The sequence below is a fragment of the Ziziphus jujuba genome, chromosome 10 (assembly GCF_031755915.1).
Source record: "Ziziphus jujuba cultivar Dongzao chromosome 10, ASM3175591v1".
NCBI lineage: Eukaryota > Viridiplantae > Streptophyta > Magnoliopsida > Rosales > Rhamnaceae > Ziziphus > Ziziphus jujuba.
Genome location: NC_083388.1, coordinates 23,994,033 through 24,051,719, shown reverse-complemented (window position 1 = coordinate 24,051,719; position 57,687 = coordinate 23,994,033). Strand labels below are relative to the sequence as shown.

General features: G+C 33.8%; 10 protein-coding genes across 13 annotated transcripts; 8 read left to right on the top strand and 2 right to left on the bottom strand.

Annotated features, from left to right (window-relative positions):
- Positions 1 to 1,976: 1,976 nt before the first annotated feature.
- Positions 1,977 to 5,632, top strand: LOC132799580 (patatin-like protein 2). 2 transcript variants are annotated; one of them, XM_060811827.1, is made up of 8 exons: positions 1,977 to 2,133; positions 2,294 to 2,394; positions 2,515 to 2,744; positions 3,649 to 3,898; positions 4,040 to 4,186; positions 4,480 to 4,788; positions 4,995 to 5,173; positions 5,291 to 5,632. In XM_060811827.1, the coding sequence occupies exons 1-8, from the start codon at positions 2,106 to 2,108 to the stop codon at positions 5,454 to 5,456; spliced, it is 1,410 nt and encodes a 469-aa protein (XP_060667810.1). In that variant the 5' UTR covers positions 1,977 to 2,105; the 3' UTR covers positions 5,457 to 5,632. The 2 variants fall into 2 exon arrangements, with proteins under 2 accessions (XP_060667810.1, XP_060667809.1); XM_060811826.1 differs by having other exon boundaries at positions 2,022 to 2,133; positions 2,270 to 2,394.
- A 7,355-nt stretch (positions 5,633 to 12,987) lies between these two features.
- LOC107412142 (patatin-like protein 2) lies at positions 12,988 to 15,295 on the top strand. Of its 3 annotated transcripts, none has more exons than XM_060812351.1 (7): positions 12,988 to 13,143; positions 13,361 to 13,422; positions 13,572 to 14,030; positions 14,164 to 14,328; positions 14,421 to 14,726; positions 14,883 to 15,058; positions 15,143 to 15,295. In XM_060812351.1, exons 1-7 carry the CDS (start codon positions 13,134 to 13,136, stop codon positions 15,186 to 15,188), a joined length of 1,224 nt encoding a protein of 407 aa, XP_060668334.1. In that variant the 5' UTR covers positions 12,988 to 13,133; the 3' UTR covers positions 15,189 to 15,295. The 3 variants fall into 3 exon arrangements, with proteins under 3 accessions (XP_060668334.1, XP_060668333.1, XP_060668335.1); XM_060812350.1 differs by having other exon boundaries at positions 13,361 to 13,455; XM_060812352.1 differs by lacking the exon at positions 13,361 to 13,422 and having other exon boundaries at positions 13,007 to 13,143.
- A 7,278-nt stretch (positions 15,296 to 22,573) lies between these two features.
- Positions 22,574 to 24,687, top strand: LOC132799700 (patatin-like protein 2). Its single transcript, XM_060812161.1, has 6 exons — positions 22,574 to 22,600; positions 22,771 to 22,988; positions 23,520 to 23,634; positions 23,756 to 24,094; positions 24,391 to 24,566; positions 24,642 to 24,687. The coding sequence occupies exons 1-6, from the start codon at positions 22,574 to 22,576 to the stop codon at positions 24,685 to 24,687; spliced, it is 921 nt and encodes a 306-aa protein (XP_060668144.1).
- Positions 24,688 to 25,978: 1,291 nt separating this feature from the next.
- Positions 25,979 to 29,531, top strand: LOC107412189 (patatin-like protein 2). The gene is made up of 9 exons (XM_016019905.4): positions 25,979 to 26,093; positions 27,002 to 27,059; positions 27,227 to 27,321; positions 27,398 to 27,609; positions 27,729 to 27,990; positions 28,086 to 28,244; positions 28,328 to 28,633; positions 28,878 to 29,053; positions 29,134 to 29,531. The coding sequence occupies exons 2-9, from the start codon at positions 27,050 to 27,052 to the stop codon at positions 29,180 to 29,182; spliced, it is 1,269 nt and encodes a 422-aa protein (XP_015875391.2). The 5' UTR covers positions 25,979 to 26,093; positions 27,002 to 27,049; the 3' UTR covers positions 29,183 to 29,531.
- A 7,242-nt stretch (positions 29,532 to 36,773) lies between these two features.
- LOC132799320 (patatin-like protein 2) lies at positions 36,774 to 38,651 on the top strand. Its single transcript, XM_060812360.1, has 3 exons — positions 36,774 to 37,949; positions 38,162 to 38,337; positions 38,414 to 38,651. Exons 1-3 carry the CDS (start codon positions 37,830 to 37,832, stop codon positions 38,430 to 38,432), a joined length of 315 nt encoding a protein of 104 aa, XP_060668343.1. The 5' UTR covers positions 36,774 to 37,829; the 3' UTR covers positions 38,433 to 38,651.
- Positions 36,835 to 37,553, top strand: LOC107412139 (patatin-like protein 4). The gene is made up of 3 exons (XM_060812160.1): positions 36,835 to 36,962; positions 37,071 to 37,287; positions 37,377 to 37,553. Exons 1-3 carry the CDS (start codon positions 36,835 to 36,837, stop codon positions 37,551 to 37,553), a joined length of 522 nt encoding a protein of 173 aa, XP_060668143.1.
- Positions 38,652 to 42,052: 3,401 nt separating the features above from the next.
- Positions 42,053 to 43,686, bottom strand: LOC107412176 (peptidyl-prolyl cis-trans isomerase CYP19-3). The gene is made up of 2 exons (XM_016019884.4): positions 43,532 to 43,686; positions 42,053 to 42,814 (listed from the first exon to the last, which is right to left on the bottom strand). The coding sequence occupies exon 2, from the start codon at positions 42,775 to 42,777 to the stop codon at positions 42,253 to 42,255; it is 525 nt and encodes a 174-aa protein (XP_015875370.1). The 5' UTR covers positions 42,778 to 42,814; positions 43,532 to 43,686; the 3' UTR covers positions 42,053 to 42,252.
- A 337-nt stretch (positions 43,687 to 44,023) lies between these two features.
- LOC107412175 (pentatricopeptide repeat-containing protein At4g21065-like) lies at positions 44,024 to 46,650 on the top strand. Its single transcript, XM_016019883.4, has one exon. The coding sequence runs from the start codon at positions 44,149 to 44,151 to the stop codon at positions 46,567 to 46,569; it is 2,421 nt and encodes an 806-aa protein (XP_015875369.1). The 5' UTR covers positions 44,024 to 44,148; the 3' UTR covers positions 46,570 to 46,650.
- A 246-nt stretch (positions 46,651 to 46,896) lies between these two features.
- Positions 46,897 to 50,655, bottom strand: LOC107412161 (uncharacterized). Its single transcript, XM_016019869.4, has 5 exons — positions 50,277 to 50,655; positions 49,473 to 49,768; positions 49,293 to 49,382; positions 47,548 to 47,897; positions 46,897 to 47,397 (listed from the first exon to the last, which is right to left on the bottom strand). The coding sequence occupies exons 1-5, from the start codon at positions 50,524 to 50,526 to the stop codon at positions 47,133 to 47,135; spliced, it is 1,251 nt and encodes a 416-aa protein (XP_015875355.1). The 5' UTR covers positions 50,527 to 50,655; the 3' UTR covers positions 46,897 to 47,132.
- Positions 50,656 to 55,549: 4,894 nt separating this feature from the next.
- On the top strand, positions 55,550 to 57,159 carry LOC107412190 (AT-hook motif nuclear-localized protein 20). The gene has a single exon (XM_016019907.4). It carries the CDS (start codon positions 56,056 to 56,058, stop codon positions 56,986 to 56,988), a length of 933 nt encoding a protein of 310 aa, XP_015875393.1. The 5' UTR covers positions 55,550 to 56,055; the 3' UTR covers positions 56,989 to 57,159.
- The last annotated feature ends 528 nt before the right edge of the window (positions 57,160 to 57,687 follow it).

The following is a 57,687-nucleotide window of genomic DNA, read 5'->3' as shown; positions in this document are numbered from 1 at the left end:
TTAGATTTTTAGGAACTGCTTCAAATCTTATTAGTCAATTTTTTTACGAAGTAATTGTTGTGGATGCATGTGTAAGATCCAATTTTATTCTTTATGTACATAAATAGAGAGATCTTGCCATTTCAGAAGAATTTTGCCATTTTGTCGACGAATTATAGTTACTTGCCATATGGAACAGAAAAAGGAAAAGCAGATGCTTAATTAATGGATAAAAGAATAACTTTAAAAAGTGCAAAAATGCAATGTTTTCATAACTCACATCACTAATATACAGAATAGAAAGTAGAACCGACTCTTTGAGAAACTGACAAACCTCTTTGCTTGCGTGTATTATCTGTTGATAATAAAGCCATAAACACTTCTACACATATTAATACATACATACATAATACTTCTTTGCTTAAGTAGAATGTTAATTCTACATACATACATAATACTTCTTTGCTTAAGTAGAATGTTAATTCTTACGACTGATAAAGTTATTTTGGAATGGGCTCCATATGATTGAGATAGGACTTAATACAGGTAGATTTGGCAATGGGTCGTCCTAAAATATGTTTTTGTCATGTGCAGTGTTCATGTTGAATTTTATTAATCAAAATCCGATCTGTTTATCTAACGGGTGAAAATATCAAAACCCAAATCTGTTACATGTTATGAACCCGACCCATTATATGTAAACTAATCCTGAGCACTAATATTTTTGTACGGATCATTTCGTATTAAGGATCCTATGAACTTTTGCCAGATCTAGGCACGTCCGATTCCTTACTGGTTTGATCTCTTTGATGATTAATGAGGCGTCTCTCGATAGACCGACAATGACGGTCAGCTTAGCTCACTCAGATTAATTCCACCCATATACCAACCACTTACACTAAACTTTATTTTTATACATATACGCAAGACAGAAGACCCACAACCATTACTCATTACTTTGTTAGTCTATGTGTATATGGCCATACATATATACAACAAGCTGTACAACATCTGACATTCGCACTGCTTTAATTTCACATGATAATGCACACGAACGGGGTCCCATAGACATATTTCTTATTCAACACTAAACACGTACGCTTTATGACTTTAATTAAATATATTCTCATTTTTGCTAAAACGTGACACATATTTCATCGGTTAAGTAACGGACAAAAATTCTCTATGTAGGATTCCCAAACTTTAAAAAGTGAAAGATAATTATATGATAAGTATTAAAGATGAGTGATAATTTTATGATAAATATTAATAGATTATTGTATCTCATCTAAACTTTTGGATTTAAATTTAAATATTAATTATTAGAAGTGTAAACTAGTCTAGGTGAGTTAAGTAGTACGATTCTAAACTCGGTTCATATAATGTTTGAAGTGATCAAGCTCAATTCAAACTGGTCAGATTTTGAAATTACTTGTTCAAAATTATCTCGGCTTATTTATAAAAGCTTGAACTTAACTTATCTAAGTTCATTTTAAAATAAAAATAAATAAATTTAATATTTAATTTAATATTTTTTTATAATTAAATTAATATTAATACATTCCAATTGTTTTTATTAAATATATTGTATAAAATTAAATATTTATCATATTGTTTATATACTATAGGCATTTTACATTTTTTAAATTAATATTGTAAATATATTTTACATTAATAAATTAATACTATAATAAATCAAACGAAGTTGATTCAATTTGTATGTCATTCATAGCTATACCTTCATGGATTCGAGATATAAAGGTCAAGGAAAATTATTGTAAATATATGATGATAATAATAATAATAATAATAATATGTCCATAAATATAAATTCCCGTAGCTCCCTAATACTCCTATCTTGTCATGTAAGCATTCTTTACTTGAATTAGGGAGCATTCTTTACTTGAATTAGAAATTCCCTATAAAAGACCTACTCAAGCAACGCATATCCCCATACAAATATAGAGCTGTCCAAAAAGGTGGCAAATTACGAAAGTGCCTCATCCTATATGTGTATAAAAAGGTGGAGGTTAACAGGAACACATATCATTCCCAAAATCAGCCACTATCTCTGCAATTCCCCAAATTAATAAACCCATTATTGTTTCCTTTTCTAAAGTTAGAAAATGGCACCTAAGAAAATGGCAACTAATGGTGAGTTGGTACCATATATATGTATATATATATATATATATATAATATTATTATTATTTTTTTAATTAGATTCTAATTCTACAATAGCACGTTAAAGTAATTATATATATTTATATATATGCATATATATATGTAGATCTTTTGGTTTATGACTTTCCAGATGATAATAAGAATGCTATCACTATTCTGAGCATCGATGGTGGGGGAGTGAGAGGCATTATCCCCTCAGTAATTCTCGAATTTCTCGAAAAGGAGCTGCAGGTATATATCTGTTTATGATCATCCAGTAGCATTGAGTTGTTTAATTTGTTTTGTTCATGCATATGTATCTATACAAATATTTGACAAAAATTCTCATGTGAAAAAAAAAAAAAAAAAAAGATTTTGGATAACAATCCAAATGCTAGGATTAAAGATTACTTCGACTACATTGCTGGGACAAGCACTGGAGGCCTGACAACAGCCATGCTTACCGCAGCAAAGAGTACTACTCATAACGAAGAAAATCTGCCTTTGTTTACTGCAGAAGAGATTACCGACTTCTATCTAGAGGAGTCTAAAACTATCTTTCCCCAAAAAACAATGTTTGAGGCTGTTAGAAGATCAGCAATGTACGTACTGTATACATATATACATATATATATATATATATATATATATATTATCAATATTAAACATATTACAACTGGGGAAAAGGAGATTTTACCTAGGGAGGATTTGGATGTGTATAAATTATAAATAATACTGAAAAATTTTATTTACACCTTTTTAGTTTTATTATTATATTATTTAGATCCCTCATTTTTTAAAAATCATCATTTAGTTAAATTTTTTTTTAAATTATCAAAATAGATTAATTTATCATTTTTATCAGTTTTTATTAATTAATTTTAATACTTAAAAACTAAAATTAAAGACTAAAATTATATTTTTACAATATTATTCAATTATAATATATATATATATATATATTTAACTTCATTTTGGTCTTTAACTGTCATAATTAATAATTAAAAATTGATAAAAATTGACAAATAGATCCATTTTGATATATATATATATATATATATATATATATTTATATAGAAAAACTAAAAAAAGGTTAATAATAATTTTTTAAAAGTGTGGATCTATACATAACTCAAAGGGTTTATATGAAATTTGTCTTAAATAATACATATAAATGAATGCAGCTTATGCGTGTGTGTGTATATATATATATATATATCGATATATGTAACATGACAAAGATTATAGGAAAGAACCATATATATCATATATATATATATATGATTCTTCCTATAATTTCTGTCATGTTATATATATATATATATATATATATATATAACACGATAGAAATTATAAAAGAGAACCATATATATCATATGCATGCATATTATATTAATCTATACTTACTAATAGTATGTGTGAGTAAGATTAATGGGGAAAAATAAATAAATAAATACAACAGGAATAAAGAAGAATTGACCGTAGTGTATAAACCTTTGGATGCAGTTCCATAGTTGAAAGTAGCAATGAAAATTTGTTAACGAAAGCATGGAATGGTGTCAAGTCGTTGTACTCACATTGGCCGATATGGAATATTATATCTTATTTTGTTTTACCCGTCCACGATGGTGTCGGACTTCGTAAAATAATCAAAGAAAAGTTGGGACAAAGAAAGCTAAAAGACTCACTCACCAATGTGTTTATTACATCCTTTGATATCATGCGTTTCCGACCAGTCAATTTCTCCTCCCAAAAGGTACAATATAATGCATACTCATCATCATTATCATCAATCCATGTTTTTCATTCTAATTACTTTTTAATTAATTTTTGTTAATAACTAATATATATTAATCTATTCTTTCTGATCTTTAATTGCAATGAGAAATTGTTTTAGGCAAAATGTAATCCACCAGATGATCCGTTGCTGTCAGACGTGTGCATTAGCACGTCAGCGGCTCCTTATTTTTTACCTCCACATCATTTTAAGCACGAAAAGCAGCCTTTCAACTTCGTTGATGGTGCTGTTGCAGCCAATAATCCTGTATGTAAACCTTTTAATTTTGTACACTTATTAGAGAAAATATATATGTATATGATTTTTCTTGGATAAGAGGAATTCTGATAAATTTTTGTCTGGGACAATGCGTATCCTTAAAAGGAAAAATACATGTTATTTCAAATAAAATTTTTTGCGGGATTAATGGATGAGAAAATTATTGTTTATGTATAATACACACACACACATACACACACACACACACACACACACACACACACATATATATATACATATATACATAGCTAATACTCATGATGCTGGTGCAAAAATGTTAGACTTTGTTTGCAGTTAATGAGGTGATGAAGGAGGTTTTCAAAGATAGGAACTTGAATTTCAAGGATCTTAGTGACACAAAATTCCTAATCCTTTCCCTCGGAACCGGAACATTCAAGAGGAAGCACGGATTAGAGGTTGGAAAGTTTCCTTGGGGACTTTTTACTTTGTTCTTTGGGCCTCCGGGTACTTACAACAGCACCCCTTTAATCGACATTTTCACGAGTGCATCGGATAGTATGGTTGACATCTACATGGATTCTTTCTGCCAACTCCTCGGCATCAAGCGTGACGACTACCTTCGGATTCAGGTTATATTAATTATATAAATTCGTTTTATAATTAATTTACTGTTCTTGTACCATAATTCTGCGGGGATTAAACACCCTTATAAATTAAAACTGAAGCTGCATTTAATTTGTATTACAATTATTTAAATATCGAAAGATATATATATATATATATGTGTGTGTGTGTGTGTGTTTGCCGACTAGTTAAAATCGAAAATAATAAGCAGGAAGATGACCTGGCATATGAAATGGCGACCACAACATGTAACTCAAGTAGAGAACATCTTAAGAATCTTAAGAATATTGGTAAATCCCTCCTGAAGAAACCCGCTACAACATTAAACAGTGAAACTGGTTTATACGAACCAGTCGATGGCAAGACCACAAATGAAGAAGAACTTCGCGCGTAAGTAGTGCTGCAACATATCAAACAGGTTTCTCCATCTTACTTACATATCTAATAAATAATAATAAGTTGTTTTCTTCTTTTTTTTTTTTCGGTTTTTTCCTTCTCCTTTGGCAGGTTTGCTAGAAAACTGTATGCTGAAAAGAATAAGAAGGAGATGAGCAGATCTTTAGCTGTTTCTGAGGATATGAAGAGAACTTTAGCTGGTTGTGAGGAGATGAGCAGACCTTTAGTTGTTTCTAGAGGATGTGACAGCCTCGGTCACCGTATGCCTATATGCTAAGTGATTTTAATTATAAATAAGTGCTGGTTAGATATGCCATGCATGTGCTCAATGTCTGTGAGCCAAGTTGTTGGAAGTTCATGTCAGTTATGTGGAAGCTGTTCAATGTTAAGTCTTGTTTCATGTAAAACTATATATTGAAATAAAATATGGTATTTGATAACTTTATATAATAATTTTTTGGAGCTATCTCCAAAGTAATTATAATGGGAAAGATGTAAATGAAAAAAAAAAAAAAAAAAAAAAAAGGAAAGACAAAACTTTAAGTGTTTCTATTTAAAATTATTGGTTTTAGTTATTTGATCATTTCATTATAATTCTAAGCATCTAAAATAGACATTAGTTGCTTGCGTTACAAGTAAAATATGACTTGCTCTGTTTCTCACACCAGAATAGATAGCCATTCTTGACTTGCAGGGATGCAAAGTTTTTTTTTTTTTTTTTTTTAATGAGGATGGAGGGATTTGAACTCAAATCATTATTCAAGAAAATAGTCGTTTAATTTTTTTTATTATTATTATTTTTTTTATCATGAGATGCCAAAATTTTGGAACTTCACAGCGTTACTAGTTGCACGACTATGTTTCACCTCCCCTGTTTTATTTATTATTTTTATAGTAGAATTATAATTTATAAGTAATGGATTGTCGAGTACTTTCTATATGACAGAAGTTGAGAGTCCAAGTTGTTATAGAATCAAGATCATCGTTTTAACACATTAACTATAATCATGCAGGGTCTTATAATTAAAAAAATTTATTTTGTACCGAATAGTTCAAACATGTGACGTTCTTCCCTACTTTTGTCAAATTGAATTAAAAAATAAAAAATAAAAAATAAACACAAAACGTAAAACATGATTGAATCATAAGTACAAATTATTAAAATTTCACAGAAAAATATTAACAGATCAAAATCATCTTAGGTAGAAGAAATTAAGCAACACCAATAACATTATTAAAGAATACTCAAGTGAAAATCACTTAAAGTATTGATAATATTTATGTTTTATTTTGAGAAGTTATAAAATTTAAAAGCTTATTTTAAACCCAGGTTCCTACTATTTTAAGCCTATCTCATCAAACCAACTTAGTAACATAATGGCTGAAATTAGAATCGTTAAGTTATACAAAATAACCTTTGTAGAAGAATTCCTCATATGCATATAGTTTAAATATTTGTGAATATCACGGCACCTTTTCGAATCCTTGGTGCTAACGTGATGGCTTTTTAATTTTTTATTTGATTATATGTAGTTTGCTTCCTTTAAATATATTACTTGGTGTTAGATTTATTAGACAAGTCAAATAACTACAAACTCAAAGGGGAAAAATAAATAAAAACATTATTATTATTATTTTTTATTTAACAACAAAACATAAAATTGAACATAATTTCTAATTGTATTGGTTTTCTGTTTTTAATTTTTCAAATTTATAATCATTTGAGATGTCTAATAAACTTTAACTAACACTAACTACAATATTTGAAATAAATTACACACGATTTTGAGAAAGAGATTATTTTATTTCTATAGAATTCACATAAGACTTTTATCTAGAGAGTTGAATTTGTGGAACTTTTATAACAGAATTCAATAAATTTTGATGGAATATCTATGATTTTACAAATCTTCATATAATGTTGTTTTGTATAGCAAAACTATTTTTGTCCTTCGAAGGTTTGAAAACGTATATTTCAAGATTTAAAAATCGTCTTATACTCATCTGATAAATTTTGAACCAAAACTGATACATTGTAGGAAAAAGTTCTCACCTACAATATTCTAAAATATTGTCGTTTTTATTTTTCACTTTTTTGATACATAATGTATATGAGATTTGATATAGGAAGGACTTTGTGAGAGACTTATGGAGAGCAGCACTCCTATGTGTCAAGCCACATCACCCAAACAATTACACATCATTTAAATCATTTGTGATTTTTTTAGAATAAAATCTTAATGGGAAAGAGCAATCTTTAAAATATATATGGGATCCAATATTAATTATTATTTGTAGTTTATTTAACTTTTAACTGTTATTAAAAAACTTTTCCTATGTGCCAGCTGATATAGCAATGTCTCTTTTCATAAATCCCTCATAGGTTCTTATTATTTATTATTTTTTGGGTAAATCTCAAGGTTCTCACTATATCAAACCTATAAAGACTATATATACTATAAATTGTATTTTTTGGGTTTCAGAAAAAAAAAAAAAAATTCTCTATGTGTACAATCAACTTCTATGGGAAAGGATCGTCTCCTCATCTACATTTGCTAACATGTTAAATATCTTTCCACGTGTGGCATTGCGAATTTATATGGATAAGATCTATTTATTCAATCTAATATATTTATTTCCTAATAAGTCACTATCAACTATTTATCATTAATGTTGGTAATCAACTATTACTTACATGACAATTGTTAATTGATTGTACTTAATTATATATTGATTTTTTATAATGAAAATACAACATTGGAAAATGAATCCTTTTAGATAGCTACTTAAATTGTAATAATGATGTATGAGTCCCCTTAATGATAGTCACAAATATTAATGACAAATAAAATTTAATGCTATTTTTCTTTTCCTAAGAGAAAGATTAATATTTGTTCTAACATAATGAATGAAGATTATATTTAAACATTGTGAAATTTCTAAGAAGTATGAGAAATTATTTTTACAACTAATAAAAAATTGAAATTTTATTTACAAATTGATAAAAAAAAATGAAAAAAAAAACTTCTGGAGAAGAGCATCAATTTGGAGTAGACTAAAAAAAATGAAAAAAAAAAGACATTACATAGAGCATCAATTTGGAGTATAATAAAAAAAAATTGAAAAAAAAAAAAGACATTAAAAAGTACAGAGGAAAGTATTGCAACAAGTTTTCTGAAGTTTTGACCATTACATGATTTATAAGTATTTTGTCCTTAATATAAAATTAAAAAAAAAAAAAAGAAAGAAAGATACTCTACAAATGGGTGAAATAATATTTCAAAAGTTAAAAAAAAAAGAGACAAAAAGTATGTACCGAAGAAGCTAGAGAAACCGTGTTCTTATTTTTTTAACATTTATCTTTACAAGCTTTTCCACATTTATAGAAATGTTATTTTCTCCAATTTAGGAAAGGTCAAGAACTCGGTAAAAGAATCCAAGAAACTTTGGGTGAAAAAGAGCTAAAAGACACCGTCACCAATGTGTTAATTCCATCTTCCGATATCAACAATTTCTAACCCATCAATTTCTTCCTCCATAAAGGTACTTTAATTAATTGCGTACTCATCATTATCCATAGTCTTTTCGTTTTAATTATCTTTTTCTTAACTATTCTTTAGTAAGCAAATTAATCTTCTTCTTTTTCCTTTGCAATGAGAATCATTTAGGTAATTTGATGAACCAGATAATCATTTTCTGTCGGACGTATGCATTGCCACAACGGCAGCTCCTTATTATTACTTACCTCCATATTGTTTTCAGCACAAGTCAAACAAATAGAGGAATTTCAACCTTGTTGATCGTGGTGTTGCAGCCAATAATCCTGCATGTAAACACTTCCAAACTCTCTGTTTTGCTGCTTCTTAACATTACTATATATATATATATATATATATTATAATTTCTTAATAATTTCCCTTGGAACTAGATCATGAAAGAGAAATCAAAAACTTAAAATTGTAGATCCTTGTATCTTGGTTCTTCGGACCAAGTGGTAACACTTCCTTACTGGACGTTTTCGTTATGCAATGGATGATATGGTTGACATCTACACGTATACCTTCCGTGAAATCCTTGGCATCTGCAAGGATAACTACTTATGGATCCAGGCATGCCTACCTGCCTACCAACATTATTAAGAACCTGTTTTAATTTGTATATAATATTTAAATTGGATTTACAGAACCAGTATATTTTAAATTTTTGTAAATTTTATATAAATTAATTAATTGTATCAAATACATCCTATATACATATATATAGAAATTAAATATTGTAATATTAATATTTGTGTTTAACAATAGAAAAATGAAAAGAAATAATAATAATAATAATAATAATTAATGTTGCTGAGTACCTAAAACTACACAAAATTGCTGGATGATAGCCTGCCATATGAAAGGTCCTCCACATGCAACTCAAATGAAGAGAACCTTAAACGCCTTGGTGAGATTGGTGAAAAGCTCCTGACGAAATGTGCTTCAGCAGTAGACTTTGAAACTTGCAGTTTACATAGACCAGTTAGAGGCAAGCGCACAAATGAACAAGAACTTAAAAAGTAAGGCAAATATATATATATATATATATATATATTTGAAAATTCTAATATGCGGACAGTTCGCATGCGGATCACATCCAAAGCCGATGCTTTTTGGATGCAAATGTCAGTTTTTATATGTACAGTATACAGCAAAGCCAACACTTGCATCCAAAAAGCGTTGGTTTTGGATGTGTCCACATGCAGACTGCCCGTACTGTAGAAAGACTCATATGTATCAATTTTATTATAATTTCCATCTTATTTCATATATTATCTAAAATAATAATGAGATATACTTCTTCCTCCTAATTGACAATCCTAATATTTTCCCCTTCCCAGGTTAATTATGCCAAACGTTTGTCTGAAGAAAAGAATAAGAAGATGAAGATGAATCACGTTGGCCACTCTACATGATCTGTATAATTAATAATGTTTGCTTCAAATAAAGCTTTTGCTCCAGCTACAACTTATTGTACTACCTGCCACATCATTAGGTGCCCCAATAAATCAAAACTATATATATATATGTGTGTGTGTGTGTGTGTGTGTGTGTGCTAATATAAATGATAAATAAATGTTTCAACTTCACCATCTTCTTTGCTCTACGACCACGTTACACTGTGGGTCCACAAAACATGTCTCAAGGGAAAGGAATCCACACCACCTTATAAGGCATGCTTCGTTCCCTTTTCCAACCGATGTGTGATGTTACAATCCTCCCCCCTTGGGGCCTAGCGTCCTCGCTGGCACACCGTTCCGGGTCCAGCTTTAATACCACTGTAACAGCCCAGACCACCCGCATGAGATATTGTCCGCTTTGGGTCCAGCCCGCACGGTTTTGCTCTGCGACCCTGTTACACTGTGGGTCCACAAAACGCGTCTCAAGGGAAAGGTATCCACACCACCTTATAAGGCGTGCTTCGTTCCCCTTTCCAACCAAACCGATGTGTGATGTTACAATCCTCCCCCCTTGGGGCCTAGCGTCCTCGCTGGCACACCGTTCCGGGTCCAGCTTTAATACCACTGTAACAGCCCAAACCACCCGCATGAGATATTGTCCGCTTTGGGTCCAGCCCGCACGGTTTTGCTCTGCGACCCTGTTACACTATGGGTCCACAAAACGCGTCTCAAGGGAAAGGTATCCACACCACCTTATAAGGCGTGCTTCGTTTCCCTTTCCAACCGATGTGGGATGTTACAGTATATGTGTCCAAGTACTACTCACTGTATGCTTGAAGTTTGTAAGAGTTAGAATTCATTAGACATATAATTGAACTATAAAATTAAAGGAGAAAAAATATGAAAAAATATAAAACCAAAATCAACATAATTTCAAATTTTGTTGGCCTTTTATTTTTGTTGTTTTTCTTTTTTTGTTTTTTTTTTCTAATTTAAAGTTATTCGACATATGTAATAAATTTAAACTACCACTAACTAACACTAATAAATATTTGAGGCAAATAATTACACATAATTAAATAGAAAAATGAAAATGATAAAAATAAAAAAACCCAATACATTAGTAAAGGACACCTCTTTCCACTTTAGTTCCCTCACTTTTCCTTTCTCCTTTCCATTCCCTTTTTACCAAACCAGGCATTAAATTTCTATATAGAATATGAGCAGGCTGGCATATTCGTATTAGCAGCTATATATTGTCCTCTAATTGCAAACCTCTATAAAAAGATATTAGTAGGTTGCATTGCAAGTAACATATACTTTCTCTGTTTTCTTACACCAGAGTTACAGCCATCTTGATTTCCTCTGTTTTTGCAAGATGCAAAGATTGAGGTTTGTCTTTTACATTGAACATAATTTTGAATTGTATTGCATGAAATACAATCTCTTGAAAAAGAGCTCCAGGTCTGTTTCTGTTCATCTATTCATCATCATGATCTGTCAGCAATCGTATTAAATCGAGTATTGAGTCGTCTAATTAATTTGTTCATCTATATCGATACAAATATTTGACCCAAAAAAAAAAAATTATGGGAAAAAACAGAATTTGGGTGATAATCGAGATGCTGGCATTGCAGACCACTTTGGCTACATTTTTGGGACAAGCACTTAAGAGGCCTAAGAAGGGCCATGCTCACCACACTGAAGGAAAATTGTCGTTTACTTTTCTGTCTAGGAAAATCTAATAGCTCTTCCGCGAAAAATATAACGAATTACTGTATGTATACTTAATGCAGCTGAACAAAGTAAAGTACCATATGCAAATGCAAGATATGGTAGGAACTATGTTCTCGAGGTATTAGAATTGTATAAAATGGTATTCTGGACCTGTAATATCTTCATATTGTAATGTGATACCACTGATAGGTTTTATTCCTTTTATTTGCAGCAAATGTGAAAGGGTTGACAAAATTAATATGTAAGTGCCAAATACCATTTCAGATGTTAGCTATTTTATCATCTAACTAAAATTTTAGAGGGTTTAAAGGAAACTATAAATTAATATTGTTATTTGAAAATTTAACTTTCCGTTTTAGCTACAGATCGCTCACTTTTCCTTTCTCCTCTCCACTCCCTTTTTCTACCAAACAAAGGGATGAAACTTCCATCATTTCTATCCTCCCTACTCACCATTCCCCTTATTTTTCCACTCTACCGAACAAATTTTTTTATGTTAAATAATGTTACGAATTCCTATTAATTTCTTTTGCATCATAAGCAAAAGACAAAAAACTATCATTAAATTGTGACTTAAGCGATTACTCTGCGTTTCCTTTAAATAATTGCTTTTGATAATAATATTTTATGAATTCCTTTTAATTTCCATTTTGGTATTTTTATTTTTCCCTTAATTTCCAGAAGAAATTTCCCATGGAAATGGTGATTAATATTGAAATTTCCAAGGATATATGTGAATTCTAGTGCAAGAGTACTATTGGAATTTTGTTGCTGCCTCTGGACCAATACCAATCCGACCTCATTCAATTCAATTGTGCAAGTTATAAGATTTAAAAAAAAAAAAAAAAAAAAAAAAAAAAAAAAAAAAAAGCTACTTATATATATCAAATACAACATGCTGTGCCAAAAGCTTCGTCGTGTAAAACGTGAGTAATATAATAAAAGAAAAACTAAAACCTGATAAGATTTTTTAGTAGGTCACTTTACATATGGATGCAATAAGTAAAAAGATAGAATTTATTTTTCAAAAAAAAAAAGGAAAAGAAAAAAGTTTCTTCTTTCTGGACTCCTGCTAGCATATGTGAGAGCATAATCATACCGGAATCCATTTCTGCTCAGATTGTAAGCCCCTATAAATAGGCATATGTGGTTTGCATGTAACATATACCAGAATAGATTGCCAACTTGAGTTATTTCCAAAGGAGTTTGGATAGCTGCTTCCTCTGTGGCAAAATCAGCTAGTACTTATTCAAAAAAGCTCATTTCTGTCACATATATATGGCTACTGGTGAGTTTGGTGGTATCTTTTCATTGATTTGATTTGTTATTTTCATTTTTACATTCTCATCAATCACAAACTAAAAGCACATTATGGCTTATTGGCCTTCTGGAGGATGAATTTTTTAATCTTTTCACTTGCCTATGAATGGGACTGGATTTGGTTTGGCTGTGTTATAAATTTCCTTGTTAATCAAGAAAACAAATGTGGTTTTTTTATGGATCAGATGGAAACCTTATTACCATTCTCAGCATTGACGGTGGGGGAGTCAGAGGCATCATCCCCTCTGTAATTCTCAACTTTCTTGAATCAGAGCTCCAGGTTATGCCTGTTTAATGCTTAATTAACAATAAATGATTTTGAACCTTTCATTCTGAGTTCAATCTGAGTATTGAGTTTTGTTAATGTATTATTTGACGAAATTTTCTGTATAACAGATCCTGGATGGTACAGATGCTAGGATTGCAGACTACTTTGACTACATTTCTGGGACAAGCACGGGAGGCCTAATAACAACCATGCTTACCACACCAAATGAAACCAACCGACCTCTGTTTACTGCAGAAAGGATTACTGATTTCTACAGGAACAACAGTAAGCTCATCTTTCCTGAGACATCAGGGGACTACCAGCCGCCTCTAAAATATCATAGCTCAATATGGGATTGGTTCACTTCAATATGGGACCGTTATGGCTTGCCAGCATACCGCTACTCAAAGGATGTCTTAGAAATGATTGAAAAAACATTATTTCGCCCCAAACATGACGGTGTTTTTCTGCACAAAAAAATCAAGGAAATGGTAAAAGAAAAAAAGCTTCATGAGACCTTAACCAATGTGATAATTCCATCTTTTGATATCAAGCTTCTTCAACCTGTCTGCTTCTCCACCATGAAGGTTCTTTTGTTTTTTGTTTTTTAAAGACCATTCTCTGCATAACTAGCTATGAATACCATCATCAATGATATTTCCGAGGCTGTTAGTTGAAGAACAGTTTAACCTCATTTTCTCTTGTGATGAATAACTATAGGCAAAACGTTATGAATTAGAAGATGCTTCGTTATCAGATGTCTGCATTGGCACATCTGCTGCACCTTACTACCTCCCTCCATATTACTTTGACATCAAGTCATCAAAAGGCACTAAGGCTAGGAGTTTCAACCTTGTTGATGGTGGTGTTGCAGCCAATAACCCTGTAAGCTAATGTTTTTTAGTAAACGTTGAAATTGAGTATCCAACATGGGTCTAATTCAGATAGTTTTTGTTTTAACTTTCCAAATTTTGCAGACTTTGTTTGCAATTTGTGAGGTAATGAAGGAGATATCCAAAAATAGAAATTTTTCCTCCTTGAACAACATGGATTGTAGTAAGTTTCTTATACTTTCCCTTGGAACTGGATCTGCTAAGAGGGCTGAAAATTTAGAGGTTGGAGATCCCAAAGCTTGGGGACTCTATCAGTGGTTCACTGGGCCACACGGCATTACAACCCCATTAATGGATGTTTTCTCCACTGCAATGGATGATATGGTTGACAACTACTTGTCTATTTTCTACGGATTCTCTGGCTTTAAGGACAACTATTTTCGAATTCAGGTAAACCAATAATCCATTTAAGCAACTATTGAGCATGAAACTGATGCCGCACTACAATATTCCCATTAATTTTGTTTCCCTTAGTATTTCAAATGATTAAATTCACATGACTAATTAACTATTCAATGTTCCTGTGTCATCTGGGAATCAAATCAGGATGATAGCCTCAAATATGCTGAAACCTCAACGGACAACTCAAAGGACGAAAACCTTAAGAATCTTGAAACGATTGCTAATGAGCTGCTGAAGAAACCTGTTTCAGCAGTGAACTCTGAAACTGGTCTTTATGAACCGATTGAAGGCAAAAACAAAAACGAAGATAAACTTCGCATGTAAGAGCAACACCAAAAATTTTTGGCGATATTATATTTATCTTAGTTGCTAATTTGTTCCTCTAACAATCTTCTCTTTTGCAGGTTTGCCAAAAGATTGTCAGATGAAAGGAAGAAGCGCATTGGCTAGCTTGCTTATCTCCATGGCTGATATGATGTTTGCTATAAGTAATATTTTGGTTGCTGTTTACTTGAACTATGTTTGAAATCTTCCAACAACACCCCCACCCCCGCCCCCCCCCCCCCCCCCCCCCCCCCCCCCCCCTCTTTTTCTTTTATCAGTGTGCTTCAAGTTTGGTGTGCCTAGTAGTAACTTCCTAAGTGATTGAAGTTGGAAGTCCAAGACAGAGTGGATGATTTTGTTAAAAATTAAAAAAAAAAAAAAAAAAAAAAATTGTATTATGGGTGAAAAATGTGAATTTTGTTCCTGGAATGATATGAAATGAAAATATGGTATTGATTCCGCTGCTTTCACAGAGTGAACTCATATTGTCACTATGGATATTTATTAAAGTGGTTCTGTTCTCCTAGGAGACCGAGCCCAAGATATCCTGGGCACTTCAACTACAACGTCTCACAACATGTTGGGACATATTGGATTCCATCTCCCAAGAGAAAATTTTCATTTTAGATCTTTCCTCACCATATATGGAAAGGGGTCCATAATTATTACCAAATATACCCTTAGAAAGCTTCGTGGAGATACATTGATTTTAAAACACAAAACCAAACAAACCCATAAAAAAGTGAACTAAGAAATGATTTGAAGAGCATTTAAAAAGTGAAAGAAAAAAAATGGCTCAAGCGGAAACCAAGAGATTAAAATTTTACAAATCAATTATAAATTTGAAGATCATTTAGACATCAGAAAGTGCAAATGGTGGGACATGAAACGTTCACACGTTAGCCCTTCCAGGCAAATCTTATTGGGCCTTAGCTTTGTGTTTACTTCTTTTTCTTCTTTTTTTAATCGACTTCTGGAGTAATTTTTCTGTATCTAGACCAAAACCAATCAAAACCAATTTCATAATTAAAATGTGACTAAATGAATTTCAATTTTATGTCACTAGTGATGATGAAAACGGGTACAGAAAATAATATTTTGTTTGGCTACTACGGTTTTAATAAACCTGATTTTTTATCTGTTTCTTTACATAGTTTTAAACATGTGGAAAAATCATACCATTAATATTTCAACTCTCAATGTTAAGAGACTTGGATTAAATTCCATACATAAACTATATATTTCTTTCTTGTAGAACAAGGAAAAGTAAAAAAGTAACCAGACAATTCCGAAGGAGTTCCAAAAAATAAATAAATAAATAAAAAAGAAGAAGAAGAAGAAGATGCAGATTGATGAATTAAACGTTAATGTAGCTTCACAACTCGACAGCTATGTAACTATGTGGCTTGTATTGCAGCTTGACACATTTTTTGATTTTGTTGAAGATGGAAGAAGTACTTTGGCAGATTACTAGAGAGATATGCTCTGTTTTTTGACACCTGAAAATATGGAGAGAACTTTAATAGCTCACTCTTGAGAAGCTAAAAAAAACCGATCTCTTAGAGTGCAAGCTTGCCATATCTAGATCCTATAAATATAGATGGAAACAGAAAATATTGAGAGGTTTTAAGAGACAGCCGAAAATGCAAAGAGATCACACACATATAAAGAACAAAAACACTCTGGACAACTCACTCTTGAGAAGCTGACAAAACCCACCTATTTAAAGCTTTGAGCTTTCCCATATCAGATCCTATAAATGGAGTTGGCATCTGCATGCACAATGGCAGAATCAGCTTCACCTTAGACAAAAGGCAAGCTCATTTCGCTCTATAATGGCGACTGGTGAGATGTATTCCAGATTTATTCATCTGTATTTGTATTGCTTTCTTTATGATGGCATATTATATATGAGTATTTGAACTGATTTGGCTGTAGTATACTTTCTTAACGTTATATTAAGAAAGACCTTTGAACCAAACTGCATGTCATTTTGGCAGGGGGATCAGATGAGAAACTTGTCACTATTCTTAGCATTGACGGTGGAGGGGTCAGAGGTGTCATCTGTTGTGGTTCTCTGACCACTTTAGAGAAGAAATATGAGAAGAAAAATAAAAAGAATTCTATTACTCTCTTGGAAATAAAATACAAAAATACAAAAACTTCTCTCTTGGATTCTCACGTGGAATCTCTCTCTACACTCTCCAATTCTCTCTGGAATTGATCACTCTTCTCTCAAGCTCTCTCTGGAACTTAAACAACTCTCTCTCTCGGAGTTTTCTCTTGCTCACATGGCTTGATTTTCATGCAACGGTAAGGAGCCTATTTATAGGCTTACAAGGTCACAATTTTCAACAGCTTAGCCCACAATTGTTGATCGGTGCAGCAATGGTGTCAACAATGGTGGCTGTCAACAATGGTGGCTATGGTTGGTGAGGCTGTGGTTGGTGCGGCTGGACTTCACAATTCTCCCCCTCCAGCCGCATTTAAAACTGATGGTCATCTGCCATCTATTCCAGCTATGTCTCTGCATAGCTTCAGCTTCTCTTGAGCAACAACTTTTGTTAGCATATCTGCTGGATTCTCTTTTGTGTGGATCTTCATCAGTTTCAGCAACTGTTGATCTATTACTTCGCGTATCCAATGATAGCGAATGTCAATGTGCTTTGTACGGGAATGATACATTGAGTTTTTGCTCAAATCCATGGCACTTTGGTTATCACAATGTATCTTGTAGTCTTCTTGCTTGATGCCCAATTCTGTGAGAAAACGCTTTAACCACAACATTTCCTTACCCGCTTCCGCTGCGGCAATGTACTCTGCTTCAGTAGTGGATAAAGCAACACACTTCTGCAATCTTGACTGCCATGACACAGCTCCTCCTGCAAAAGTGTAGAGATAACCTGATGTAGACTTTCTATTATCAGGGTCTCCGGCCATATCTGCATCTGTATAGCCTTCTAAGATTGGATCATCTCCCCCGTAGCACAAGCACAGCTTCGATGTACCTTTAAGATACCTGAGAATCCATTTGACTGCTTCCCAGTGTTTCTTTCCAGGATTTGAAAGAAATCTGCTCACAACACCTACTGCATGAGCAATGTCTGGTCTGGTACACACCATTGCATACATCAGACTTCCTACCGCTAAAGAATATGGTACTGAAGCCATCTCCTCTATCTCTTCTTTGGATGAGGGGCACAATCTCTTACTCAACTTGAAATGATTTGCAAGTGGAATGTTGACCGGTTTGGCTTTATCCATGTTGAATCTCTTTATCACCCGTTCAACATACTTCTCTTGAGATAGCCATAACCTTCTATTTTTCCTGTCTCGGATTATTTGCATTCCCAAAATTTGTTGAGCTGGTCCTAAGTCTTTCATATCAAAAGACTTAGACAATTCTTTCTTCAGCTTACTAATCTTTATTGCATCTTGTCCAACGATCAACATGTCGTCCACATATAGCAAAAGTGCAATGAAGTTTCCACCTGAAAATTTTTGAATATAAACACACTGGTCTGCTGCAGTCCTTTTATAGCCTTGACTCACCATAAACGAGTCAAACTTCTTATACCATTGTCTTGGTGCTTGCTTGAGACCATACAAGCTCTTCTTTAGCTTGCATACGAGGTTTTCTTTCCCTGAAACCTCAAATCCTTCTGGCTGCTCCATGTAGATTTCTTCATGTAAATCACCGTGAAGAAATGCTGTCTTCACATCCATCTGCTCAAGCTCTAGGTTTAGACTTGCTACTAAACCAAAAATGACTCGAATTGAAGTCATTTTTACCACTGGTGAAAAAATCTCATCAAAGTCAATTCCTTTCTTCTGAAGAAATCCTTTGACCACCAATCGGGCTTTGTGTTTCACCACCCTTCCGCTGCCATCTTTCTTGAGCTTGAACACCCATTTATTCTTTAGTGCCTTCTTTCCTATTGGAAGCTTAACCAACTCATAAGTATGATTTTTCTGCAAGGATTCCATCTCATCTTGCATTGCTTGCAGCCACTTTTCCTTCTCTTGATGAGAAACAGCTTCCTGGAAACTCTCTGGCTCCCCCTCTTCAGTAAGCAGAATATACTCAGATTCTGGAAATCTCTTTGATGGAATTCGGCCTCGCTCAGATCTCCGAACTTGTAAACCACTGGTTTTAGGAGGTGTACCATTATCTGACCGCTGTGATGGCCCTGCAGCAGCTTGAGAGGATTGAGTCTCCCCCTGCTCAATATCCCCTTCTTCCTCCTGGTCTGCTTCTGGTATATCTTCATGCACCTCATTATCCTCTGTGGCTATTTGTGCTGGTGCTGGATTAGGACAAAAATTCTCGGCACTAGAACTACAATTAGGAGACATTCTGGGCTTTTCAATGTCTTCCATTTTCTGGTTTTCATGGAATACTACATCTCTGCTTCTAATAACCTTCTTTGTTTTCAGGTCCCATAACCTGTATCCGAATTCTTCATCTCCATATCCTATAAAGATGCATGGAGTAGATCTTGCATCGAGCTTCTGTCTGAGCTCCTTGGATACATGTACATAAGCTAAACAACCAAACACTCTTAAATGAGAGTAGGAGGGAATCTTACCCGACCACACTTTCTCCGGAATGTAAAAATTCAACGGTACTGACAGTGATCTGTTGATTAAATAGCAGGCGACACGAACAGCTTCTCCCCAGAATGGCTTTGGCAGCTTAGCCATACTGATCATACTTCTGACCTTTTCCATAATGGTTCGGTTCATTCTTTCGGCTATTCCATTATGTTGTGGGGTACGAGGGACCGTCTTCTCATGTCGAATGCCGTGTCTTCTGCAGTAGGCATCGAACTCCTTGGAAGTATACTCGCCTCCATTATCTGAGCGGAGACATTTCAGCTTCTTTCCTGTTTCACGCTCTACCATGGTATGAAACAGTTTGAAGTAATCCAGTACCTGGTCCTTTGTCTTCAAGAAATATACCCACACCTTCCGTGAAGCATCATCAATGAAGGTCAAGAAATACTTGTTGCCACCTAATGATTCCACCTCCATGGGACCACAAACATCAGAGTGCACCAGACTAAGCAACTCTGATTTTCTCGATGCAGAGGAACTGAAGGAGACTCTATGTTGCTTACCAAATAAGCAGTGACTACAAGGATCTAGTGCAGCATCCTTGCAAACAGTGATAAGCTTCTTCCTTGCCAAAGTGGACAATCCTTTTTCACTCATGTGACCGAGTCTCTGGTGCCACAGATTTTGAGACGCCTCTCCTTCTGCAATATTGAGGCTGTCTGCACATATCTTCACATGAGTCTTGTACAACGTTCCACAAATATGTCCTCGGGCGACAACTATGGCACCTTTCATCATTTTCCATGTGCCTTTGCTGAAGTAGTTGTCATAGCCTTGCTTGTCTAAGGCTGCTCCCGAAAGTAGATTAAGCCGAAGGTCTGGAACATGACGGACATCCTTCAAAGTGATTGTACAACCAATATTCGTTTTTATCTAAATATCACCAGTTCCCATAATCTTTGCGAAACTGGAATTTCCCATCTTTACCGTACCAAAGTCTCCTGCTTTGTACGTTTTGAAGAAATCTCTATGTGGAGTGACATGGTAAGATGCTGCAGTATCGACTACCCACTCAACATCTTGGGTTGATATATGAAGGCATGTCTCTTCTTCGGTGGAGCAGAGCGCCACTTCTCCTGTACAAGTGACTAGTGTCTCTCCATCCTTCTTCGGCTGATTACCTTGGAGTCTCTGCTCTCTCAACAACTTTCTGCAGTTCTTCTTCATGTGACCCTCCAGGCCACAATGATAGCACTTATAAGATGATTTTCTGCCGTCTGTAGATCTGCCTCTGCTCTTGCTCCTACCTCTCCCCCTATCTCGACCACCTCTTTGCTGTCTTCCTCTCTCTGTGACGAGGGCATGTGACTGATCCATGCCAATGTCCTTTCTCCTGGCCTCTTCATTAAATAGGGCATCCTTAACCATAGACAGAGTAAGTTTGCCATTCGGGGCCGAATTGCTGAGAGAGACTACCAATGTCTCCCAACTGTCTGGAAGAGAGCTTAGAAGTAGGAGGGCCTGATCCTCATCCCCTAGTTGGTAATCCACAGCAGATAGTTGATTTACCAAGCTCTGGAACTCACTGGTATGCTCGGCTACAGAAGTTCCACTCTGTAATGTTAGATGTACCAATCGCTTAAGCAACAGGGCTTTGTTCCGAGCAGTCTTGGCCTGGTACATGTCCTCCAATTTTGTCCAGAGGGCATATGCATCCGTTTCCTTCGCTACATGATGGAAGACACTGTGGTCGATCCATTGCCTGATCTGACCGATCGTTTTCTTGTTTAATTTCTTCCATTCTGCTACTTTGCTGGGATCGGGGTTTTCTCCTTTAGCTTCTATAGGATCAAACAGATCCTTACAATTGAGGAGATCTTCCATCCGAGGTCTCCAAAGTGTATAATTTGTGGCAGTGAGCTTAACCATAGCTCCCGAAGATGATTCTTCCATTGACATTATGGCTTGACCAAAATTGGAGCTGAATTTGGAAAAACGGAGTTAACCGTTGCGTCCAGAACGGCCGAAAATGGTGGACTTGACTCTTCCGGGGTCAAAATATAATTACCAGAAATTTTGGGGTAAAAATGTAATTTCACAAAATTTCTGGGTCAACCTGCAAATACAGAAACTATAGGGGTCAATCTGTAATTTCCAATAGTTCAGGGGCTGCACCGTAATGTCAGAAAACTACAGGGGTCATTCTGTAATTTCCAATAATTCAGGGGTTGTTCTGTAATTTCCTAAACTTCAGGGGCTGTTCCGTAATTTCAGAAAAATATTGCTGACGTGGCAGATGGTGCTGACGTGTCAACACGTGGCAGATGACGTGGCTGACGTGGCAGGGGTTCAACCTCCAGACGGCGCGTGCGGCGCGTGGGCGCGTGAACAGTTGCAGAAAAATTTCAGTCGGCGCGTGCTGGCGCGTGGAACGTCAGTTTTCTCTCCGGCGAACTTCGTTGTTCTCCTCTCGTCAGGTACTTTCACCTGGGATTGTCAAATTAATTATTTGAGCAACTTTCCGAAACACCAACTTGAAGAACAATGGCTCTGTTTCTTCAAATTTTGAACCCAAGCTCTCGATCTGGGGCTCTGATACCACTTGTTATGGTTCTCTGACCACTTTAGAGAAGAAATATGAGAAGAAAAATAAAAAGAATTCTATTACTCTCTTGGAAATAAAATACAAAAATACAAAAACTTCTCTCTTGGATTCTCACGTGGAATCTCTCTCTACACTCTCCAATTCTCTCTGGAATTGATCACTCTTCTCTCAAGCTCTCTCTGGAACTTAAACAACTCTCTCTCTCGGAGTTTTCTCTTGTTCACATGGCTTGATTTTCATGCAACGGTAAGGAGCCTATTTATAGGCTTACAAGGTCACAATTTTCAACAGCTTAGCCCACAATTGTTGATCGGTGCAGCAATGGTGTCAACAATGGTGGCTGTCAACAATGGTGGCTATGGTTGGTGAGGCTGTGGTTGGTGCGGCTGGACTTCACATCATCCCTGCACAATTCTCAAATTTCTCGAATCTGAGCTCCAGATCCGTGTTTAATCATTGTTATTGTTGTTTATGTGCTGCCAAACTGTGGATGTAAATTCTGCATCAGTTTTAGTTCATATATTTGACAAAATTTTTGTAAAGTAGAAAAAGGATAATAATCCAGATGCTAGGATTGCAGACTACGTCGACTTCATTGCAGGGACAAGCACAGGAGGCCTGATAACAGCCATGCTTACAACACCAAATGATACCAGCAGTCCTACATTTGCTGCAAAAGATATTGTTGATTTCTATCTAAAGAACTCCAAATTCATCTTTCCTGATGAAGATTCTATAGAGGCCAACAAGAATCTCCTCCTTGTGTAAGTCATAGAGAACAATATGGTTAATAAATTGCATCAGAAGCAATCTAGATATTTAGTAGTTGAAAAAAAAACATCATTTCTAATGTCTATATATATATATATATATATTGACAGGAACTTCTCGTGACTGCCCTCATGGAGCGACATTTGGGGTGGATGAAGCAAACATTTGAGTTTTCCAAAATGGTGGGGGTTTATATTGAGAAGATACTATTTCGTCCGAAATACAATGATGAATATCTACATAAAGTAATCAAAGATATGGTAAAAGACAAAAGGATTTATGAGACTTTAACCAATGTGATAATTCCAACTTTTGATATCAAGCGTCTTCAGCCTGTCTAATTCACCACCCTAAAGGTCCATTTCGTGTATAATTTTGATTCTATGAACAACAAAATGTTCAAAGGAATTTGTGAATTCAAAAGTAAAGTTTTAAGGTTTTTTTTTTTTTTTTTTCTTATGTAATGAATAACTATAGGCAAATCGTGATGATTCCAAAGATGCTTTGATATTGGATGTCTGCAGTGCCACATCTGCAGCAACTTACTACCTCCCTCCACACCATTTTCAGAACAAGTCATCAAAAGGAAGCATTGAGGATTTCAACCTCGTTGATGGAGGTGTTGCAGCCAATAATCCAGTGAACCTTTCAACTCTATGCCATTTGACATGGAAATTAGATTGCCAAAATAGTTTGATTAAGCTGGTTTTTTCTTTTTCTTTTTCTTTTTCTTTTTTTTTTAATTTTACAAAATTTTCAGAACTTGTTTGCCATTTGTGCGTTGATGAGGGAGTGGTCACAAAGTAAAAGTCCTTCATTCTTGAAAAGTACGGAACATAGTAAGTTTCTTATCCTTTCTGTTGGAATTGGATCATCGAATTTGAGTAACAAGTTGGAGGTTGGAGATCCAAATGAATGGGGACTTCTCAAGTGGTTCATAGGGCCAGAGGAAACCACCCCCTTAATGGATGTTTTTACCACTGCAATGAATGATATGGTTGACATCTACATCTCTGTTTTCTATGGAACTATGGTTGACATCTACATCTCTGTTTTATATGGAACCAGTGGGTCCAAGGAAAATCATCTTCGGATTCAGGTTTATCAATGAGTCCATTTAAACAATTATTGAGCACAAAAGCAGTGCAAACAATACCATTTTGTTTCTCTTAAATTTGAAGTGATTACATTCAGGTGACATGAACTCGTCAATGACACATCCGTTTTAGGATTTCAATAATGACTTAAAGTTTTCATTTCTTGATCTGAATAATAACAAAACTGTAATTGGGATGTTTTAAAGTTTTAGTTTTCTTGTTCTCTCCAGGGCTATAGAGCTGTTTCTAATATTGTCTCGCAATAGAAAACACATGTCACTGACTAAAATCAATGCAGACCGATAGCTTGGATCTTACTGAGGCCTCCACTGATAAGTCGAGTAAAAATAACCTTGACAAACTTGACAAGATTGACGATGAGCTCTTGAAGAAGCCTGTTTCACAAATAAACTTTGATAATGGTTTATATGAACCAATTGAAGGCCACGGCACAAATGAAGAAGCTCTTGTCAAGTGAGAACAACATGAAACATTTTTCAGCATACCATATAAGTTGCGTGATCCTTTAACAATCTTTACCTTTTGCAGGTTTGCTGAAAGATTGTCAGGAGAAAGGAAGAAGCGAGTTGCATAGCTTATCTCTATGGCTGATATAATGTTTACTTCAAATAATGTTATTTCTAGCTACTACTTGTTCAATGTCTCAATTTCCACCCTTTAGTTTCACCATCAGTAAATAAATAAGTACAGGTATGCCAAGTACTTATTAAAATATGGTATTTTGTAACTTGATTTGCTTTCACACAGGGACTCTATAATTATAAGGTCCAATTTTGTCAAAATATATAAAGGTCTAACTCCATCAAAATAACCCAAAAAGAAAAAGGCACACAACCCAACAAACTTGTAAGACTATCTACCTTGAATTAGGATTCACAACTTAGATAATGAAGGATTATATTAATTTGATCATATATTGCAACTCTCTGTTTTCTTCATCTATTAAGAAAAAGAAGAAGAAGAAGAAAAAAAAAAAAGAAAGCATTGACTACACCATTGGCTGCTGAATAGGAAAGAGTTAGAAAATGACCAAAATTTTGCAATAACTCTGCACCAATATAACCACGTATTTAATTCCAACCATATATGTCAAGCCAATACAACCATTAATGATTATACATCATGCTTACGAATGTTCTGATCCTAAAAGCTTAAACTTGTAGGATGTAGGTCAACTATGTAAATAAAGCCAACACACAATCTATTAAATGCTTCTTTCAATTGCGATGCAAAATGGATCCTTTATGTAAGTTACATGAGGGATGCTCAGTGAAGTTATATAAGGGATCCCTTATAAGAGAATCATTATATAAGTAAACAAGGAACTTTGAAACTTTGGAGTTCCAGAAAGAACGTAAGAAAAATGTACAGAAATGCTCTGTTTTCCAATGAAAAAAGAAGAGGTTACCACCTATTGGATGAGTCAACCATATCAGGAAAAAAAAAAAAAAAAAAAAAAAAAAAAAAAAAACAGATTATTGTAGTGTAGAATCATCTTCTATAGCTTATCGGAGAAGAAAACAACTTGATTTGATGAATTATAGCAATATAGAGAGAAATAACAGAAAATATAAACTTCTTGAAAACATACACTGTTAGTCTGTTAAATACTTGGACTTTCTATATCCCTATTTACACAAGACCACTGCCCAATTATTCATTAAGAAGCAACTCACTTTTCACTTTCCACAAAATGGGGACCAATACATGCATTTCTTGCTCTAGACACAAAATACACGTTTCACCTTCTGATCAGAACGCCAATTTAATTTATACTTCTCCAAGTCCATTAAGCAACAAACAGATAGAATCTGGAAGTACTTTATAAGGTGGCTTGGCTTCCAAGGATAGGCAATCATGATTCTCAACATTAACACAGTGCAAAATACTTCATCCTATAAAAGGAAGGGTAAGAGTTGGTACTTTTTACCTGCATGCTCACTGGCAAAATCAGCTGCAACTTGGCCAAATTCTCAACTGGTGAGTTTCCTATAGTATTTATTCATTTGTTATTTGTAATTTTATTTTTACATTCTCAAAGATTACGAGGTACATTATGGGGTGGCTGAGCAATCGATGCATTAATTAATTAATTAATTAATTACCTATATATGGGACTGGAATTTGTTTGGCTTTGTTATACATTTTGCCTTTGTTGATTTAGGATCATATCGGTGGCTACTGTTGTTTTACCAGTCTGCCTGTCCTTAGTAGTTAGTTCTTGATAAGGATCAGATACCAAATGTCTCTGCATAATACTAGACCAGGAGATTCATTTTACCAGGATTCAGAAGCTGAAATTTCACTCTAGGGCCAAGTGCTCAAAACCTTTTGGGTTGGACATTTGTGTTTAAACCAATTTGAGACTTCCAACAAGAATATTAACTCTTAGTTCCACAATATTTGGCCTGCATACATGAAGCCTCCAAAAAAACCAGTAGTTAAAAAAGCATGGGCTACGGTAATGGCTGCTGAATAGGAAACATCAATAAATAACAATGATTTTGGAATTACTCTGTATTAGAGATTATAATATTTAATATATCTATCATTTCAGTAGCATATAAAGTCCCTACAGAAATCCTCTGTCTGCCGATATAATTGGGAGAGGTTACCACCTATTAGATGAGTCTACTATATGAGGAAAAAAGGGCAGAAAAATTATTGGAATGTCACTGCAATATAAAAAATAAACAACCTGATTTGATCAATCACATCGCTTATATAGGTCACAAGAAATACAAACTATTTCTTGATAACATGTATTAACTCTACATTATTTATTCATAATTCATCAAGTACTTACATTTTTATATATATAAACCCAATACACAAGACCACAACTGCATTATTCACTAAGATTTGGCAGTTGGTACCTGTAATCTCAGTGGCAGTGGCAGAACCAAAAGCTCAATATATTTCAGTTGAAGTCAAATATGGCCAATGGTGAGTTTCCTAATATTCATTTGCATTGCTACTTTTCCTTTACATTCTCGCCAATTATTTATTTATGTACTTATCTATATATGCAACTGGAATTTCTTTGTCTGTGTTATGACCCTCCATGTTAATCAAGATTTTGAAAACCAAAAATGTTATATTGGCTGGATCAGATGGGAAAGTTGTCACTATTCTCAGCATTGATGGTGGGGGAGTCAGAGGTATCATCCCCTCAATAATTCTCAAGTTTCTTGAATCTGAGCTCCAGGTCTGTTGCTCAATCATTTCATGTTAATTCAAGTATTGAGTTGCATTCATGTATTTGACAAAAAGTTGTAAAACAGAAACTGGATGGTGAAGATGCCAGGACTGCAGACTACTTCGACTTCGTTGCTGGGACAAGCACTGGAGGCCTAATAACTGCTATGCTCACCACACCAAATGAAAACAACCGACCTGTATATGCTGCAAATAAGATTACTGACTTCTATCTAGAAAATAGCAAATACATCTTTCCTCAAGAATCATCAGTGCAGGAGAAAAGGAGTGTCCAAATGTATGTCAGAGTGGTTTAGGACCAAATGCTTGACATATAACTTTAAAAGTCATCTAATTATTAATTAGTATTTGGGAGAAATATTAGGAAAAAAAATGAGTTAATATATTCCTTGGCAGGTATAACTCCTGGTACCACATAATAACTAAATGGTTAGAATGGATATGGGATCATTGTGCTGTGCCTGCCTATGCTTCTGTAGAAGGTGTAATTGAAATGGCTGAAAAAGTAGTATTTCGCCCCAAATACGATGGTGTTTATCTGCATAAAATAATCAAAGATATCATGAAAGAAAAAAGGCTTCATGAGACCTTAACCAACGTGATGATTCCAACATTCGATATCAAGCTTCTCCAGCCTGTCTGTTTCTCCAGCTTAAAGGTACATTTTTCTGCTTACTCTGTACATAACTATCAATACCATAATGCTTCAAGAAACTGAGTTGAACAACACTTTAACCTTCTTTTCTCCTATAGGCAAAACGTGACGAATCAGAAGATGCTTTGCTATCTGACATCTGTATTGGAACATCTGCAGCACCTTACTATCTTCCTCCTTATTATTTTGAGACCAATTCATCAGAAGGCACTAAGAAGTTCAACCTCGCTGATGGTGGTATTGCAGCCAATAATCCTGTAATCTTTCATCTCTAAGCTAATATTTTTCAGTTGACATGGAAATTTGGTTGCCATAATGATTCAGCTTGCAAAAATTCCAGACTTTGTTCGCAATTCGTGATGTGATAAGGGAAATTTCTCAAGACAAAAATACTCCAAGCTTGAACAGCTTAGATTTTAATAAGGTTCTTATCCTTTCACTTGGAACTGGATCATCGAAGAGGGATGAGAAGTTGGAGGTTGGAAAACCACAAAGTTGGGGACTCTATAAGTGGTTCAGGGGGCCAGACGATACTACCACCCCCTTAATGGATTCTTTTACCACTGCAATCGATGATATGGTTGACATCTACTTATCTGTTTTTTATGGAATTCCTGGCTTCAAGGACAATTATTTTCGGATCCAGGTAAGCTGATGAAAGTAGAGCTTAAATATCACATAAAACTGAAACCAGGCCATTATATTCCATTTTGTTTAATTTCTCTTATAAAAAATGCATCCATTTTAGTATTTCAAAAATTGTATTTTCATTTTTTCTACGAAGTTTAAAGAAAATTTTAGTTGTTTTTAGCACTATCTGGGATCAAACACCCCTTTCAATGACTGTATTCACAATTGAAAGACATGCTTCTGACTAGAAATTCAAACAGGATGATGGCCTGAAATATACCGAAGCCTCAACTGACAACTCAAAGACAGAAAACCTTGACAACCTTGTGAGAATTGGTAATGAGCTCCTGAAAAAACCTGTTTCTGCAGTGAACCTGGAAACTGGTTTGTATGAACCAGTTGAAGGCAAAGGCACAAATGAAGAAGAACTTGTCAAGTAAGGACATAAAACAATATTTCATCATATTATATATGTAATTTTCCTGTTTCCCTTAACAATATTTTTCTTCTTTCCAGGTTTGCCAAAAAATTGTCAGATGAAAGGAAGAACCGTATTGTGGCCTAGCTTATCTCCATGGCTGATATGATGCTTGCTATAAATAATAGTTTTGGTTTCTTTTACTATTCATAATGTCTTTTAGTTTGAACTTGCCCCTTTCTTTTCACCAGTGTGTTACTATTTTGGTGTGCCTAAGTGACTGAAGTTGGAAGTCCAAGTCAGTATTATGGATGATTTTGCTTAAGAAAAAAGAGAAGAGTTGTGTAGTGGATGATGAATATAGATCTGGTTTCAGAAATGATATGGAAATCAACTATGGTTTTTCAAAAACTCATTTGTATTGTCACTATCATTTATGATTATTAGTCGTTTTGATATAAACTGAATAAAAATTACTAGTCATTTTTACGTGCCACTTGAATGACAACGATTATGCAATTACTCCAGAATTACCATGGATTTAAACTGCAGGACCTATGTATTAACTTGAACATTTCATGTGCAAACTTCAAGCCATAAATTGATTTTCCAGGGGCAAACCAAATGCTTAAAACCTTCTGGTTGGAAATTGTGTTTAGCCAATTTGCATAAGACTTACAACAAGAAAATGAAGTCTTAGGTCTAAAGCATTACTAACGATGCCAGAAAATATAACATTCCAAAAATAATATATACCACATAGTATGTGTATTATATTCAGAAGCTTATTTTCAATACAATAGCTTAAACTCCATAACTATAGTATCTACTTTGATGAAATGAAAACCATGGGAAACTCATGAGATTGAAGAAAACTATTTTGTAATTATGGCTTAGTACTAAACATGTGAAAAATAAACAGATCAAAAAGATGTTGTAAAAGTAAAACCACAATTCACAACTAAGTATCAGTAAGTTTTCTGTTATATGGAAAGTGCTTGGCATACCACTACTTGTTTATTCACAGAAAGTGGGCTTCTTCCATTCATCTAACAATCTTTTGACAAACCTGCCAAGGAGTAGATTGTTAGGAAAACAAGCAAATTAATGAGCAAAGATGAAAAGTTGCTTCATGTTGTTACTAACTACTTGGACAAGTGCTTCTTCATTTGTGCCTTTTGCCTTCAATTGGTTCATATAAACCAGTTTCAAAGTTCACCGTGAAATGGATTTCTTCAGAAGCTCATTACCAATCATCTCAAAAGTACTTTAGTTTTTTGTATCTTCCAGTTGTCTGTTGAGGACTCGGTACATTTCAGGCTATCGTCATTCTTAGACTTTTGTGATCAACATATCTTTCAACTAATTTACTAGACTACATATCTTTCCACTTGGAAACAATGCTTGGAACGAGGTGTTTTGGTCTCAGATGGTTAAAAAAGCAATGAAATTTTTTAGGCGCACCAAAAGCCCACCACTATAAGCCCAAAACCAATATAGCAAGTCCACGCCAATGTTACCGCCGCTGTCAGGGACCCTATCTAGGAAGCAAGCGATATAAGGTCCACAAAAATCAAAGGGATTCACATAAAGCAAACGCAGTCCACTGGATGCAAAAGAATGCAATTATGTTGTAATGCTTTCTAGGTGGAAAATCTACTTTTCTGATAAAGGAGGCTTTTTAAGGATACAATAATATTAGAGGCATAAAAAAGCTTATTAAAAAATTTACCAAGTGATATGGTAAAATGAGATGGTATTATTTTATTGATTTTAATATTTAATTATATTTATCTTTTAAATAGTTTACTTAACCATATATAGGTTATATATATTTGTCAACAAATGAAATACTGACACATTATATTTACCACATAATTTGATAAACTATTTAGTAAAACTTTTTTAGTACCTGTAGCATTATTGTTTAAAGATATACAATAAATAGAATAATACAGTATACACATAATATGTATTGGCTTGAAAATTAACGAGTATAACAAATACATGATTAGGTAACATAAGGTTTTCTTTTTTTATTAACTAGGGTAAATAACAGTAGCATGTAAATAATATATATGGAAAGGCTACAAACATATATACAATAGAGAAAGAAAACTTTCATTAAAATAATAATTTAAAAAAAAAAAAAAAGAAAGAGAAAAAGAAGACATATTTTTCGTTGTTTTTAATAAGAAGAAGAAGAAAAAAAAAAAAAAAAAAAAAAAAAGGCCAGATCTTCATATCTGTACATTACCTAGGCACAGTCAGTCACTCAAATATCGGATCTGCACAATTTTTAAGGCATGGTAACTCAAGGTTCAATAGACTTTCAACAGCAAAGCGTAGAAAGAAAAGTTAATGAAGTTCAACTTGATTCGGGAATCCTGTAAAATATGCTTGGCATGATCACTTAAAGATCGGATGTTGCACCACCAAGCAATTATCTCTGCAAAGTCAATTAGAATGCAGCTTGTAGCGGCTACAATATGTATCAATTAGCCCTTTCTCCACCATGTGTGTTAATTAAGTGATGTTTGATCAGGTCCATATCCACATATCATGTATAAAACCTTTGAATCCATTTCTAGAAATCTAGTGGCAACAGCTGCAAGAAACCTACTTATTCCTTTAAATGCAGAAACAATACCTTCTACCTATAAACAAACAAAAAATAAGAAAACCAATGAACTAAACTACAAATGTATCAGATCAAGAGCAAAAATAGTAGTGATAACATGGTTCATTTAGCATAAAACAAATACATGGTTCATTTAGCATAAAACAAATACATGGTCCATTTAGCATATATTTTGTTTTAGACTTTATTTTAAATATTAGGTATGGGATGTGTGCTTCGAACAACTCCTTTGTCTATAATAAAGTTATCAAATTGAATTGTGTATAATATTCGTAGGTTTGATTCAATGGTAGAAATAATATATTACACTTGTATGTTTGGTTTCAAACCCTAAATGGTCTTCTTGTTTTACAACACTAATATCTAGATGACAATATTGCTTAAAATATATAATTAAAATATATAAAGGAAAAAAATTAGGATAACTTAAAAAAACAGAAACAAGAACAAGAACAAAAATTAGGGAAAACATTGAAAATTAAATGAATGGTGCCATAAAAAGAGATATATAAATATAGAACTAGGCTCAAATTAGATCGTCATGATAGTTTATCATCAAGATTTTTTTTATTAGCTTTTAAATTGATTTAAATATTAAAATTTGAAAAAAAAATGTATTTATGATTCAATGGACCCTACAAAATGTTAATTTATTTTTAAGTTGATAAAAAAATTAAACCAATTTGATGTGGGTTCATATATATGTATGTATATATATCTTTCTATTATATATATGTTTATATAAATATAAATATATATATATATATATATATATATTCTTTACTAACTTTATTAGTTTACAAAAATTTAAGATAAAAACTTCTAATTAAAAAAAAAAAAATTTTTTTGGTGAAGCTTTTCAAATTTAGTGGGTTAACTATTCATTTTTCTAGTTACTTTTTAGATAGTAAAATGACTCTATCAATATATATATATATACTTGCTTTTGTTTACAAGTAAATAAGATAATTAAGATAAAAATAAAATAAAAATAAAAACTAAAAGATGAAGATTGGAAAAATATAAAACAAAAATGTAATTTAGGCAATTTGGAAGTGCATAAATAATAAATGAAAGAAAAAAATATGGTAGCCAATAGCCATTGGTCATTGAATATATTGTAGATTTCTTTATAAAATATATATGTGGATGCAATTTGAGATCCTTAAATTTTCTTCTTCTTCTTCTTTTTTTGACCTTTTAAATTAGGGAATATTTATTTAGACTCTTTGAAGTTTGTATTGATTTCAATTAAATTTAAAAAATTATAACTTATATCTTTATAGAAAGAGTAAATGAAATTATTTTAAGGAACATGAATAAAATAACCAAAAAAAAAGGGATTATTTGAAACTTAAGAAGAAATAAATGAAATTTTTAAAATTATAGAAATTAAATTGTATTTAAATTAAACTTCAAAAAATAAATCAATTTAACTTTTAAATTATCCATAATTTTTTTCTTCCTGAATAACTATTTGTTTATAAATTTCCAAAAAAGGTTTCTTAGGTTTAATTTAAGTTTTACTTTTACTTGAAAGTATTTTTGTGGAGGTTCTCACAGTCACCAGCAAAGCCATTATGGCCGAGAGTTGTAATAAGAGAAGAAAAGAGAGGTAGAGAAAGAGACAGGAATAAGAGAGAGAGATTGTCAAACGAAGGCCCAATGAGAAAGAGAGGGAAAGGGGAAGAGGAAGGTGGTAGATTGACGACAGCAACGAGCGAGGAGCACCAAGGCGCGCAAATGATGGAAAAGCAAATCTTCAACCACCCTCAAAAAAGCGAGAGAAAATTTTACCAAAAACACAGAGAGAATGACCTCTCCATATTTCTTTTTGTGCATGAAGAGAGAAAGGAAAAATTCGGGAGTTTCATTGAAGTTCAAATATAAAAACCACTAATATCGGGATGAAAAGATTTATTAAATGAAATCTTAATAATTGTAAATCTATATAAATCTAATGTAATCATTTCAAATGTACAAGAGGGGAGAGAAAACCATCCCTGAAAAATGACCAGACTGATCCAACTTTTTTTCCCAAACTATATCCTTAAAATCATCTGCACTTTTATTGTAGGCATTGGATATTTCTTCTTTCAAAGTATCTTTGAATTTACTTTTAATTTATTTTCCACTCTTTCATATATATATATATATATATATATTCCAAATGAGTAAGATATACCCATTTCTAGAAGGGAAAGCTTCAGTGGGAGAGGAGAATACTTTTAACATAGATACAACAAAAAAATAAATAAATAGAATAATACAATATACAACAACTTTTTTAAGGATATATAGTACTCGAAAATGAACGAGTATAATAAATATTATATACATGATTTGGTTGATAAATAAGACAGAAAAGAAACAGGGACTAACAACAAAAAATTCCCAGATATACAATCAAGTTAGTTAAGAAGCAGCTTCATTGTTGGAAACATGTAACAACTAACAACCTAGTTTTCGTTTCTGATCTATATTGACAAGCCACACAAGAGAGAGAGAGAGAGAGAGAGAGAGAGAGAGAAAGAGAGAGATAGGGGAAGATGCAACTACCAAAGAAGCAACGAGAATGAGTGTGCCTGGTATCTCGGCAATGACATAGGATTTGGAAATCTACTATTCGGATTGTACCTAGGTTTGACTCTTGATGTTGATTCTAGTTTTTGCAAAAAAGTTGTCATCAGGTGATAAAGGTAAATTTGCAAAACAGTTGCCTATACAGAAGTTGAGCGGTTTTATTTCAAATTTTTGGCAGTGGAGCTGCTTTCTGTAAGAACTTTTATAGTTATAATAATGGGCTAATTCCACCCCCCCCCCCCCCCCCCCCCCCCCCACAAAAAAAAAAAAAAAAAAAAAAGTAAAAATTGAATATAAAGGTCAAATTTACGAAAAATCATTTGTAATGTCAGCATCATTAATGATTATTAGTCGTTTCAATATAAACTGAATAAAAAAAACACTAATCATTTTTATTTGCCATTTGAACGGCAATGACTACGCAATTACACCAGAATTACCACGCATTATTTAAACAGCAGGACCTATGTATCGGCTTGAACATTTCATCTGCAAACTTCAAGTTATTCAGCCAAAAAAAGTAAAAAATAAAAATTCAGGCCATAAATTGATTTTCCAGGGCCAAACCAAATGCTTAAAACCTTAAGAGTTGGAAATTGTGTTTCATGTTGTTACTAATCACTTGGATAAGTACTTCGTCATTTGTGCCTTTTGCCTTCAATTGGTTCATATAAACCTGTAGCTCATGCTTTGATTTTTGTGATCATTATATCTTTCAACTAATCCACCAAGAAGTACATATCTTTCCACTAGAAACAGTACTCAGAGAGAAAGAGGTGTTTGGGTCTCAGTTGGTAAGAAAAAGCAATTGAATTTTTGAGGCCCATCAAAAGCCCACCATTATTGTGTATATTATGGCCCATCAAATGCCCACCATTATAGGCCCCAAAACCAATATGGCACGTCCAGGCCGATGTTGCAACATCTGTAGGGGTAGAGGTGTCTCTCATGTCATATGCTCTTCGGGAAGCAAGCAATGGGGTCCACAAAATTCAAAGGGATTCACATACAGCAAACAGGGTCCATTATCCAATGATCAAGGAGGAAGAAAGTAATCAAGCAAAGGACAACACATAAAGCAAAGCTCGTATACAAGCCACTGATGAGAAAGGGACGGTAGAGATGAATTAATGTAACCTGAGTTGTTGATCCAAAATTTGGCGATAACATATAGAAAAATAATAATAAACAGATCAAAGGATGTTGTAATGCTTTCTGAGTGGAAAATCTACTTTTCTTATAAAGAAGGCTTTACATATGGGTCCTTTCCACCCCATTTTCCTGAAAGCTGGAAATGGTATCTATCTCATGGTTAATAATGGAGTAGTTCTTGCCAATTTAAAAATTAAGGACCACTCCATTTTAACCAGATGGCTGTGGAGTTAAATAAAGTACGAAGACTCATTATTTTTTCTTTTCTCTTTTTTGTTCCAGTAGTGTATATATATATATATATATAAGATAAATAGTATGGTGCGGATGGTACGGTACGGATGGTCTAAGTATCAAAATTGATATTTTTTTCAAAAAAACCGTAAACTTTGCTGTTACATGTATAAAACAAAATTCACATTTTTTTTTTTAAACGTTAGTTTTGGTGCTGGTTTGCATTGCAAACCGTCCGCACTATAGCTCTGCCATATATATATATATCCAGAATAGATGATTGCTGATCATGTGAGAATGTCAGTAGAATATGCAGAAATATGCTCTGTAGGCCCCAGAAATAAAGGGGACTTCCATATGATTAAGAAATAGCAGAGATTTCCTAAGGGTATCAGGAGAATGAGCTAGAGAAAGAGAGACAGGAAGAAGACAATCTCTATTAGATTTATAATAATAGGACATGATAAATTAAGATATATAATAATTAAGAAAAAGCCAAATGATGCAATCAATGATAAGATTTATGGTACATGCTAAATAATTGAGAAGCTGACAAACAACTTCTTGGGTAACCGCCACCTGTATGAACAGAGCTACGTTCCTGAATCCTGATTCTATAAATGGAAGCTAAGATTTGGCACTTCCTCAGTGACAGAATCAGCCAAAATTCTCATTTCAGTCAGAGATGGCAAGTGGTGAATTTGACAGTATCTATTCATTTCACTTGTATTGGTTATTTTATTTTTTATTTTTTTTCTTTTCAAAAGGCATGTATTATGGGACGGTAACTAGTCTGGCTGTGTTGTATTATAAAGTTAACCAAAACAAATTTTGAAAACAAAATAATATTTTGACTGGATCAGATGAAAAACTTATCATTATCCTTAGCATTGATGGTGGAGGAGTCAGAGGTACCATCCCTTCGATAATTCTCAACTTTCTCTGTTTTTTATTTTTTTTTATTTTTAATTATTATTATTATTTTTATGTATACTTATGCCTAAACATTGTTATTGCTTATATGCTGCCAAATTTTAAAAATCACATTCGTTGAGATACTTGGAGTATTTAGTATTATTCATCCATTTGACCAAATTTGTATAAAACAGAAATTGGATGGTGAAGATGCTAGGATTGCAGACTACTTTGACTATATTGCAGGGACAAGCCACGAGGCCTAATAACAGCCATGCTTACCACACCAAATGAAAACAACCGGCCTATATTTTCTGCTAAAGAAATTATTGACTTCTATCTTCAAAAGAGTTATCTCATATTTCCCCATGAATCAGAAGTTGGACGCATCAGTGTCCCAGCGTAAGTCAAAGAGAACCATACGGTTTATAACATAAAAACCAATCTAGTTATTTACTGGTTCGAAGAAAACTTAAGAAAAATAAGTTGACTTTATATAAACCTTGGCAGGACCATCTCATGGTATGACCCACTAGTAGATTGGATCAAACCAGTATGGAATAGTTTCGAAAAAGAAGTACTTCGTCCCCAATACGATGGTGATTCTCTGCATAACTTGATCAAAAATTCAGTTAAAGACAAAAGGCTTCATGAGACCCTAACCAATGTGATAATTCCAACTTTTGATATCAAGAATCTTCAGCCTGTCACCTTCTCCACTTTAAAGGTCCTTTTTCTGTCCACTTTGTATATAACTATTTCAGTACCATAATGTTCCAAAGAATTGTTAATTGGAGAACATTTGAATAACTGTAGGCTAAACGTGATGAATCAGAAGATGCTTTGCAGTCAGATATCTGTATTGGAACATCTGCAGCTCCTTACTACCTTCCTGCATATTATTTTGAAAACAACTCATCAAAAATAAGTAAGAGCTTCAACCTCATTGATGGTGGTGTTGCAGCCAATAATCCTGTACTCTTTCAACTCTAATATAAAATTTTCAGTCATTGATGCAATTTCCTAGATTGACATAATTATAATCATGTTACCTGATTTATCTTACTTTGTTTTAACTTTCCAAAACTTCCAGACTTTATTAGCAATTTGTGAGGTGATGAGGGATATGTCCCAAAAAAGCAATTCTTCATGCTTGAAGTCCATTGGCTATAGTAGGTTTCTTATCCTATCCCTCGTACTGGATCGTCTAAAAGGGATGCAAAGTTGGAGGTTGGAGATCCAAAAAGTTGGGGACTCTACAATTGGTTCATGGGGCCAGGTGGTACTACGATGGATGTTTTTACCACTGCAATGGATGATATGGTTGACATCTACATGTCCATTTTCCATATCCTCTGTGGCTTCATGGACAACTATCTTCGTATCCAGGTAAATTAATTAGTCCTTTCAAACAGTTCTTGAGGACCATAGCAGTTCTTGGATATCATAGGTGAAATATCCATTTTAGGACTTCAACAATAACTTAATTAGGTTTTCATTTCCTCCATGTAACTATAATATTTTCTGGAGTTTTAGACCAAACACCTCTTTAAAGTACTGTTTCTAGTTGGAAGATGTATTGATGACAAAAATCAAAGCAGGATGATAGCCTGAAATATACCGAGGCCTCAACAGACAACTCAAAGGTAGGAAACCTAAAGAACCTTAAGAGGATCGGTAATGAGCTACCGAAAAAACCTGCTTCAGCTGTGAACTTTGAAACTGGTTTATATGAACCAATTCAAGGCAAAGGAACGAATGAAGAAGCGCTCATCAAGTAAGTAACATCACGAAACAATTTAACATCATACCATGGAAGTTGTTTGTTCCCCTAAAAATCTTCTCTTTGGCAGGTTTGCCAAAAGATTATAGGATGAAAAGAAGAAGCGCACTGCCTAGATTGTCTCCATAGATGATATGATGTTTGATTCAAATAATGTTTGCTTCTAGCTACTGCCTGCTCTTCACCAGAGTATATGTATAAATAAGTACTGGTTATGGAAGATGAATGTAGACATCGTATTAGAAATTATATGACAATAAAACATGGTATTTTGTAACCAGTATATGTGAATAAATAAATACTGGTATGCCAAGTACTTTCATGTAATATTAGTGGCAGTTCAAGTGAGTGATGTTAGATGAATGTAGACTATGTTTCAGAAATTATATGATAATAAAATCTGGTATTTTGTAACTGCTTTTGCTTTCACACAGGGAGTTCTAATTCCATCGAAATGATAAAATAAATTAACTCCAATCTGACCCAAAAATCATGTAAACCATCAACCACTAATTGCAGAAGAAGAAGGTCAGGTCTTTCTGTTTTTGAGAATGGATTGGATATATGTAGTGATTATTAGGAGAACAGATATTTATTTTGCTCAAAAACCACATATCATTCACCTAAATATATATATATATGTATGTATTTATTCCACAAAATATTCCATCTCATTAACATTGTGGTTGAGGAGGTTGGATATTCAGTTTGAGTGGCTTTAGTTATGAACAGAACCCTTTAACTGCTGGTCCATAGATTTGATGAGTATATATATAACACCACATATATATGTAGGGATCGAAAAGTAAATTTTATTCGCTCTTGATGAGAAGCTGTCAAACAACCTCTTTAGAGGCTGCCACCTACATGGACCACACTATAGAGCTATATACTTTGTCCCATTTAAAGGAAGATTTACTAGAGCCTGCTGCTATATATCGGTGGCAGAACAGAATCAACTACCCCTTAGCCAAATACTCCATTTCATTAAAATATGGAAATTGATCATGGTGAGTTTAGTATTATATATTCTATTATTTTTTCTTTCTTTATCCTTTTTTCATACAAAGTCACGTTAATGGCTGCTGGATACGATCGATATGGAACTAGACACTAGACTGGCATGTATGTTACACTTTCAGATTTCAGACCAAATATTAATGTCATTAGGTCATTAATGTTGTATTAGATCGAAAACTTAACACTGTTCTTAGCATCGAAAGAGTGGGAATCAGAGGTATCATCGCCACCATAAATTCTCACCTTTCTCAAAACCGAGCTCCAGGTCAGTAGCTCTATCCTTTAATATACACACACACACATATGCTTATGCTCATATAGGATGTTATATATTTGTGAATGCGAAACCTCCCCATCAGCATTGAAAAAATGAAAATCACTGAATTGGAATCTTGGTTAGAGTTAATTTGAGTATTGAGTTTTGTTTTTCATTCATACATATGTGGCAGTGTAATATGTTATATATTTATATATATATATATATATATTGGACAAAATTTCTACATGTAAAGCAGAAACTAGATGGGGAAGATGCTAGAATTGCAGACTACCTTGACTTTGTTGCAGGGACAAGTACAGGAGGCTACTAACAGCGGTGCTTACCACACCAGATGATCTTAACAACCAATCTCCATTTGCCGCTACAGATACGGATAGTACCAAATTCTATATATATATAATTGTAAACTCATCTTAGGTCATGACAGCCCTCGGGAAACTTATAAACTATGTCACAGGAACCATATGGTTGAACATCAAAAGCAACATATATATATATATATATATATATAAACATATAATAATAACAATGACACATTAGTTTTGTAAAATATATAAATTCCCCTTTTATACAAAATGCGGCAGGAATCTCCTTGGCATGTTCCTGAAAATAAAAAAATATGTTGGAATGGATATTGGCCACTTTGATTGTACCATTATTGTCATATTTGCTGGATATTCTGAGAAGAATGGTTGGAATCAGAAATCCTGCAAGATCTCTGAAAAAAATTAATCGGGAATACAATTAAGGAAAAAAGACTATGAGACCCTAACCAATGTCATAATTCCAAATTTTGATAACAAGCATCTCCATCCTGCCAACTTCTCCACCATAAAGGTACCATTTTATGCCCATTCTTAATAGTCCAAAAAAATTTTGAGCTTACAGAATTTTAAACACTTCAATTTTGTTGTCTCTTTGCAATGGAGTGTATAAGCGTATGCTTTCGTATCAGGCATCTATATTGGCACAACTACAGCTCCTTACTACCTCCCTCCAAACAATTATGCCGACAACAATCCTGGCAGGGGTGTTGCAGGGCAACTGTAATCTTTCTTCATCTCTGTCCATGTTTTCGATCAACTCGTTAAAAGGATAAATGGATTTGCCAATATGACATGTCTAATTACGTTTGTTTTTCAGACTTTTTTAACAATTTGAGAGGTTATAAGGAAGACAGCCATAACTAAGAATATATGCTTGACAAGCTTGGACTTTAGTAAGCTTCCTGTCCATTCCATGGAACTGAAACATCTAAGAGGGGTAGAAATTTGGAGGCTGGAAAAACCAAATGTTGGAGACCACGCTATAGACTGTTCAAGCTGCCAGAGTCAATGACTACAGCAGAAACTGATCTTTTCACCACTATAATGAATGATATGGTTTGCACCTACATGTCATTTTTGTTGTACCATGTAACTTTAAGGACAAATATCTTTGGATCTAGGTATATTAATATCTTCATTTAAACCATTTATAATTGGCTATTACATAAACTTGAATCCTTTCCATTTTGTTTCTATTAGCATTTGAAGTTTATCAAATATGTATGACCCCAAATTCATCAAAGATGAAACAATTTTTAGGATTTCAACAATAGCGACTCAACTTTAGTTCTCAATTTCGTGTGGTGCTATACTTTCCCTAATTTTTTAATCCATCTGGGATCTAACACCTCTTTCAAGTATTGTATCAGAGTGAAAGATATGCTCCTGACTAAAATTAATCAAAGCAGGAATGATAGCTTGAAATATCCTGAGGCTGACAGGGCCAACTCAACGAAAAATTACATTGGTCTCATTGAGAAGATTTGGTAATGAGCTCTTGACCCAACCAGTTTTTTCAAAACATGGAAACTGGTTTACAAGAAGCAATTGAAGGGAAAAAAACAAATGAAGATGCACTTGTCAAGTAAGAACAACCAGAAACAATTTCTCACTGTACTCATTATACTTTTTAAGTTGTTTGTTCCTGACAATCTTCTTCTTAACAGGTTTGCCAAAAGATTGTCAGATGAAAGGAGGAAGTGCATCGTGCATAACTTATCTCCCTAGCTGATATGATGTTTCCACCAGTAACAGAAAATAAATAGGTCCACATTAGGTATCTCAAGTACTTAATAAGTTGTGGAAGATGAATGCAGATCTTTTTTTTTAGGCGAATAAGATGTATGCAGATCTTGTTTCACAAATTATATGAAAATAAAATATGGTAGTTCCAAGCTAGATTCATTCTTTGGGAAGCTTAATTAGAAAGGTCTGATTTAGGAATACTCATTTTGTTAATTTCACTTTTATATGCCATCTTAATAACCTTGACTGTTAAAAAGAGTGCCAATTAATAAAGGATGTAAAATCACCAACCATCAATTAATAAGCACACTGATGAAACTAGCTGAGTACATCCAGATAATAGCAAATATTAACTTGCAGTACGCTTTTTCATTTACAAAAAAGCATTTTCTACACCAATGACTTCTAAATAGGCAAGAGCAAGAAAATGACACTGGCTATGCAATTTATTCTTTCACCAAAATAACCATGTATCAATTCAAACGGCCTAGTCAGGTTACATTGGATATCCATTACATCTACCTCATTTTTACATGATCACTTCCCTGTTATCTGACCACAATCTTCAATGACAACAGGTTGTGAAGTTCTCCCACTATCTGAACCCACCTTCTCCATCTCTTTGACGACATTATACCCATCAACAACTTTACCAAACACAACATGCTTTCCATCAAGCCACGGGGTCTTCTCTGTACATATAAAGAACTGGGAACCATTAGTGTTTGGTCCAGCATTTGCCATTGACAAAATTCCAGGGCCTGTGTGTTTCAGCTTGAAGTTCTCATCTGCAAACTTTGTACCATAGATGGATTCTCCTCCAGTCCCATTACCCCTGGTGAAATCTCCACCCTGACACATAAAGTTTGGAATAATACGGTGGAAGGTGGAGCCCTTATAGTGCAGTGGCTTCCCAGAAATTCCAATCCCTTTCTCCCCAGTGCAAAGGACGCGGAAATTCTCAGCGGTTTTTGGAGTAACATCAGCGAATAACTCCATTACTACTCGGCCAGCTTTCATCTTTCCAATCAGTATGTCAAAGAAAACCTTTGGATTTGACATTTTGTTTAGCGCAATCTGAATAATTCCAACAAAAGAACTGAAATTTCACAGCACAAAAAAACAAAAGTTAGCATTCCAAAAACCAAAAGCAGCGAAGCTAGTAGTAGTTCCTACCGCAACCATTTTAATCAACTCGCAAAAATATAGCACACAGTCATCATACAAACACTTCATAAAGGACTAATTTTCTGATTTGCCTAATATGAAATGTTGTAAGTGCGAAATTTATACTCATAAAATTATCAATGCCAGGTTATAAAATATCCCCAAAAAAACACAAATTTCAGCACATAATATGTTCACAAAGATATGTTCTGTTTAGATACGTGGAGCAGAAAATTATATAAAAAATAAAATAAAATAAAATAAAAACGTAACAAACCCAAAATAAATTAAATTAAGTTTAAAAAAGTAAAGAATCATTTTGTACAAGGGAAAGTGAGCAAATGGTTCACCCAGAAAGCAAAAGATAAAAAATTTACAAAAATTTTTAAAATATAAAGAACAGTTTGGCAAGCATAAAGAGTCAAATGGGGTTGATGACATGTTCATCATCCTTGAAACCAATCCTCAAGCAATATGGTTTGGTATACAAGAGGATGATAAGAGAAGGATGATCCATGATTTCGCACAGTTTTTGAGCCCACAGGCTTTGATAAAATCACCAATAGGCCTTCGATATGTGCTTTTACATATGCAATAAATTCAAAATGAACAAGATACGCATATGGAGGCAAAGGCATTGAGACTGTACCGGGTGTTGAAGCTTTCCCTAGTAATGGCCAATGACGATGAGATGGGTGATTGGGGTTTTAGCCAAGAGATTGTTTATATAGGATAAGGGGTAGGGTTTTAGGATTTTTGATTCAGTGATCCCTTTGCAACTTCATCCCTACTTTTCAGTGTATTTCTGAATGTACCCCACTTTTTTTGTGTTTCTTTCCCCCTCAAGGCAATACTGTATTTACCCTTGACGGCATTGACAGCTTTCACTTTTGACCGTATTAAACTATTAGAGCTTGTTTCATTTTATTTCTTTTATTCAATGTAATTAATCATATCAAATAAGAAATGACATTCATTTGCCTATGTACGTACTCAAAGTTTAGTTTTTTAATCTTTAAAAATGTAAACTTTTTTTTTTTTTTTTTGGTAAGAATTTTTTTTTTTTTTTGGTAAGAATAAATCATAATATATTAATATGCAAAACAATATGTATTTTCCCTTTGTAAATCCAAACCTTATCATTATTTGCAATTTATATGAGCACTACAAAATTTGTGAGGCCGAAATGGAGAAAGATTTTGATATTTTTCGTTGCTAGAAAGGAGAGAAAAAGAGAAAGAATGAAGAAGTGAGTTATGTTATGCAATGGACCAAATGTTGCTCACAACAAGCAGGACTTCTCACCTCCCATTACCTTCTATGCTCCTCCCTCTCACATGTCAATCCCTCCACCAACCCATTTCTTCCCCCAAACTCCAGTTAACCCAATTCCCACACCAACCAAGCACTTGTCTCACTACTCCTCATGACCACCCCACCAGCATCCAACACACCCAGCAAATCCATGCCCACATGATCAAGACCCACTTTGATAACAATCACCAGAATGTCCCTCTCACTCCCTTCCTATCCCATTTGAGCCCTGCAGCCCAGTACAACTTCTTGATAACCTCTTATAATAAGAACAACTTCCCAGAATCTTCTCTGCAAATATATGCTCACTTGCGTAGAATTGACTTCCAAGTTGACAACTTTACCATTCCTTCAGTCCTCAAAGCTTGCGGGCAATGCTCGTGGGTGGTGTTAGGAAAAGAGATACACGGTTTTGTGTTGAAGAATGGATTGGATGGTGATGTTTTTGTACATAATTCGCTGATGCAAATGTATAGTGAATGCGGTAGTGTGGTTTCAGCTCGTTTGGTGTTTGATCTAATGGCCGAGAGAGATTCTGTTTCTTGGAGTACAATGATTAGGAGCTACGTTCGAAATAGATTGTTAACAGAAGCTTTGGAAGTTGTAAGGGAAATGCATATTATGCATGTAAAGCCTAGTGAGGTTGCTATGCTTAGCATGGTTAGTCTCTTCTCAGACCTGGCTGACACAAGAACGGGGAAAGCAATGCATGGTTATGTGATAAGGAATAGCAATTATGATAGACTCAGAATCCCTATTACAACTGCTTTAATAGATATGCATGCCAAGTGTGGGAATTTATCTTCTGCCAAGAGGCTCTTCAATGGGCTGCCTCAGAAAAACGTTGTTTCTTGGACAGCCATGATAGCAGGATGCATTCGTTGCAACAAATTAGAAGAGGGCACTAAACTTTTCAACAAAATGCTGGAGGGTAGAATTTTTCCCAACGAGATTACAGTTTTTAGTTTGATTATAGAGTGTGGGTTTGTACGTGCTCTGGAATTGGGGAAGTGGCTGCATTCTTATACTTTGAGAAATGGGTTTGTCATGACTTTGTCTTTGGCCACTGCTCTAGTTGATATGTATGGAAAATGTGGTGATACTAGAAGTGCAAGATCCATTTTTGATGGCTGGGATAACAAAGATGTCATGATTTGGAGTGCCATGATCTCAGCTTATGCACAAGCCAATTGCACTAATGAGGCTTCTGACCTCTTCGCCCAGATGGTAGATAGAGGAGTGAAGCCAAATCAAGTAACAATGGTTAGCCTTATTTCACTTTGTGCAGAGGTCGGAGCACTTGACTTGGGCAAGTGGATTCATTTGTACATAAACCAGCAAGGTGTGGACGTTGATTTGATACTAAAAACATCTTTGGTAGACATGTATGCTAAGTGTGGGGACATTGATGGTTCTTACAGGCTGTTCAGTGAAGCCAAAGACCGAGACATCTGTTTGTGGAATGCTATGATAACTGGATTTTCTATGCACGGTTTTGGAAAAGAAGCTCTGGAACTCTTTGAAGAAATGGAGAGACTTGGTGTTGAACCTAATGACATCACATTTATTGGGGTTTTTCATGCTTGTAGCCATGCAGGATTAGTGGCAGAAGGGAAGAGGCTTTTTGACAGGATGGTTGGTAGCTATGGCTTGGTTCCAAAAATTGAGCACTACGGGTGCATGGTGGATCTTCTTGGTAGAGCTGGAAGGCTTGAGGAGGCTCATGAATTTATTAAAACCATGCCAATGCAGCCAAATACGATTATATGGGGTGCTCTCCTCTCTGCATGCAGGCTCTATAAACATCCAGACTTGGGGGAAGTGGCAGCAAAAGAACTCCTTGAGTTGGAACCTCAAAATTGTGGTTATAACATTCTGATGTCAAACATCTATGCTGCAGCCAATAGATGGAATGATGTTGCTGGAGTGAGAAAGACTATGAAAGACAAAGGGATCAAGAAACAACCTGGTCTAAGCTCAATTGAAGTAAATGGCTCAGTACATGACTTTGTAACGGGAGATAGGGCACACCCACAAACAGGGAAAATTTATGAAATGCTGGCTGAGATGACCATGAAGCTGAAAGAAGCTGGTTACACTCCTGACACATCTGTTGTGCTGCAGAACATAGACGAGGAAGAGAAAGAAACCTCACTAAACTACCATAGTGAGAAATTGGCTATGGCATTTGGTCTTATCCATACGGCTGCCGGTACCCCAATTCGGATCGTGAAGAATCTCCGAGTTTGTGATGACTGCCACTCCGCAACCAAGCTGCTATCAAAAATTTATGGGAGGGTTATAGTTGTAAGGGACCGTAACCGCTTTCATCACTTCAGGGAAGGATCTTGTTCTTGTGGTGATTATTGGTAGCTTTCCAATTTTTTCTTTGTAATTAAAACGTAAACATTAAGAGAGTATGTATATAAAATTAAAAGAATTCATTTGTGGTTTTGACCTTCCTTGGGAACTTTGTTTTTGCAAGGCTCTGATCCTTTGTTCGATAGATATAAACTAGAAAACTAACCAAGAGCACATTCTGAAAGGCTGAAAACCAATGGTATTACAACGTCTTGCAAAAGGCTTTAAGTTCTTTTTAAATTACTTTTATATCTTAAATAATTTTCATGGTGGTTCAGTACCACAATTTCCCCCACAATGAGAAATTGACAGAACATCCACAAGATCCAATCTATGCTCTTATCAAATGCATTGCAATTTTTTCATTTAATTAGAGACTACAATTTTCTCTCGTAATGCACACATGGTATTAGTGAGAGAGTGTTCTAAACGGCAAATCATTTTACATCGAAACAAAAAGATGATCATCTCATTGAACAATTACCCCTCTCTTGGTCTCACCATCTCCCTAGAGACCTAAGAATGATGTTTTTGGTAAAATCTATAAGAACGATGTCATTTATGCATAAAGAATATCAACCAAGCCACTGTTGAGCACGACGATCTCCACTACCTCCAACAGCATGGCGAATACTGATTTTCTCATTAGCATACTTCTGCTGCAGCCATTCAAAAGCATTTACATCAAGTTTCCCAGTTACTGATTTTCCATTCTTTCTACGAGTATGCTGTTCTCGAATAGAAGCCCAAAGTTTCTCAATGGCATCTCTTTGTCGTGATGTAAACCTTGCCACATTATCATGAGCATGCTTTACTAAGATGTCTATGACTGTTTGGCACCTGAAAAATACAAAATGTCGAGTAAATATTAGGATACAATATTTAAGCTACCTAAATTATATAATGAGTGAGAAAGCAGGATTCTACAACAATGTGTATGCATACCAGAAAAAACAAAATAAGGTTCCCAAAAGTAGCACGAAATTCTACCATGGAGTTTTATAACGCCGAGCTGCAATCTCCAAACAAATAATCAAGGCTTCTCTTTGTGACTTGAGGAATCTCTTAGTATCGTCTTCCTCCTTGATCTTGGTTGCTGCTTCCTTGCCCTTTGTTTTTTCACCTTTCTTCCCTGAGTTAGGAATAAGAGCATCAAGCCCAAATGGATCAGACTCTTGCTTGTTATTTTCTTCAGCTGCTACGTCCTGCTTTGTTTGTTTGTCCTCATCAGTTGTCTCTGTTTCATCTTTCAGGGCAGCAGCTTCCTCTATATCATCATCTTCAGTTGCAACTGGAAGATTGGATATGGCTTCTTTTATTTGTCCCGCTGTTTTTGAAAACTATGTGAAGTTGCACAGAAACAAAGTATATGCAGAAAAGTCAACCTTGAAAAATCAAATGGAAGATAAATACAAAAATTTGCAACCACTTACGAACAACAATCACAACTAGCATAACTCTTCCAAAATTTCTCCCGAATATTTAACCTAGGTACAGGAAAAGCCCATTTCTTGTCCTCTACCAATCAATCTTCTTCATCATCTAAATCTATTATAATCCATGATTTTATTAGGGTGACATCATCATAAGGCTTGCTATATTTCTATGTGAAAGCTGAACCAAGAAAGTCAACCTTGAAAAATCAAATGGAAGATTAATACAAAAATTTGCAACCAGTTACAAACAACAATCACAACTAGCATAACTCTGCCAAAATTTCTCCTGAATATTTAACCTAGGTACAGGAAAAGCCCATTTCTTGTCCTCTACTAATCAATCTTCTTCATCATCTAAATCTATTATAATCCATGATTTTATTAGGGTGACATCATCATAAGGCTTGCTATATTTCTATGCGAACGCTGAACCAAGAAAGTCAACCTTGAAAAATCAAATGGAAGATAAATAAAAAAATTTGCAACCAGTTACAAACAACAATCACAACTAGCATAACTCTTCCAAAATTTCTCCCGAATATTTAACCTAGGTACAGGAAAAGCCCATTTCTTGTCCTCTACTAATCAATCTTCTTCATCATCTAAATCTATTATAATCCATGACTTTATTAAGGTGACATCATCATAAGGCTTGCTATAATTCTATGTGAAAGCTGAACCAACCACTACTATTATAAAGCAGCTTACAGGGATTACAGCTGGAAAGTAAACTAGCTAGTGAAAATACAAACACCAAAATCCAATAAGATCACATAGTTGCATCCTATGATCATCGAAGCTAAATCTGATAGCTAACTATATGCAATAAGAATTTCTCCCTTGTTTATATATATATATATATATATTTATATAAGCATATGTATCCTTCTTTTATTTGACATTCATTAATCATCTAGCTAGATCATTTTATATTTATTTCAAAAATTTACAAAAATAACGGGCCACATCAACTGGGGCATATTCTAAGATCTTTGTTAAATAGTTTTTTATTTTACATGGTCAATTTACTTCACCCTCTTGTACCCATGTTTGTAAGAGATGGTAGTGATTAGGTATTTCTAATACACTCCGAACTTGTAGAAGCTTATGAAAAAGGAATTTTTTTTTACTTTTACACATACCTAGTCATGCAACACCGATTTTTTATACAACATGTCTATATCAGAACACTGGTCGCAAAACCAATAAGCTTTTCATTAATTCAGATACCAAGAAAAGGAAATCAAGAAATAATACACAACCTAAAATCACAAACTCAACCAAATAAAACCATCTTACCTGAAAGCTATCATCCGTGGACAAATCATTTGCTACCACTGCATTGATTGTCCATGCAGTTAGCTGATTATTTTGCTTCTTGTTTAGGAACTACATTTTTAAAGAACCCTCAATTAGATGTATTTACATAATGACAAAAACAAGATAAACTTTCATTTGTAGAAGAAACTACAAACTTACTTGAGAAGCATCTTTTGCTGCAGAGAACAGTGCATGGTAATCAGCTCTTACCGAAGGTTCAGTACAAGATGTAGATGATGACATTGCAGCTTCTAGTATTGCAAAGAAGTGATCCTTGGTTTCTGGCTTAACACTTCCAGCCTGAATCAACTGTATCGCCAGCTTCGACGCCTTACTAAACTTTGAAGGATTCTTGATATGCGAAGCTATCTTCCGCATGGCCTCTGTAACTTGTTTTTCCGATGCATCTGTAGTGGTTTTAAACCTCAGCTTCTTTCCAGGGGCTGGGGCCGTGGCTGAGAATCAGGTTTAACACTTCAGCTTCATTTGAAAACATAATATTTAACATGCAAAATTTATAAAAATCATATGTGAAATTGATAATGTAGAGTATATATGAAACTATTGAATTTTGTTTTCAAGACATAAAACAAACATACGTCAAAAACTTAAAAAAATAAAAACTGTCTTTTGAAATCTGTTTTCAAAGGAGAGACATTTTATGGTTTCTCGAACAATATGACAAGAGGTAAGCAGAGTTCATTCTGTAGCTCAATTTATCGTTTTTTTAGTTTACTCACCTACCCAACAAACTCCAAAGTCACCCAAATCCAAACTAAACCCTCCCTTCCTTTAATTTCTCAGGAACCAAAACAGAATGCAGAAAAAAAAAACCCTAAAGTATCATACTGTTATGCAGCAAACGGAAAACAAACAAGAAAAAGCAATTGAAAAAAAAAAAATTCGAATAACGAACCTTTTAAAGCAAGAAAATTAGAATGAAAGATAAATGAAAAGAATTACCATCATTATCATCATCATCAGGGTTTGGCTGGAGGGGTTTGGGTCGCTTGAGGGCGCTTTTGAGAACAGGAGGAGGAGAGGCGGGTAAGGTAGAAGATTGAGGAGGATTACCAGAAGAAGCAGTTTTTGGATGGAATTGTTGGGCCTCTTCTTCTTCTTTCTCTTCTTCTTCTTGTTGTTGTGGTTGAGATCCATGACGCTCTGCAGAAGGTGGAGGCAAGCCTTCGAATAGGTTGTCACTCACACCCATCTTCTCTGTCTGCAAACCAAATTATTTTCTTTTCCACAACACTCTCAATTCTCAAAATCCCCCTTTTCTGTATTTCTTAGTGCTCGACCTTAATTAAATTATTAAAAAATAATTTAAAAAAGTAGACCCAGACACTAGCATTCTATTAAAGTATCAATTTTTATACTTTTTAAGCCCAAATATATGACTTTTTACTGTATACGTATATACACATTATTATATAATGTTCTTTACAAATTTAATTATGCTCAGAATCTGGTGGATTTGTTTTTCCTTTTTTTTTTTAAAAAAAAAAGAAAGAAAAAAAAAAGAAAAGGCTTTTTATTTATTTATTGTTTATAAGTTATCAACAGCGGATTAAAAAAAGAAAAAAGTTTAACTCTCCCATTCCCATTTCTCAGTTCAGGTCTATTTCAAATATAATCAAAGCCTATCTTTATTGGGTTCTATTTGGGGCCCATTTAGCCCAATCCATATAAAACCAAACTTTGGAACATTCCTTAGTCCGGAGCCCAAAAGCACCAAATATACTTAAATTGATAAATTCATATTATAAAAAATATATAAATATAATGCAATGTGACACACATACACATACGCACACAAATATAATATATATATATATATATATATAATATAATAAGTGTACTGTATGTAAACCTTTTACTAAAATTTTAATGAGTGATGGATTCATGGTACGCATCCGAATATGGAAGATTACCTACATGTGTCTCTGCCTCTTGTAAAAGGTCAATAACTGGTTCAACAGATGACGTAACCACAATATAAAATATAATATTTATATAATATATAAATAAATAACCACCCTCCCAATTAATTTTCTATATAGGCATTTGACAAATTCCTCATACAAGCTATATAATAGTGATTTTGCAATAGGTTTAAGAAAATGATACAGAAAGATTGTAAAACCTTTGGAGCAAATGCTTTTCTTCGACAAAGTTTCGAAAATGATTGGGAATTAAATAATATATCTATATAAACAAATATGAAATATATGCGTTGGACACCCCTTGTCCCAGCCAAAATGCGTGGTGTAATAAAATAATTAGATTCAAAAATATGGATTGCATGAAATAACTTTTATATATATATATATATGTGTGTGTGTGTGTGTGTGTGTGTGTGTGTGTGTGTGTGTGTGTGTGTGCTGATTAATTTATGGAAGACAGCATAAATAAATAAATATTAGATATATATATATATATATATATGATCAAGTGGACCGACTGAAACTGGGGAAGCATGCACAGTGGAACCACTAAAGATTATTTCAGGCATTGCAACTTCTAATTAGGGTAAAAAATATAGCTAGATAAATGGCTTTCTTTTCCTTTTTCTTTTTCTTTTCTTTTTTTTTTTTCTTTTTTCTTTTTTCTGTACAAGTAGGCAGAGGAAAATTGGTTAGAAACGTGTATATTATTGTTCTTTGTACAAGGATATGGAAATTCTATCTCAGCAAATATATATATATATATCTCGAAATTCTAACAGGAGTGAGTTCTTTATTAGGATTGACATAAAGATTATGATGGTGGGTGATGAGCTCAGAAGTCGCATGTTGACTACAATTACATACTTTTGGAAGCAAAAGAACTCCAAAATATTATTAACTTAATTAATTACTCAATATCTTTATGTGTATTAAGACATTCTCCTTCTTTTAAACACATTAATTAATATAATAATTAATTAGTTTTCAGCATACAGGAAGAATTAATCAAAAATAAAAAGAAAGTTGTTATATGTAGACCTGGCAATTTGGATCATGACACGGCGACACGACTCGAAAACGACACGGAATAAATGGGTTTGGGTTTATTATAAATGTGTTCGGGTCATAATCGGTCAACCCGTTTAACACGATTATTAATCGTGTCATTTTCGGGTTGACCTGTTTAACTCGAAATTGACCCGTTACGACCCATTTATTAAACGTGTCAATTTCAACCCGACACGATTATATACCTATTACAACCCATTTAAATTTAATTTTAAATTAATATTTTATCACTAATATAATATTTAATAACTAAAAAATATTATAAATTAAAAATTTTATAAAAATAATTTTCTATTACTAATTTTTTAAAAACAAAAAATACATCTTTAATAAAACAAAAACATAAAAATAAAAAATAATAATAAAAAAAATTTCGGATTAATAGGTTAATTTTCGGGTTAACGGGTTAATAGGTTAGTTTTCGGGTTAATAGGTCAATTTCAGGTTAACGGATTAATAGGTCAACACGACCCGTTAAAATAATCGTGTTAAACGGGTCGTGTCGTGTTGACCTGTTTATAAACAGGTCGGGTTAGTGTTTTAGGTACCTGACACGATTAATAAATGGGTCGTGTTCGGGTTAGGCATTTTTGACACGATTATTAAACGGATTGACACGAACACGACCCACCAATCCGAATTGCCAGGTATAATTATATGTATCTATATATTTATATATGGATAAAGATATTCTATTTGCTTTTTATATTTTTATTTCTGTTCATTATTAATATGATGCTATTTCATTTAAATATTGATAAAAAAAAATATATTTTTTTATACAAGATCTCCATTCATTTTCAATTTATACATATTTATATCATTTCAATATTATTCTAGATATTTAGGAAATAATATTGTAAAGTATAAAAACACTTTTTAGGGTTGAGACTAGTTTATATTAAAAAATTCACTAAAAAAGAAAGTTTATTATGTATTTAGATTGCTTAGACATTTTCAATTATCTCCTCATAACAATTTCCTCAAACATTAGGTTCAAGCTGAATGAACAAGTTTGACTGAAGTCATTTTGATTTTGTGTAAAATACCAAACATGATACCTTTTAAAGCGGGAAAACCACATGGAAATAAAAAATATGATTTTTTGTCAAATATATTTCTTTGTGTAATACAATAAAACCCCTATAAATAAATATTTATAGGAGTATTAAAAATTATTAATTTAAAAGAATTATTTGTTTATCCATAAATAAATTAATAATTACTTTATCAATAAATGAATATTTTATTAATTTAGAAGAATTTTCCTTTTTTTTTTGAGAAATAATTTTATTAATTATATATGTATTTTTCATTCTACCAATACATATTAATAACTACTTAATTATTTAAAAAAAAAAGACGTTTATAATTTCTTTTTCCTTTTTTTTTTTTGGCATAGAGACATTTATAACTTATAGTAATAACAAAAATGTAGTAAAAAATCAATATATACATGTAAAATCTTAAAACTTAACATGTATGTGGATAAAAATATTAATGTACATTCACAAAAACCCTTAAAAATTATGTTGTATTTATTCAAGGGGTAATAAATACAATTACAAATTATGATAATGATTCGTATAACAATTGTATTTTGCTAATTATTTCTTCAAATAAGATCTTTCAAACCATAGTACCTTTAAATAATCATTTGCAAAGAATATGTTAAATATAGCGTATACAGATTTCAGTTTAGATATAATGAAAATGTAAAAAATTTAGATGCATATTTTGGAAACAAGTTAAATTGAAAAAATAAAAGTTGTTAAGTAAAAGTCATTAATATGTATTGTAAATAGTTATATATACATACATACATACATACATATATATATATACATACATTATTTTTTACAAATTTAATCAATTATTAATTTGTATATTTGATGTGTCATAAAGGGTTTTTAAAAAATTTGTTATCTTATATATCTAACAATATTATTCATTCAATATATTGATCCAAGTTATGAACAGACAATCTTATTTATTTAACAAAATTATTCATTTATCAAACAATATTCAATTATTGAGTTTTTTATTATAGTTAATAAATTTGCAACAATTCAGATTGACAACTATTTCAAATCTTCACAGATATACAAATTTTTAAAAAAGCAAGGTTGCAAATATTCATATACTTTTGGGTTGGATTAATAAAATAATTCTTGTTATAATATATAAATATAAAACTCAAACGCAATTTTTTGCTTAAGTTTTTTTTTTTTTTTTAATTAGGTTGCTTAAATCAAAACATATAGAAGTGTGAACATTATTATTAGGTTATCTCTGCCAGAGTTTATAAAACTACTAGGAAATAAAAATATTAAAATTTGTAATACGTTAAGTTCAAACAAATAATTATAAAAAAAATAACCAATTTCAAGTCAATTAATTAATTTACAAAGGCCCTAGATATATAATTATCAGCCCAGCCTAAGTCCCTTCATTGCAAATCATGTAATGACATACGATGGGATAGTTTGTATATTCCCAAATCAAACCATGATATCAATAGTAATAGTGAAAAACAAAAGAAATATAATAATAATAATCATAGGATGGAATGATTCAGGAAAAAAAAAACAAAAAAAAAAAAAAAGATTCAGTAAAAACAAAAAGAGAAAATTGGAGATAAAGAATGGTAGTAATTTCATCCAAGAATTTCAATCATATAATAGGGGAGAGATAATTAAACAGTGGTATTATATTATTCTATATATACACATCCACTAAACTTCAACAGCGTTATGTCAAACATATATATATATATATATATAAATATACATACATACATATACATAGATCATATATTATTATATGATATATTATATTGCAACTGGTAAAACGTGGTGTTCTCACAAAATTTGATCCTGTTTTGCTAATGTCAGGATAGTAGAAGAGGACGTGCACCCCACCATCTCACGCGCACGCTACCCCACACAAACAAACCCTAATTCCCAAGACCAAAGACCAACAACACCACCATCACCACCACCACCATTTTAATTACCATTATTATTTCTCAGTTCTCTCATTTCTCAAACACACAAACACAGAGAAAACTGAAAGAAAATACCAAGAAATCCCCACAGACTCTCTCTCTCTCTCTCTCTCTCTCTCTCCGTCTCTCTCTCTTTCTCTCTCTCTCTCTCTCTCTCTCTCTCTCTCTCTCTCTATGTCCCCCTCTGCCCAAACCCCAAAAATAATATCTTAATCAAAATCTTTTTTTTTTTTTTTTTTTCTCTTGTTCATTTCCTGCTGCTATCTCTTTGTTGCCTATTTCTATATATATTTCCACACACTCTCACACCTCAATTTTCTCGTTTCCTTTTACAACCCAAAAACCTTTTTTTTTTTCTTTTTTTTTTTTCGGTTCTCCTCTCTGTACTTGCTTTTGGAAAAGACTGTTGTCGATCTCTTTTATTTTATTTTATTGTTTTTGGTTTTATAGCTAAGTCTTAATTAGATCCTATTCTGCTGTGTTTGCTTATCTTGTAATCTTCGAACTTACAGTGAATTCCCAAACCTTCTTTCTTTTGGTTTGGCTTTCTTTGAATTTCTAAGGTTCTATAAATTCTACTCCATGAATGATAATCATATATTTGTCCTAACTATATTGATCAAGATCTAACAAATTAACTTTTGATCTTCTTTGTCTTCATCATCTTTATCTTCAAGTAGTACTTCTTTTTTTTTTTTTTTGTGTGTTTTTTTCAACCATGGCGAATCGATGGTGGGCAGGGCAAGTGGGTCTACCAGGGCTTGAAACCTCATCAAGTCCCTCTCCCATGAAAAAACAACCAGATCTGGGAATCTCAATAAACAACAACACCTCAGCAGCAGCAACTGCTAACAGCAGCGGTGGTGGTGGAGGAGATGAAGAAGATGAAAAGGAGTACAGCGACGAACCGAGAGAAGGTGCAATCGATGTAGCAACCAGGCGGCCGAGGGGTCGTCCGCCGGGTTCCAAAAACAAACCAAAACCACCCATCTTCGTGACCCGGGACAGCCCAAACGCGCTCAGGAGCCATGTCATGGAGATAGCAAACGGAGCTGATGTTGCAGACAGTGTGGCCCAGTTCGCCAGGAGACGGCAGAGAGGCGTCTGCGTCCTCAGCGGAAGCGGCACCGTCACCAACGTCACCCTCCGGCAACCGTCAGCACCGAGTTCCGTCATGGCTCTTCATGGCCGATTCGAGATTCTTTCGCTGACAGGAGCTTTTCTTCCTGGACCAGCTCCACCTGGCTCCACCGGTCTCACCATATACTTAGCTGGTGGACAGGGACAGGTCGTCGGCGGCAGCGTGGTGGGGCCGCTGGTAGCTTCCGGCCCGGTAATGGTGATTGCGGCGACGTTTTCGAATGCAACTTATGAAAGATTGCCGTTGGAAGAGGAAGAAGAAGGTGGTGTTGGAGGTGGTCATGGACAAGGTGGAGGAGGAGGCAGAGGCGGAGGTGGAGGTGGGAGTGGTGGTTCCCCGCCGGGAATTGGAAGCAGTGGTGGTGGTAGTGGTGGTGGTCATCAAGGTGGGATGGCGGATCCTTCATCTATGCCTGTTTATAATTTGCCTCCAAATTTGCTTCCAAATGGTGGACAGTTGAATCATGAAGCTTTTCCATGGGCTGCTCATGGAGGCCGACCACCATACTAATATGGAGAGAGTAATTTTTATGGTCAAAAAGCAAAATTGCATTTTCTGTTTTTCTTGTTATTTGTACTTAGACAAAGAGAGAGACAAATATATATTAAGATGAAGCAAAATTAAGTAGTGGATTGTATGTGTATATGTTTCAATAAAATGTATTGTCTCATTTTGCCTTAATTTGGTCAATATTATTAATTAATTTCATCGGTTTCTTTTCCTTTCTTTGTTTTTTTCTTTTTCCTGTTTGTTTAATCGTCTTCTGCATTGAAACTACTGCTGCTTTTTCTATATTAGAAAGATAATACTCGATTACTTTTCTTTAACAAAAAGAGTTAATAGCAGCTGCACTAGAGCCTCGATATCTGAATCTTAATTTGCATTTTAAAAAAAAAATAAAAAAAAATATATATATATATATGTATATTGGTCTTAATTTTTAATATGTTCATTTACCAACGTGACAAAGAGAAAAATTAATTAAAAAAACGAGAGGAACTATGTTTGGTTTACCTATTTGATTAATTTAGGGAATATAAATAGAAAACTAGTTGATAACATAATAAAGAAAATGGAAAAATTAAGATTGATATATATCTTCATCTTTCTTCTTTCCTTCTTCGTTTTCATCTTGATCTAGTTTATGCATATTATTCTGTATATGTTAGTTTGTTTATTTTATAATTAGCAGATTGTGGATACCATATA

Coding starts and splice junctions, on each gene's coding strand:
- LOC132799580 (XM_060811826.1), top strand. CDS start 2,106: ATGGCACCTAAGAAAATGGCAACTAATG. Junction 2,395..2,514: donor TTCTCGAAAAGGAGCTGCAG/GTATATATCTGT, acceptor AAAAAAAAAAAG/ATTTTGGATAACAATCCAAA. Junction 5,174..5,290: donor AATGAAGAAGAACTTCGCGC/GTAAGTAGTGCT, acceptor CTCCTTTGGCAG/GTTTGCTAGAAAACTGTATG.
- LOC107412142 (XM_060812350.1), top strand. Junction 13,456..13,571: donor TTCTTGAATCAGAGCTCCAG/GTTATGCCTGTT, acceptor TCTGTATAACAG/ATCCTGGATGGTACAGATGC. Junction 14,727..14,882: donor ACAACTATTTTCGAATTCAG/GTAAACCAATAA, acceptor GAATCAAATCAG/GATGATAGCCTCAAATATGC.
- LOC132799700 (XM_060812161.1), top strand. CDS start 22,574: ATGGTGGCTATGGTTGGTGAGGCTGTG. Junction 24,095..24,390: donor AAAATCATCTTCGGATTCAG/GTTTATCAATGA, acceptor AAATCAATGCAG/ACCGATAGCTTGGATCTTAC. Junction 24,567..24,641: donor AATGAAGAAGCTCTTGTCAA/GTGAGAACAACA, acceptor TACCTTTTGCAG/GTTTGCTGAAAGATTGTCAG.
- LOC107412189 (XM_016019905.4), top strand. Junction 27,610..27,728: donor GAGAAAAGGAGTGTCCAAAT/GTATGTCAGAGT, acceptor ATTCCTTGGCAG/GTATAACTCCTGGTACCACA. Junction 29,054..29,133: donor AATGAAGAAGAACTTGTCAA/GTAAGGACATAA, acceptor TCTTCTTTCCAG/GTTTGCCAAAAAATTGTCAG.
- LOC107412139 (XM_060812160.1), top strand. CDS start 36,835: ATGCTTACCACACCAAATGAAAACAACCGGCCTATATTTTCTGCTAAA. Junction 36,963..37,070: donor GGACGCATCAGTGTCCCAGC/GTAAGTCAAAGA, acceptor AAACCTTGGCAG/GACCATCTCATGGTATGACC. Junction 37,288..37,376: donor TCACCTTCTCCACTTTAAAG/GTCCTTTTTCTG, acceptor GAATAACTGTAG/GCTAAACGTGATGAATCAGA.
- LOC132799320 (XM_060812360.1), top strand. CDS start 37,830: ATGGGGCCAGGTGGTACTACGATGGATGTTTTTACCACTGCAATGGAT. Junction 37,950..38,161: donor ACAACTATCTTCGTATCCAG/GTAAATTAATTA, acceptor AAATCAAAGCAG/GATGATAGCCTGAAATATAC.
- LOC107412176 (XM_016019884.4), bottom strand. CDS start 42,777: ATGTCAAATCCAAAGGTTTTCTTTGACATACTGATTGGAAAGATGAAA.
- LOC107412175 (XM_016019883.4), top strand. CDS start 44,149: ATGGACCAAATGTTGCTCACAACAAGCAGGACTTCTCACCTCCCATTA.
- LOC107412161 (XM_016019869.4), bottom strand. CDS start 50,526: ATGGGTGTGAGTGACAACCTATTCGAAGGCTTGCCTCCACCTTCTGCA. Junction 49,383..49,472: donor CAGCAAAAGATGCTTCTCAA/GTAAGTTTGTAG, acceptor TTAAAAATGTAG/TTCCTAAACAAGAAGCAAAA. Junction 47,898..49,292: donor CCACGGATGATAGCTTTCAG/GTAAGATGGTTT, acceptor AACTTCACATAG/TTTTCAAAAACAGCGGGACA.
- LOC107412190 (XM_016019907.4), top strand. CDS start 56,056: ATGGCGAATCGATGGTGGGCAGGGCAAGTGGGTCTACCAGGGCTTGAA.